Source organism: Triticum dicoccoides, chromosome 4B (assembly GCF_002162155.2).
Source record: "Triticum dicoccoides isolate Atlit2015 ecotype Zavitan chromosome 4B, WEW_v2.0, whole genome shotgun sequence".
Classification (NCBI taxonomy): Eukaryota; Viridiplantae; Streptophyta; class Magnoliopsida; order Poales; family Poaceae; genus Triticum; species Triticum dicoccoides.
The window spans coordinates 665,346,836-665,403,622 of record NC_041387.1 but is presented as its reverse complement, the minus strand read 5'-3'; the positions used below and the strand labels follow the sequence as shown (position 1 = coordinate 665,403,622).

General features: G+C 43.5%; 3 protein-coding genes and 1 non-coding gene across 4 annotated transcripts; 3 read left to right on the top strand and 1 right to left on the bottom strand.

Annotated features, from left to right (window-relative positions):
• The first annotated feature begins 12,277 nt into the window (after positions 1 to 12,277).
• Positions 12,278 to 12,348, top strand: TRNAG-GCC. Its single transcript has one exon. It is a non-coding gene; the product is annotated as a tRNA-Gly (tRNA).
• A 4,602-nt stretch (positions 12,349 to 16,950) lies between these two features.
• Positions 16,951 to 18,225, top strand: LOC119292193 (transcription factor RAX2-like). The gene is made up of 3 exons (XM_037571025.1): positions 16,951 to 17,086; positions 17,459 to 17,588; positions 17,682 to 18,225. Exons 1-3 carry the CDS (start codon positions 16,951 to 16,953, stop codon positions 18,223 to 18,225), a joined length of 810 nt encoding a protein of 269 aa, XP_037426922.1.
• Positions 18,226 to 21,901: 3,676 nt separating this feature from the next.
• LOC119292192 (tubulin beta-2 chain-like) lies at positions 21,902 to 23,902 on the top strand. The gene is made up of 3 exons (XM_037571023.1): positions 21,902 to 22,407; positions 22,542 to 22,811; positions 22,899 to 23,902. Exons 1-3 carry the CDS (start codon positions 22,014 to 22,016, stop codon positions 23,582 to 23,584), a joined length of 1,350 nt encoding a protein of 449 aa, XP_037426920.1. The 5' UTR covers positions 21,902 to 22,013; the 3' UTR covers positions 23,585 to 23,902.
• A 21,973-nt stretch (positions 23,903 to 45,875) lies between these two features.
• On the bottom strand, positions 45,876 to 47,128 carry LOC119293030 (bisdemethoxycurcumin synthase-like). The gene is made up of 2 exons (XM_037571639.1): positions 46,978 to 47,128; positions 45,876 to 46,864 (listed from the first exon to the last, which is right to left on the bottom strand). Exons 1-2 carry the CDS (start codon positions 47,126 to 47,128, stop codon positions 45,876 to 45,878), a joined length of 1,140 nt encoding a protein of 379 aa, XP_037427536.1.
• Between the last annotated feature and the right edge of the window lie 9,659 nt (positions 47,129 to 56,787).

Here is a 56,787-nt window from a genome sequence, read left to right as displayed (position 1 = left end):
GCACCGCCCCGCGCCGCCCCTCACCGTCGACCGTCGCCGCGCCGCCCCTCACGCACCGTCGCCGTCCCCTGCCCGTCGCCCTCGCCGCGCCCCTCATGTCGTCGCCATCCTGTGAGGTTGAATTTTGCTAATTTAATTTGATGTGTAGTAATTTAGATGTGTAATTAATTGAGTTAGATTTTGTTAGATTTTTTGTTAGATTTTTTTGTAGTTCATAGATTTTTTGTTAGATGTGTACGTAGTAATTTAGATGTGTAGTTCATAGATTTTTTTTCATATTGTGTAATTTGTTCATATTGTGTTAGATTTTTTCTGTTAATAGATTTTTTGGTGATATTATTGTTGAATATGCATGTTTGTATGTTTATATATATGCAAAGATCGAATATGTCAATTTTTTATGATTTTTTCCTGTTCATAGAATTTTATGATTTTTCTCTGTTGTAATTTTGTTCATAGAATTTTAATGATTTTTTTGTTCATAGAATTTTCTTTGTCAATTTATGTATATGTTCATATTGTGTATGTATAGGAAAATTGTGTATGATCAAAGTCATTTATGAATATGTTCATATTTAGAAGAAAAAGCAGGAGAGGAAAAAGGAAAATAAGAAGAGAAAGTGTTTAATATAATTAGTTAGAAAAATAATAGACCTAGCTAGTTAAACTAGTTTATTTTTAGTATAGTACTATTTTATTTTATTTATAGTAAGTGCTTAATATATAGTTGAACTAGTTGATTTAATAAACTACTTTATTTTACTATAGAAGTAGTTTATTTTTAGTAAGTACCACTTTATTTATTTATAGTAAGTGCTTAGTAGTTGATTTAATAAAACTACTTTATTTTATTATATACAAAAGTAGTTCCCGCATCGACGTCGACGATGCCTATCCCGCATCCTCGTCGTCGACTCGGCGGTGGAGGCCTGCTCAATCAGGGTCATGTTCGGGACTGGGCTCCGTCGGGCTGGTATTGGGAGGTGCTACCTTCCGGGGGCGTAGGTTCGTGAGGAGCCAGCCCGTTGTTGACCCGATCCTTATTTGGTGGCAGTCGCGTGGGCTAGTGACAGTGCCGAGGCTTCCGGACACCGCGGAGGTGGTACGTCACCGTGTCAGCGAGGAGGACGAGCACGTCCGTCGCTACATGGTTGCGTTGGAGGGCAGGTTCGACAATACCTGGCAGGTTCTTCAGGGATCTCACCGGAGTTATGATCCCGTGATGGTTCCTTATCTTTGGGTGTCCACCGCCCGCGACGATACCCGTCGGGCGCTACGGTTCTAACTGTACTAGCGATGCTATATGTATGATAGTATTCGAGGAGTATTAATGATAATATTCGACACAAGAGATGATGTACTTTTGCTTATAATTGAATACATGCTAATTTGAATACTACTTTATTTTACATTTTGGTTTTTCTTATTGAATGCTCATATTGCAAAAGTACTCCTACTTTGAATGCTAAAATTGGAGAGCACTATGCAGAAATCTAGGAGCCCCCTCCATCATCCACGCCGTCGTGGGGGTAGCTTCTCCTTCATTCCCATGTAATAATGCTCTCGGGAAAGAAAGGAGGAGCTACCACATCACCGATAGTCAACCTGTAATTAATATTGATGATCTAATTTAGGTTTTTTAGTACAGATATTTAATTGTACAAGTTTAATATTTGAATTATGAACATAGGCCAGAAATGTCGTACTCAGACGACGAAAAGCGCCCGGGGGAGTGCGACTGGTGCCACGACGACCGAGGTATGTGCGAGAGGTTCCTTGAGCTGGACGAAGATCGGCGCTTCAGCATTAAGCTCGCGGAGACCTTCGATGTTGAAAACAGTATGCAACGATGATACGTCTCCATCGTATCTATAATTTTGGATTGTTCCATGCCAATATTCTTCAACTTTCATATACTTCTGGCAACTTTTTATACTATTTTTGGGACTAACATATTGATCCAGTGCCCAGTGTCAGTTCCTGTTTGTTGCATGTTTTATGTTGCAGAAAACCAATATCAAACGGAGTCCAAACGGGATAAAAATGGATGGAGAATTATTTTGGAATATTTGGGATTTTCCGGAGGAAGAATCAACGCGAAACGGTGTCTGAGGTGGCCACGAGACAGGGGGGCGCACCCACACCCCCTGGGCGCGCCTGGCACTCTTGTAGGCCACCCGTAAAGCGGTTGATACCCTTCTTTTGCCGCAAGAAAGCTAATTTTATGAGAAAAATCTGGGCGAAATATTCACCCCAATCGGAGTTATGGATCTCTGGATATTAAAGAAACGGTGAAGGGGTAGAATCTGAGAACGCAGAAACAGAGAGATTGATCCAATCTCGGAGGGGCTCTCGCCCCTCCCATGCCATGGGAGCCAAGGACCAGAGGGGAAACCCTTCTCCCATTTAGGGAGGAGGTCAAGGAAGAAGAAGAAGAAGGGGGGGGGGGCTCTCTCCCCCTTGCTTCCGGTGGCGCCGGAACGCCGCCAGGGGCCATCATCATCACCGCGATCTTCACCAACACCTCCATCATCTTCACCAACATCTCCATCACCTTCCCCCATCTGTATCCAGGGGTCCACTCTCCCGCAACCCGCTGTACCCTCTACTTGAACATGGTGCTTTATGCTTCATATTATTATCCAATGATGTGTTGCCATCCTAGGATGTGTGAGTAGATTTTCGTTATCCTATCGGTGATTGATGAATTTCTATGATTGGTTTGAGTTGTATGTTTTATTATTGGTGCTGTCCTATGGTGCCCTCCGTGTCGCGCAAGCGTGAGGGTTTCCCGCTGTAGGGTTTGCAATATGTTTATGATTTGCTTATGGTGGGTGGCGTGAGTGACAAAAGCACAGACCCGAGTAAGTAGGTTGTTTGCATATGGGATAAAGGGGACTTGATACTTTAATGCTATGGTTGGGTTTTACCTTAATGAATCTTCAGTAGTTGCGGATGCTTGCTAGAGTTCCAATCATAAGTGCATATGATCCAAGTAGAGAAAGTATGTTAGCTTACGCCTCTCCCTCAAATAGAATTGCAATAGTGATTACCGGTCTAGTAATGTAGTCAATTGCTTAGGGACAATTTCACAACTCCTACCACCACTTCTCCACACTCGCTATATTTACTTTATTGCTTCTTTATCTAAACAGCCCCTAGTTTATATTTACGTGTTCTTTATTCTTGCAAACCTATCCTATCACACCTACAAAGTCCTTCTAGTTTCATACTTGTTCTAGGTAAAGCGAACGTCAAGCGTGCGTAGAGTCGTATCAGTGGCAGATAGGACTTGAGAGAGTATTTGTTCTACCTTTAGTTCCTCTTTGGGTTCGACACTCGTACTTATCGAAAGAGGCTACAACTATGCCGTATACTTGTGGGTCATCAATACCTTTTTCTGCCGCCGTTGCCGGGGAGTCATAGCGTGGGGTGAATATTCTCGTGTGTGCTTGTTTGCTTTATCACTAAGTAATTTTTATTTGCTGTTCTAAGTTGTTCTCTATCTTTAGTTATGGATATGGAACACGAAATACCAAAAAAATTAGGTGTACTTGCTACTCATGGAGATGGGGTAACTCCTAAAACCCTCGATTCTCACTCTGTGGAAGATATTAAGTACTACTTTGATAATCCTGAGAAAACCCCATTCAACTTTATAATGGGAGACACGTTGGATCAACGTGAATACTTTAGGGATTATCGCTTGACACAAAAAGGGAAACTATTATGGGATCAATTTATTATGTTGCGTTGGTATGCTCGGGATCTATGCTTGAGATATGATATTACTTTGTTGCTCTAGGATGAAGGCTCCACACCTTCCCTTTTCATGCAAATTTAATGATAATGAAACCTTAGCTTCTTATTCTAATGGTATATATGATTACTATGATGTTGAACAAATTGAAGAATTTGTTGCTTTTAAGGCTGCTTATGAAATTGAATCTTTGTTTAAAAAGTATGAAGCTTTAGATGATGATGTTTATAGGCCTGAAAATCTTGCTATACTTAGATATTGCTATGAAAATTATGAATACAATTACTATATTAATGCATTTATTGAGAAAGTCTCCGCTGTCCAAGAAGAGATTAATATTTTGCAGGGAGCTATGGAAGAAGAAAGTGATGAAATTGTGAGCTCATTGGATGAAAAAGATGATGAGGAGAGCGAAGAACAAAAGGAGGAAGAGTGGATTGATCACCTGTGCCCACCTTCTAATGAGAGTAACTCTTCAACTCATACATTGTTTAATTCCCCTTCGTGCTTACCGAAGGATGATTGCTATGATCCCTTGAATTTGTTTGAAATATCCCTTTTTGATGATGCTTGCTATGCTTGTGGCGAAGATGCCAATATGAATTATGCTTATGGAGATGAACTTTCTATAGTTCCTTATGTTAAACATGAAATTATTGCTATTGCACCCATGCATGATAGTCCTATTATCTTTTTGAATTCTCCCGACTACACTATATTGGAGAAGTTTGCGCTTAGTAAGGATTATATTGATGGGTTTCCTTTTACCATTGCACATGATGATTTTGATGAATGTATATGCATGTGCTTGCTGCTCCTACTTGCAATTATTATGAGAGAGGAACTACATCTCCGCCTCTTTATGTTTCCCACACGATAGAATTGCAAGAATCTGCTTATACTATGCATTGGCCTTTACTTGGTGTGCATGAATTATTCTTTTATGACATGCCGATGCATAGGAAGAGAGTTAGACTTCATTGTTTCATGATATATGTTACTTTTTGCTCACTACTAAATTACAAATCATTGTTAATTAAAATTTGCTTTGATATACCTTGGGATCCGGGTGGATCCATTACTTGAGCACTATATGCCTAGCTTAATGGCTTTAAAGAAAGCGCTGCCAGGGAGACAACCAGGAAGTTTTAGAGAGTCATTTATTTCTGTTGAGTGCTTTTATATAGTTTAAAAATAAAAAAAATAAAGAGGGGAACCTAAAACTTTTCAAAAAGGAAAGTGAAAGTGAGAGAGACAAGCATTGTTGAAGTGGGAGCTAGCCTTGAACTTTGTTCATGCTCACGGAAACTTTGTGAATCTTGATTACAGAAACTTTTCATCAAAAATAATTATCCCCTTGTACAATTCCATTGTATTATAAAAATAATGTGCCAAGGTTTGCCTTTAGGATGTTCACAATGCTTGTTGGTTTGTACGGTGCAGGACAGAAACTTTGGCTGTAGTGCTAGATTTTACATTTTTAACTCGAATGTCAAATGGTTCTGATTCCTTTTGCAATGTCTTGCTGTATGAATTGTTTATTGTTCCTAATTTTGGTAGAATTTTTGGGGTACCAGAAGTATGGTGAATGTTCAAATTGCTACAGACTGTTCTGTTTTTGACAGATTCTGTTTTTGATGCATAGTTTGCTTGTTTCGATGAATCTATCAATTTATATCAGTGGATTAAGCCATGGAAAAGCTATATTACAGTAGACACAATGCAAAAACAAAATATGAATTGGTTTTCTACAGTACTTAGAGTAGTAATTTGCTTTATTATACTAACGGATCTTACCGAGTTTTTTGTTGAAGTTTTGTGTGGATGAAGTGTCTAATCGAGGAAGTTTCGATATGAGGAAAAGGAAGAGAGGAAAGAGCTCAAGCTTGGGGATGCCCGAGGCACCCCAAGTAAATATTCAAGGAGACTCAAGCGTCTAAGCTTGGGGATGCCCTGGAAGGCATCCCCTCTTTCTTCAACAAGTATCGGTATGTTTTCGGATTCGTTTCATTCATGCATTATGTGCAAGTCTTGGAGCGTCTTTTGCATTTAGTTTTCACTTTTCTTTTATGCACCATGCTGGTATGCGATAGTCCTTGATTGATTTATAGAATTCTCATTGCACTTCATTTAAATCTTTTGACTATGGCTTTATGGAATGCTTCATGTGCTTCAAGTATATCGTTTGAAGTTTGGATTGCCTGTTTCTCTTCACATAGAAAAATGCCATTTGTAGAATGCTATTTTGCTTCATTTATATTTGTTAGAGCGTGGGCATATCTTTTTTAGAAAGAATTAAACTCTCTTGCTTCATTTATATCTATTTAGAGAGATGACGGGAATTGGTCATTCACATGGTTAGTCATAAAATTCTACATAAACTTGTAAATCGCCGAATATGATATGTTTGATTCCTTGCAATAGTTTTGCGATATAAAGATGGTGATATTAGAGTCATGTTAGTGGGTGGTTGTGGATTGTAGAGACACTTGTGTTGAGGTTTGCAAGTCCCGTAGCATGCACGTATGGTAACCGTTGTGTGACAAATTTGAAGCATGGGGTGTTTCTTTGATTGTCTTCCTTATGAGTGGCAGTCGGGGACGAGCGACGGTCTTTTCCTACCAATCTATCCCCCTAGGGGCATGCGTAGTAGTACTTTGCTTCGAGGGCTAATAAACTTTTACAATAAGTATATGATTTCTTTATGACTAGAGTCCATGGATTATACGCACTTTTACCTTTCCATCATTGCTAGCCTATTCGGTACCGTGCATTGCCCTTTCTCACCTCGAGAGTTGGTGCAATATTCGCCGGTGCATCCAAACCCCGTGATATGATACGCTCTATCACACATAAGCCTCCTTATATCTTCCTCAAAACATCCACCATACCTACCTATTATGGCATTTCCATAGACATTCCGAGATATATTGCCATGCAACTTCCATCATCATCATATACATGACTTGAGCATTCATTGTCATATTGCTTTGCATGATCGTAAGATAGCTAGCATGATGTTTTCATGGCTTGTCCGTTTTTTGATGTCATTGCTACGCTAGATCATTGCACATCCCGGTACACCGCCGGAGGCATTCATATAGAGTCATATCTTTGTTCTAGTATCGAGTTGTAAGTAAATAAAAGTGTGATGATCATCATTATAGAGCATTGCCCCATAAAAAAAAGAAAAAGAAAAAAAGGAAAGGCCAAAGAAGTCCAAATAAAAAAGGGGGCCAAAGAAGCCCACCCAAAAAGAAAACCTTTTTCCACACTTGTGCTTCAAAGTAGCACCATATTTTTCATATAGATTGTCTCCTATGTTGTCACTTTCATATACTAGTGGGAATTTTCATTATAGAACTTGGCTTGTATATTCCAACGATGGGCTTCCTCAAATGCCCTAGGTCTCCATGAGCAAGCAAGTTGGATGCACACCCACTTAGTTTCTTTTGTTGAGCTTTCATACATTTATAGCTCTTAGTGCATCCATTGCATGGCAATCCCTACTCCTCGCATTGACATCAATTGATGGGCATCTCCATAGCCCGTTGATTAGCCGCGTCGATGTGAGACTTTCTCCTTTTTTGTCTTCTCCACATAACCTCCATCATTATATTCTATTCCACCTATAGTTCTATATCCATGGCTTGCGCTCATGTATTGCATGAGGGTTGAAAAAGCTGAAGCGCGTTAAAAAGTATGAACCAATTGCTCGGCTCGTCATCGGGGTTGTGCATGATGGGAGCATTTTGTGTGACAAAAATGAAGCATGGCCAAACTATATGATTTTGTAGGGATAAGCTTGCTTTGGCCTTGTTGTTTTGAAAAAGACATGATTGCTTTACTGGTATGCTCGAAGTATTATTGTTTTTTATGTCAAATGATAGACTATTGCTTTGAATCACTCGTGTCTTAATATTCATGTCATGATTACATATTTGATCAAGATTATGCTAGGTAGCATTCCACATCAAAAATTATCGTTTTATCATTTACCTACTCGAGGATGAGCAGGAATTAAGCTTGGGGATGCTGACCGTCTCCGTCGTATATATTATTTTTGATTGCTCCATGCCAATATTCTTCAATTTTCATATACTTTTGGCAACTTTTTATATTATTTTTGGGACTAACATATTGATCCAGTGCCCAGTGCCAGTTCCTGTTTGTTGCATGTTTTATGCTTTGCAGAAACCAATATCAAACGGAGTCCAAATGGGATAAAAACGGACGGAGAATTATTTTGGAATATTTGGGATTTTCCAGAGGAAGAATCAACGCGGAACGGTGTCCGAGGTGGCCACGAGACAGGGGGGCACGCCCACACCACGTGCGCGCGCCTGGCACTCTCGTGGGCCACCCGTAAGGCGGTTGATGCCCTTCTTTTGACGCAAGAAAGCTAATTTTATGAGAAAAATCTAGGCAAAAGATTCACCCCAATCGGAGTTACGGATCTCCGGATATTAAAGAAACGGTGAAGGGGTAGAATCTGAGAACGCAAAAACAGAGAGATAGATCCAATCTCGGAGGGGCTCTCGCCCCTCCCACGCCATGGGAGCCAAGGACCAGAGGGGAAACCCTTCTCCCATCTAGGGAGGAGGTCAAGGAAGAAGAAGAAGAAGGGGGCTCTCTCCCCCTTGCTTCCGGTGGCGCCGGAACACCGCCGGGGGCCATCATCATCACCGCGATCTTCACCAACACCTCCATCATCTTCACCAACATCTCCATCACATTCCCCCATCTATATCCAGCGGTCCACTCTCCCGCAACCCGTTGTACCCTCTACTTGAACATGGTGCTTTATGCTTCATATTGTTATCCAATGATGTGTTGCCATCCTAGGATGTCTGAGTAGATTTTCGTTGTCCTATCAGTGATTGATGAATTGCTATGATTGGTTTGAGTTGTATGTTTTATTATTAGTGTTGTCCTATGGTGCCCTCCGTGTCACGCAAGCGTGAGGGATTCCCGCTTAGGGTTTGCAATATGTTTATGATTTGCTTATGGTGGGTGGCGTGAGTGACAGAAGCACAGACCCTAGTAATTAGGTTTTTTGCGTATGGGATAAAGGGGACTTGATACTTTAATGCTATGGTTGGGTTTTACCTTAATGAATCTTTAGTAGTTGCGGATGCTTGCTAGAGTTCCAATCATAAGTGCATATGATCCAAGTAGAGAAAGTATGTTAGCTTATGCCTCTTCCTCAAATAGAATTGCAATAGTGATTACCGGTCTAGTAATGTAGTCAATTGCTTAGGGACAATTTCACAACTCCTACCACCACTTTTCCACACTCGCTATATTTACTTTATTGCTTCTTTATCTAAACAGCCCCTAGTTTATATTTACGTGTTCTTTATTATCTTGCAAACCTATCCTATCACACCTACAAAGTCCTTCTAGTTTCATACTTGTTCTAGGTAAAGCGAACGTCAAGCGTGCATAGAGTCGTATCAGTGGAAGATAGGACTTGAGAGAGTATTTGTTCTACCTTTAGCTCCTCGTTGGGTTCGACACTCTTACTTATCGAAAGAGGCTACAACTATCCCGTATACTTGCGGGTCATCAAACGACGACTATAGTTTTTTTCGTAATTAAGCACGACTTCAAATATTTTAACGTGTATTTTCATCTTTTCCAATTCGACTAGCTTATACCATGCTATGCAAGACGCTATGTCTTGGAGAGGATGGGTTTTGAAGACCATGAAAGTATGAAAACCAAAAAAATTCACCTAAGGACCCATCATGGTGTGGAATTTGAAGTAAAACTGTACAATTCTGTGAGTGTAACCCATTTTGGTTGCAAAAATTGGAAAGCACTTTGCAAGATGTGTGGTTTTGATGAGGGTATGCTTGTCACCATGGATCTCGGTGATCCTACAATCAAGCAAGACAATATGGACATTTGGGTCCTTGTTGATACACTTCCAATTCTTCCCCATGTGAGCTTCTCAAACATAGTTATTAAGTAATTTATATTGTTTATTTCAAAATAGTTGACAACTTATTTCCATTGACAACTTATTTTCATTCTTCAAAGAATGTGCGGAAGAATGTGCGGAAGATGGTAGACAAAACCCACTACACCGATGGCTCCGAATTAACTTATAAGGAGAAAAATCATCTGATCGCATTTTGTACTGATCTTGAGAATTACAATATCTACAATCGAACTCCTCAACATTATGGTCAATACATGCCACTAGTGCACGTGTTGAACTACGGTAACTACCATGGAGATACCCTGGTAAGACTTTTTACTATTACGACATATGTGCATCTTTTTGCATACTTCTAAAACTAGTACATCATTGCTAACTACAAAGTTATTACTATGTTTTTCAACAGATAATCCTGAATGATTGTGTGCCTCATCTGATGTATACGCACGGTCGCCTTGATGTTTTGAACATACAACCAGGTCGTCCTACGAATCTCAACTGTCCATACCGGATTTCTAAAAGAAGTGGAGACATGACAATCAAAGAATGGAAAAAATGTATGGACAGTCGCAAGGAGCTTCTTGGAAGCAAAAGGAGGCGAAGCGCAAGAATTGCAAACATGATGATCTCCATTCTTCATAATGGAGAGTCAGGGTCTATATTGTTTTATGCTATTTTATCTTAAGTGTGTTTAGGTCCTACCTGATACTGATGATCATGTGCTAAGAACAATTATGTAGGGTTGGGTTCGATGACTATGAGTATGATGATCGTATGACTTGTTATTAATAACGAGTAGAAGTTGTATGATGACGCATGATTAGTAGGACTTTGTTATTATATATGATGATGTATGATGCGAGCATGAAGAGTTATTATATATCAGCGGGTGAAATGAACATAGCAGTAGCATTGGTAAACCAAGCACGAAGATATAAGAGAGGACACTTCTCTCTATTAGCTAGCTAATAACAACCTAAATTAACCCCCAAAACCCCTAAACCAGCCACTTTCAAAAATAAACCTCAGCTGCAGCCAGCTTCTGACGCGTGGATGCCTTTTGGTCCCGGTTTATGTCACCAACCGGGACCAAAGGCCCCCTGCCTGGGCTGCCCGGAGCGGCCACGTGGAGGCCCATCTGTCCCGGTTCGTGTAAGAACCGGGACTAAAGGGGGGAGGCGTTAGTAACGACCTATTAGTCCCGGTTCAAGAACCGGGACTAGAGGCCCTTACCAACCGGCACAAATGCCCTGTTTTCTACTAGTGTGAAGACATGACCATGCACTGATCCATTGCACTCATGCAAAGGCTTTCTGGGCTGCGGCAAGGGACAGATTTCAGCTATATCTTCAACGCTTGCACCAAGACACGTGGGCTCATGACATATTGCTTGACCCTATGTTTATTGATGAGGAAAGATGCAAGATTATCACTATAATGCACAACATTTGGTCATCACGGAAACTGTTGGACTCATGATCGCGATGGCTACGACCCCGTACAAGCTTTGAAATGGGTTCACGAGACCTTGGCGATCTTGGAAATTCCTTCTTTGCGAAGGAGATCGAGGGTTGGACAGTGTTGGAGGCCGCCTGAAGCTGGTTGGGTCACTATAAACACTGACGGCGCACTCAATGTTGACGAGATGAAGGGTGGAGCGGGAGGCGTGGCTAGGTCACACATCGCGTTCCTTGGTGCCTGATGCAAGCCACTGGTTGGCATAACGGACCCCTTCATAGCAGAGTTGCTTGCTCTTCGAGACGGGATGGTCTTTGTGCAACTCCGTGGTTTCTCACATGTGATCATGGAGGTCGACTGCTTGGAGCTAGTTGATCTATGGAAATCGCGCAGCAACACTCGATCAGTTGCAGCGCCTATCTTGAACGAATTAGAGGAAATCAGTGCTATTTTTGCTTCACTTTCTGTTACTCATGTCAGTAGGGAAGGTAATATTCCGGCGCATCAGTGTGCTCGTCTAGCTAGCACATTTGATGGCACCAAGAGTTGGCTTGATGCAAGCCCTGAGTTTCTAGTTTCTTGCCTGCGGGCAGATTATAACACTATGATATTACGTTAATAAAGTCCTTGAATTCGACGCAAAAAAAAGAGTGAAAAGAATAGAAAACGACAAGCTGGAAAGCAGCTTACAAAGTCTCGAACACTGAACGCATGAAGGATCTACAATGGAACACTAACGAAAAAAAGCCCCCGTAAAAAAAGCGAAAAGAAGGAAAAGGCGATAAACTACCAACAAAAAGCGAAAAGAACTTATTACATATCCAAGGACTATAATAAAAAAAAAACAGATACTGCGGGACTATCATCACTTCCTCGTTTCTGCTGGAGAATCCATCCGTGATTCGTCGGTTCAAAGGCATCATCAACCAGCTATCTGTTGAATCATGGGCAGAACTAAGGATTTTCTTGCTCATTAATTTGGTTTAGGATCCTTTTGTTCCTTTTGGCAGCTGAATGTGCTGACGGATGTAAATCGACTCATCAAAGTGTTTCTCTCCAAAGGATTTCTAGCCATGAAATGTTTAGCGTTCTCAAAGAAATTGCACATCAGAGCACCAGTGGTCTAGTGGTAGAATAGTACCCTGCCACGGTACAGACCCGGGTTCGATTCCCGGCTGGTGCATATTTTTATCCTTTTGTCACAATTTTTTGATTTGGGCACTTTTGTTCATCCATATGCTACTTGTTAATACAGTTTACCTACTAAAGTTTATTGCATTTTTTTATGCAAACTGAAGAAACTGTTTCGAGTTGTTGTGTCTTTGTTTTGCCAATAAACGTCCTCTTTAGTAGCTTTTGATCAGGCTTAAATCTAATATTACACAAGAAACCAGTCAATAGGAGCCTCTTCGATCCACTCATCACATAGTACACAACACTTCCAAAAAAAAAAGTCGTCACATACAGGGTTCTCTAGGACAGTAATCAAAAGTAATACGACTGGTTTCTTGTGACAAGTGATAGCAATCGTCGAATATTGTTGTACCATCCTCCTCCCTTCAATGTCACTTTTGGGTCACAGTCAATAATGAAGTTTGTAGCTAAAGCCCACACGGTTAAAGCAATTTCCTCTGCGTCCAGAACCAGCTCACAGTCACAGACGATCCTTTCCTCATCCTCCTCTCCGTTGCGACGATATGATCTTTAGATGTTGGCCACCGTCGTCTTCTTGCGTAGCCCCGCCAATTTCTGGTTCCATCGTAGATTCAAAGTCTGGCTGGGTTTGCGACATTGGAGTATGGCGCGCCGACGACATATACATGAGGAAGATGCCGTTTACCTCTCTAATAACCTATTTGTAATTTTTATTTTCTTTTGAAGTTGTGTGGTCTGGGTCAGACACTTTTTTTTTCTGGGTCAGACACTTTAAATCCTGGCACTTCGTAAAAAGAAACCCGGGTATACATGGCCTAAATTTGACCTATCTGGTGGCTGGGGTACCGTGAACAATGTGGGTCAGACCAGGGCGGCACGACGGCAAAGCCTACATGGACCAAAAGTGGAGTGGCCCGTTTAGCAAGTCTCATATTTTTCTCTCATAAAAATGTATTAAAAGGTTTAAAAAAGTTATCAACAACACAGAAAAGAAATCCGAGAATATGCTCATGAAAATATTGTTAAAAAAGTTTAAATATATTTAAAAAACATTGTATTACAAAAAATTGAAAAAAAAAATGATCATCACATATTTGAAAAGTGTTTGTCATACATTTGGAAAACTATTTGTTGTTAACAAATCTTGGTGCCTGTGATGTATGATTACTTGTCCTCATATAATTCAGCGTGTTTCACATTTTTCAGCCTTCTGGCTGCGTGGGTCTACCCCTTTTCTCCAGAAGAGCAATGCTATTCGTAAGTAGTGTTAAACAAAATCTAAGTCAGTATAAGCCGTCAAAGCCCGCTACATATGTTACTACACACAACACCCATTCTTTTGCACTGTCCGGTCAGGTTATCAATCAACATCAAGGCGCCAAGTAATCCTCGTACATCATTCCTCCCAACCACGCTCTTGTCTGAAACATCATGATCTGCCATACAAAAGAAACAGTTTAGTTGAGTATTCGAAACGGACATTAGTTGCACAAACTGGCCATTTAAAGGTCCATGGATGACGTACGTGTTGATTGTCTCATATACACTAGGCTATAATGTTACATTATAGAACAACCTGATAACGGCCTTTACAACCGGAGGCTCAAATCATGCCATCTTTTCAAACTTGACAGTTCAAATGCATGTGAGGCTGCGTAGACCAGCGCCGTTTTTCTTATTAAAGTTAACACTATTACTTAGGCAAGAAGAGTCGATGTAGTGTAATGTAGACGTTATCACATCAGCTGAAACCTGAAGGTTTATTTTTCCAACTATTACATGGATCTGTTTTATTTCGAAATCAAGTTGCTGTAAAGAATCGAGCGCCAAAGATACCTGGATGAAAAGGTCCACATTATCGTGACCAAGGGATTACTTTTACTGTTTACAAGAAAATTCTACCGCCCACGTAGTTTTATAGAGATATATGTTCAAACACCGAGAGATAATCCATTGTATAACACATTTTGTTGTGGTCGCTGTGTGTCTTCAAAGCTGTGGATTCTAGGCTTTAAACAAATCAACATCCTTTAATTGGTGAGAAAAGTTTCACCCATAATTTATTGCATTATTAAGCAACTATAATCGGCTGAGCTAGTCATGCCATGGATACCGACATACATGAAAGGAGCCATATTTTAATTTGTCTCCCTTCTCTTAACTTACCAATTAAAAGGACACGGTTTCGCTTTTCATGATTGTCTCTTGGACGATTTGGAATGAACATAACGCTAGTGTGTGAGAATATCTCAACCATGTCGTCAAGTATTTTCTCCAACATCAAAAGAGTGGCGATGTTGTGGAATATGGCGAGTGTGAAACCCCTGGGGGTTCTAATACCTGAAGAGTACTCCACCTGTTTTAAGGCTTTGGCCTTTTCCTACACACTCTTGTTTCTTAAATAATCAAATCTAGCAAAACTTTTGCCATTGTTTAAAAAACTTAACTTGCACTAAGTGTAGCTGTTTTCTGTTCTTAATGTTTTGGGCAATAAATGTGATAGTCTTTTTGATGGTCCTTAGCAGAGTTATTCTTATGGCAAACATACATGGATGCCTGAAACTAACATGGTACAAATAATATTTGATGAGCAGAATAAACAACACCACATCACATACATCAAATATATCATACCTGTGTAGAGCCATGCGCCTCATCTTTGGCTCATGAATAGTACAAGTCAAATACTCACCGTGGATGTCGATATTTGACTCAATTTCACATTGACCAATCAACGAGGACTTACATTGATGTTCCTCCATTTTCACGAGTGTCTACAAACATGCTTTAACAAAATATCTTCAATTGCAATTATGGGCTAATGTCGTCTTTATTAAAAAGATATTGATTGCAGGTTGATATTAGGTAGAATATAATTACCATATTATATTATAAAATATATTAATTGCATTGCACGTTAACATTGGGAAATATATTGATTGCACATTGATATTAGGGAAGGTAGAATTACATGGTTAGCAGTAAAGTTTATATTAGGTATGATACTAATTACACATGAAACATGTTTAGCGCCAAACACCGGAGCAACATAGACCATTGGATAGATGCGTGAACGGGTGAGATGTGTTAAATCTCCGCAAATCACTTCTTTTTTATATTCACTAGTCATTGTGTACATGCAATGCACATTAATTTGAATGAGCGCTTGCGTCTGTATTGTGTTTAAAAAACATGCAATGCACGTTAATTTGAAAGTATATTAAGTGCATGCGGATATTAAGTAGGATATTTTTTGTGTGTTATTATGTGATTAGCACTATATTTTGCATGAAATTAACTGCATGTTAAACGTGTCGAGCGCTCGACATTGAAGCAATCTAGATCGTTGGAGTGACATGATTTGATGGCCGAGATTAATTGGATCTGCCCATTTGGGTCTTTTTATATTGCTATAGATTATAGATTATAGATAATAGAGGTATAGATATGGATGTACTAAGTAAACACATATTTTTTTAGTTTAACGCCCTCAACTCCGAGGCCATCATGATGCTTTGGCCTACAAATAAGACCCTAGTTAGCTAGTCAATATTTCTTTTTATGTTCATCACATTGTCAAAATAAGCAGGATCTATAATTTTAATCTAAACTTCTTGTACCCCTTGGGTATTTTGAAAAAGGATAACATAAACATCGGTAGGCTAGTGTGGACAATGTAAATGATGACAAGACAACCTGTGTAAGATAGTAGATTGCACATCCAGCTGCTTAGCTTTTTCTCAAAGAGGACCTCAATACTCTTCCACTCCTTATTCAGCAGCTGAAGATGATGGATGGGGATACCAAGATACTGGAAAGAGACGAGCCAGACCCGCAACCAAAAAGTTGCTTATACTGGTCCTCAACCTCTTTGGCCTTTGCCAAAGCAACAGAGTTTGCTCTTATGAATTAATCTTGAGGTCAGAAAGTTGTTCGAAAAGGTAACTTCATATGAATTGCCTTCTCCATGTCATGTTCGATGAAAATGGTGCTATCACCCACATACTAAAGTATGGACACACCACCATCCACGAAAGTGTGGTATGGACCTATTATTATTATTATTATTTTGGAAAAGAAGGATATGTCTTGTGCATCATGCGATGCACACAGTCATATATTTATTAAAGTTCGAGTATCAAACTCCAGTACTGAAGTACAAAAAGAAAATGGTGTTATGGACTTGCCTGTTAACTAGAGGGAATGGAATGATGTTCATGTAGCTGATGACCATAAGCAACATACACGTCAAGTTCAATCTAGTTTTAAATGCAAATTGTCAAGTGTGAGCAAGCATGTGTTGTGCCTCCTGCGCATCGGCAAGAAGCGACGCTTCCTGTACATTTTTTGTATAAACATGATTAATCGATGGATGTAAATGAAAGCCTAGCTTGGGATGATTGTTAATTAGGTCTTGTGCATTCCAGGGTCATATATATACTTATACAAAATATGCTTGGTCAACTTGCTCGGTGCAGCAGGGCCGTTGGTTCTCAATCGATCGTGTATATATATATATATATAGCCCGTTCATTTCCTTGCCGGCCGGGAGAAGACACACGGAGACGACCTGAAACTCTCACCTCAGCTGGTCCGTGCATTGTGCCGGTGTGCCTCCTCCGGGGAGGGGATGGGGAGGTCGTCGTGCTGCGACAGGCGGAGCGTGAAGCGGGGGGCATGGTCGCGGGAGGAGGACGCCATCCTCACCGGCTTCGTCAAGAGGTTCGCCAATGCCGGCAACTGGATGACGCTACCACACAAAGCAGGTCGTTAATTTGCTCTCACCACTCCTACTATTGATTTGTGCTTGTGTCTGCAGACGGTTTTGAATTTCAGTCTGAGAAATATTTCAGCGATTACGCTAAATCACCGAATTTCACTGAAATTCGGTCATTTAGGTTTTCATTTCAGCCAAAGGACAGAAATTTTCATTTGAATTTAATTAAGCGTATCCTGACATCATGAGAATGTTTGCTCACAGCCTGGATTGGCATGGATGATTTTTTTTTGTCTGAAAGTGATTTGGATGTATTATAAAAGTTGACAGAAGTACAAAGCACTTCAAACATAACAGAAATTACATCATCTTCCCTTTGTGATTAATCATTTGGTTTGTGTATGCCTGCATGGATCATCAGGGCTTAACCGCTGCGGCAAGAGCTGCCGCCTACGGTGGCTCAACTACCTCCGCCCGGCGCTCCGGCACGGCCGCTTCACCGACGAGGAGGACAGCCTCATTCTGTCCCTCTACGGCGACATCGGAAGCAAGTATATATAGCTAGCTAGCTGCATGCGCTGCATGCATCTCTTTGTTACTCGTAAACATTAGTCTGGCTCTGGCAGCTGAACTCATGTCATCAGGTGGTCCGTGATCGCCGCCAAGCTCCCCGGCCGAACGGACAACGACGTCAAGAACCACTGGAACACCAAGCTCAAGAAGAGGCACCTGCTGGCCATGGCGCCGTCACCAACTCCTCCTACCGCGGCCACGGACAGCTCTTCCGCCTCCGACGCCGATGAATCCCCCCTCCTCCCTCCTCCTCTCGACGAGCCCGCCCTCGCCACGGTTGACGACGGCGGAGAGCTCACCCACAGATCGGAGGAGCTGTACGCCGAGCTCATGGGGCTCATCCAGCAGCAGCCCACGACCGGGGACGTGAGGTCGCCATCGTCGTCGTCGTCGTTGTCATCGACACCGACGGCTGGTGCAAGTTCTGCCGGCGTCAGCACCGCTACGTCGCCCGTGGATGACAAAGAATTCTTGCCGGAGTCTCGCGGGAGCAGCATGGTCGTTGAACTTGACGATCCTTGCGCTGCTCACGCATTCGGGGCGACGTCTTTCCAAGACTTGCTGGCCTCGTCTTACGACGAGATCATCGGGAAGGAAGGGTTACTCTACTACTAGGAACGAATTGGGGTTCTAGGTTCTGAAGTAGCGCGTGATAAAAACGGATTCTGAACGAATTGGGGTTCTAGGTTCTAGGTTCTACTAAGAATCGCGGCACAAGAAGACGGATGACTCAAACGGGCCTCAAACGTCTGGACTGACCGACACCCTTTATGTGCAGCCTAAATCTGGGGCAGATATGAGACGCCCGGGCTCTACGTTGTCTCCGACCCATGTTGGTCCACCCGACCCCACATATATTGCTCCCCATCCACCCGACGGACCAAACCCTAGCCACTTGACTCCACTTCCCTTCACTTTTCTCTGCCACTCAAACTTCCGTCCGGCGATCTCCAGCTTTCTACGGCATGGCGAGCAGCGGATCCGAGACCTACACCTCCAGTTCCGTCGAGTCCGAGCTCATCCCACGCGGCCTCGAGGAGGAGATGGCCGTCCAGCTTGTGCTCTGCCGCTCTGGGGAGGAGGCCCGTGCGAGGCAGCGCTCGGACTCCTTCTGTCGGGAATCCATTGCATCCGTCCAAATGGCGCATGGATCCGACGATAGGTGTGACATCAGTGCGCTCACGGGAGGTGGTGCGGTCTGTATGGCGTCCGAATGCGATGGCGGACACGCAACCCGTCCGTTGGCGCGAGGAGCCATGGATGCACCATGGACGTCGTCCGACGCAAACATGGCGGCATGCCCGCCGTGCGAGGTAGCGGGCGCGGGAGGCGGCGGCGGCCATCGTGGAGGTGGACATCGGCGAGGCGAAGTCGCATTCTCTGGCACCCCTTATGGTGCACCAGTCTGGGAGCCGCCGCATGGTGGTGGATGTCGCCAGCTTGTCCCAGGACGAATCTATCATAGATCAGACGTCCATTGGCACCGTTTGGGCTTCGGGCTCTAGGCTCCGACGATGAAGAGTAGGACATGGGAGACAAAGACGCCTTGAGTCTCGTGAGCCAGCTCATGTCCCATACCCTACTCCACCTTGCTAGCAACTGGACCAACACTCTGTGGAGCGCATCTGGTCGCCGGACGTGGGCACGACGAAGCCGGACGAGCTCCGCTTAAAGATCGGTTTACGTTGCATGTAATAATATGGATTTGAGGTATCTGATTGTAGAATCAAATATTTGAGGCGTAACTGGTCACCGTCCGAGCGTTTGAGGGGTCGGATTTGCCGCCTGTAGATGCTCTTAAATGCCTGCGGACGCACCCGGCGCGTCCGCAGGCACTCCTCAATTTCTGTCGTCCCCATCCATGTATTTCATATTCGGTACCCTATATCTATACTAAAACATGCAACATAGAACTAAACAACATAGATCATCAAACGGACATAGAATCGAACATAGAAATGCACATTCGATCACCAAAAGGTCGTCAAATTTCACATATCCACATAAACGATGGTCAAGTTTTAAGTAGAATTACCAGAACTTAAAATTAAAGACAGAGATGGTGGAGCTCCACCACTTCCTCCTCGACTCTTTGCCCTTCCGATTGTCAGCCCATCTGTAGGCGTCCGCGATAGGTGGTGGATCGTCAGAGTCGAAGTCGTGGTTGTCATCGTCAGAGGAAGAATTGGAGATGGCGATGAAGCCTTTCATACGCCAGATGACCCGGTCCTGTTGCCGCTTGAGCTTGGACACCCTCGTCGTCTCTGTCACTGCCTCCGTGGCCTTGCGTTCAGATTGCTCAATGGCTAGCCGGAGCGCCTTGGCGTTCTTCCTCCGGAGCCGACGAGAGTCCGTCTGTGCCATCATAAGTGACCGGCTGTAGAACAAAGCAAGGAGCCGCTCCTCCTCGTTCGGCGTCCCTGGCAGTGGCAAATGGATTGCTCCACCACCTCCCCCACCCCTTACCCGCCGCCTCTCGCGGCGTGCGGCGCATACCTCCTATTCCGACATGCATGTCCGCGAGGGCAGTGGAGCGGGCACTAGAACCCACCGCTACCCTTGCGGAGCAGCGGCCGGTGGGGCACGTGGACGATGGAGGGGAGACACGGATTGAGCAGCCCTCGTGGAGCTGCATGCGGGCCAAGATGGACCAGCTCCGACGTCCGCGCTGCGCTGGCGGGCGAGCAGCGGCAGAGCAGATCCCGAACTACCCCCATTTCCACCCGTGACCGATCTAGCGCAATGCGGAGGGCCGGCTCCTCGTCGACATCGATGACATCGTCAAAGCGGTTGCCGGAGCTCGACATGCTTGTTGGCGACTAGATTGGATTGAATCGGAGAAGGGAGGAGAAGAGATGGAGTTTGAGCGGATCGAAGTGAGGGTAGGGTTTCCGGATTACGTTATTTTGTGGGGACGGACTGGGGGCGGTAGTGGGTCGCGCTGACATGGCAGGCGCGCCCGAGCCGTCCCATATCCACCCTACTTTTGGGTTGCCCCATATCCGCCCTATATTTGGGTTGTCCCATATCCACCCTACATTTCGGCTGGATATGATGGGCGCCAGACAGCCCGAGCATTTGAGGCCGATTTTTGGCGTCCGGGTGTGTCATTTTTTTTACTTGTAGATGACCGGTCCACCTGCCCAGACGTTTGAGACTGGTTTGAGGCGTCCGGATGTAGATGTTCTAATTCATTCTGTGTTGTACTCGTATGATTGTCTGCTGAACATATTACTCCCTCCGTTCCTAAATATTTGTCTTTCTAGAGATTTCAATAAATAACTACATACGGAGCAAAATGAGTGAATCTACATTTTAAAATATGTCTATATACATCCGTATATGCTAGTTCATTTGAAATCTCTAAAAAGATAAGTATTTAGGAATGGAGGAAGTATGTTTTACTTTTGCTTTTGACACTTCAAAATCTACTTTAAACAATCACGAGAATAGTAGAACCATTTACAAGCCTGGAGGTAATAGCCTCAGGGGCATCTTCTAACCAAACATTGGAGGATTAAATCTAGCTAAACTAAGCTTGCTCCTGTGCTATCTGATTACATTCTCTATGGCTAGCAGATAACAATATGCTTTACTTCCTCTGTTCACTTTTATAAGACGTTTTAGACAATTTAGGCAGCGCCAAAGTAGTTCAAAGCTAGCTGTTCAAAACGTCTTATAAAAACGAACGGAGAGAGCACTTGGTTGCTAGCAGATCCCAAATGCTTTCTGGACGGAGAATTTTTTTGGGTTTGTAGAATTCCAAATGCTTTCTGGACGGAGAATTTTTTGGGTTTGTAGAATTAATAAGCACTTGCTAGCATATTCCAATCTGTTTTTTTTTTGGTTGGTCGAATTAGTAACCACCTCCTTCCACCCTCGCGCTCCGCCTCGCCGCCCCGCCCTTCCCCAACCGCCGACCCAGCCATCCCCCTAAATCCCTCACCTCTTGATTTCCGTTGTCCCTGTCGACTTCACCTCGCTGCTTCGTGCAAAATCGACGAAAGGGATTTGGTACGTACCACAGGTTCAAATGATTTCAAGTGCCCTTGACTTTGTTGAGTTTCACCATGATGAAGCAGTCAACAAATTTCACCTCCCCATGGGACCGTCCACCCAAACCAAGAAGTAACCGTTACCACGAGGGACCCGGCCGGCGGCCGCCCCACGCAAAATCGCCTCTTTTCTCCCCCCAAATTTTCAAAATTCGAACTCCCCCTCAAACTAACGCCGTCAGCCCTCTATAAATCCCGCCCCACCAAACCCTACCACCCCACTAACGCCATCCCCCTCTTGCTCCAATTCCCCAACCCCCCACCCCCCACCGGCGCCGCCGCACCGCACCTCGCCGCCGTCCGTCCTCCGAAGGGAAGGGAAGGGAAGGGAAGGGAAGGAAAGGGGAGATGAGGGAGATCCTGCACATCCAGGGCGGGCAGTGCGGGAACCAGATCGGGGCCAAGTTCTGGGAGGTGGTGTGCGCGGAGCACGGGATCGACCCCACCGGCCGCTACGCCGGCGACACCGACCTGCAGCTCGAGCGCGTCAACGTCTACTACAACGAGGCCTCCTGCGGCCGCTTCGTGCCGCGCGCCGTGCTCATGGACCTCGAGCCGGGGACCATGGACTCCGTCCGCTCCGGCCCCTACGGCGGCATCTTCCGCCCCGACAACTTCGTCTTCGGCCAGTCCGGCGCCGGCAACAACTGGGCCAAGGGCCACTACACCGAGGGCGCCGAGCTCATCGACTCCGTCCTCGACGTCGTCCGCAAGGAGGCCGAGAACTGCGACTGCCTCCAAGGTCTCTGCTTTCTTTTCTTCTTCCCCTTTCTCCGTTCCTCTGTTCCGTTCGTCCGTCCTCCGCGCCGGCGGCGTAGATCTGGGGCGGTAGAGAAATGAGAAATGGTGGCTGACGGATCTGTGCGGGCATGGCAGGTTTTCAGGTGTGCCACTCGCTGGGCGGCGGCACCGGGTCCGGCATGGGCACGCTGCTCATCTCCAAGATCCGGGAGGAGTACCCGGACCGCATGATGCTCACCTTCTCCGTCTTCCCCTCGCCCAAGGTCTCCGACACCGTCGTCGAGCCCTACAACGCCACCCTCTCCGTGCACCAGCTCGTCGAGAACGCCGACGAGTGCATGGTGCTCGACAACGAGGCGCTCTACGACATCTGCTTCCGCACCCTCAAGCTCACAACCCCGAGCTGTAAGAAGCATTCCTCCATTTCTGTAGCATTTGCGTTCTTGTCGTTTGATGATTGCTGACCTCAAGAATCAAACAATGAATAAACAGTCGGCGACCTGAACCACCTCATCTCGGCCACCATGAGCGGGGTCACCTGCTGCCTGCGCTTCCCGGGGCAGCTCAACTCGGACCTGCGCAAGCTGGCCGTGAACCTCATCCCGTTCCCGCGGCTGCACTTCTTCATGGTGGGCTTCGCGCCGCTCACCTCGCGCGGCAGCCAGCAGTACCGCGCGCTCACCGTGCCGGAGCTCACCCAGCAGATGTGGGACGCCAAGAACATGATGTGCGCGGCCGACCCGCGCCACGGGCGGTACCTGACGGCCTCGGCCATGTTCCGGGGCAAGATGAGCACCAAGGAGGTGGACGAGCAGATGCTGAACGTGCAGAACAAGAACTCGAGCTACTTCGTGGAGTGGATCCCCAACAACGTAAAGTCGACGGTGTGCGACATCCCGCCCACGGGCCTCACGATGGCCTCCACCTTCATCGGCAACTCGACGTCCATCCAGGAGATGTTCCGGCGCGTGAGCGAGCAGTTCACGGCCATGTTCCGGCGCAAGGCGTTCCTGCACTGGTACACGGGCGAGGGCATGGACGAGATGGAGTTCACCGAGGCCGAGAGCAACATGAACGACCTCGTCTCCGAGTACCAGCAGTACCAGGACGCCACCGCCGACGAGGAGGGCGAGTACGAGGACGAGCTCGAGGACGACGACGCCGACCTCCAGGGCTAGAGATCAACCAAGTACTACTGCGTACGATTATCGGTTCTTTTCTCATGTTAATTTGATGATTGCTTTAGGCTTGTGTAGTAGTGCTCTTCTGTCTTTCTTGGTGGGTGCTGTTGTTGAGGAGCAGAAAACTCATGGAAGGGTGGTTGCTGATGAGATAGCTTGGTTGGTACTATAACCTATGGCACAATTGCTGTGGAATGTGCAAGCAGCAACGCCCTGTTGCGTTCTACTAGTGGTGTCCAGTGTCTTCACTATCATGTTCAAATCTAATGTAATCTGAAGTTGCTCGTGTCTGATTTCAGTTCATGATTTGTGGTATGCTCTTCATCTAATTATCGTGTTAAATCTTAATGCAATTCGGGAGTTGCTCGTGTCTGATTTCAGTCTATGATTTGTGGTAGTATGCTCTAGATCTTGTCCTGTCTCATGATGTGAAATGAAATGCGAGCACCACTAGTTTCTTTCTTCTTCTTTCACTAGCCGTTGCTGTCGATCTGCAAATGGTATTATGGTTCCTTGAGCTTGATGATGACAGATTGTTGCACACTACCTTGCTGTTCCAGTGTTTACATATTATTGCTTGCAGTTGCAGTACACATATGCCAGCAGTGTCTGGTTGGAGTTGTCCATCCATGGATCTTGTTCTCTGCACGCTGCACCACAGTAACAGTTGGTGATGGCCAGCATTGACTGGTTGGTTGGGCAGATGGCATCACATGGACGCATGTGTCGCAGCACAGCACGCTTTGCCGGGCAGCAAAGTTGCTCCTTTTCCCCGTTCCGCATTGGTTTACAAACTCCCCTGTGCACGGGATAGATCTATGCATCATTTACTATTTCCTCCGTCCCAAATTACTTGTCTAGATCAGACTTGTATACTAAGTTGTTCTAGGTTTGACTGGTCTTATCTCAAGTTGCTGTGAGATTCTGTCCGTTTGACCGGTCATCACCTTGTTCATCCCGCTGCTGCTCTGTTTCTGAGCTAATTTTATACTCCCTCCGTTTCTTTTTTGTCTGCATATAAGGTTTGGTCAAAGTCAAGCTTTGCATAGTTTGAGTAACTTTTGTTGGAATTAATCTACGGTTGAAACAAACCGTGAGAGAAAAGGGGAGCCTTTTGACCCCAGGTGTGCAATGATCGGAAGCACACCACACATCCACACGTTTGGTTTTGGTCCCATGTACCCAGCACACACACATATATAAGGAAAAGGGGGTTTTCATTATGGATAACAACATATCGATCTAAACCACCTAACTGCCGATCCTGAATATGTGCTGAGGTATGTGAAGGCCATCTCCACCACCGGCCACCGCAGAGCTGTGCCTGCGGCAACCCTGCTGTCATCCTCGCCACCGTGCTGCTTCTTCCCCAACATCTCCTCGCCACTAGAGACACAAAGGTGCAGCCGTGGGCTACACAGGGGCTGCATCGAGATATCGCCAAGTACCTGTAAGTTTGTACGCTTCCGCATAAAGTTGTTGATCTAGTCTGAGATTAGGACCATACGTTGATTAGCCTAAAGGCTAATTTATCTAACATTGGTATCTCGAGCCTATCTAATCTGGCTAGAACACAAATTAGGCCTTCCAAACGTTAATTCCAAGTTAAATGGCCTAATTGATCTAAGATGATGGTTTTCGGTTAATGATGTGGTAGTCCTGATTGATCAAGTGCATCTCTTATTTTTGCCCCTATGTCATGTTAATGCTATGATCAGTAGCTAGCAGTTTTTCTGATAGCACATAAATTTTAATTGTTAATGTTCATGGTTATAAAGCCTTGATCCGAATCAAGTTAATATGAAGTAAAAAGGTATTGGCTCGATTAGCAGTGAGAAGGAGGGGAAATCGCAAGAAATCAAAGAAATCCGAATGGCAATCTTCCCCTAATCCCCAAATCCCAGCCCAGATCAACATTAAAAAAGGAAAGAGGGACTGGGACTTGTGTTGTTGTTGCCGGCCAACGTGCGTACTCACCATGGCAAGAAGGACGTCGTCCTTCGGGACGACGGCCGGAATGATGCGCCTGGCCGATCGCCTCTCTAATGGACGCGCGCAGCCAACGCTCCGTGCGTTTGCTCGCCGCCGTCACCACCAAAGATTGCGCCGGCGCCCGCCGGCGAGATGTGCTCCTCCGGTCCATGCGCGTGCAGCGTGGTCGCCACCGTTCGACGAGGAAGCACACGGCGTTGGTCCGCAGTAAGCTTCTCCGGCGAACGGAGCCGGCACGCCGCCATGCTTCTGCTGCGCGGCGCCGCCGAAGCGGTCGCCGTTTTCTCTCATAGAGGCGAGCGGAGATTTCGGGGAGAAAGTGGGGAATGAGGTAGGGTTTGACCGGCAACCTGCTTTGTTCCGGCTGGGATGATACGGACCGTCCACTGAATCGGACGGCTGAGGTCGGCGCCCAGGCTAGCTGCTGGGCTTTCGAGTGGATAAAGGGCATAATCTGACCGGTGGTTGAGGCCTAAGTTGTCCAGGCCCTGGGAGATTTTTCTTTTTCCCTGAGAATTTTTCTCCTGGGCAAATCAATGAAAGGCTACCGTGGGTATCATGGGCAAAATTTAATGTTCTTTGCATTTTCCTTTTATTAAGTGCTTTTATGTATTATGATCATTCTCAAAATGTGTTGCGCTGCTTTAAAATGAAAATATCTAGAAAATTATGTTGTAAATTATGTTTTAGGTTTTCAGAATAAACCTTTTTTGGGGTACTTTTAACACATGAAATTTGATGATGAGTATCATTTAAATATATTTGATGTAGGATTTTTTTAAATTTGATATTTAATCTAAGAATGATGTGGCCAATATCTATAATGAATTACTCATTTTTTTTAAAAGTGCCCTTTATGCAGTTTTTTTTAAGTTATGTCTTATGTACTAATTAAGTTAGAAAATGCCCTGATTTTAAAGGAGAAATATGATATGAGATTATGATGTCATTTACTTTCAGTGGTAATCTCTCTTTAATAGCATGTCAATGTTGAATTATGAGATGATATTTTTTTTTTGCACAGTTATGTTCAACTTAAAAAATTTATGAATAATTTTTTTTTGGATATCAAACATGAATTTTATGTTGATTTTATGATAATGTTATTCCGTAATGATGTGATCATCACTAACGGACTAAAGTCACCTCAACAAAAATGCTAATGCGTGGTGCGGTTTTCCGCGTCGCACTATGCATCTAATAATGTTGGGCATGTGTGCTCCTTGAACAATACTAAGGTTTATGTTGATTCATTTTATATTGAAATTAAGATATGCACTGTTGAAATAAGCATAATTAACCAAAATAGTATTGATAAAGTTATGATTGATTTTCTAACCAAATAAATGTTGTTTAAAGAATTTTATGTGATATGCAATATCCTAGTCATTATATGACATTTTTATGAAATCTATCCAAAGTACATGTTGCCATTCATTTGACCATCATAATTTGTCAAATATTATTATTTCATGAATTATTATGTAACTTTATGTCCAAATTTTATTATTTTAATCTTATGATAACCTGACGATAATGTTAATGTCAATTTTAATGTTGGCAATGGCATTTATATTTATGACATTTTCACTCTGAATGCCCTCTTTAATGATTACTCGGTGGGAGGGACATTCCTATTTATATGTTAATTCAAATGTCATTTTCATTGTATGTCATTGACAATTCTAACGATAATTTTGACACTCAAGTTCAATATTTATATTATCGTTGTGAGATTTAGTGTCAAAAGGCATCATAGTGCCTCATGGCACACACGATTATATTATGATGTTACTTTATGTTAATGATGGCAATTAATGTAGTCGTAGTTCTTGTTGGTCATTACGAGATTTTACATCTCCCTAGTCAAAATGGAACCAACGAGAAGTTTTGATTAGAGATTTAATGAGCAAGCGTTCTAATGGCATATGATGATATTCTTATTGATTATGTTTTTCATGTGTCATTTACGAATGAGTAAGGTTCTTTTTTGTTATCTTCCCAACGGTGATACAAATTAGAATAAAAATTAAGCATGTTTTTATTCATGCCATTGCATGGTTAGTTCATGCATGATTTTTTGTTATGATGATCATAAAGTTGTCTCCTCTTTTCCAGCAATAATAATGATGTCAAACTTCTGTTTGGCATAGAAGAACCTTATGTAAATAACTTTTCCACATCAAGAGTGGAGATCATTGTCTCATGTAAGGAATCTCCCAATGTTTTTCTGCCATTAAGGTTGAAGGATGTTAATCATGATGATAAGACAAACATTGGGAGAGGACGCATGTGCCATCATGCACATCACTAATGCAAAGGAGATTAAAGTCAAAACCATTGGATTTATTCCACTAGTTTTTGGAGATGACTTAATTTTTCATCTTATTGATGATGCTTTGTTCATGCTCCTAGTTATTGGGAAACCTTGATTTGGTCTCTCAAATAGATGCCGTTATCTTATATGTTATTAAGTCAACTCCAATTATGTAATGTTAGTCCCACCTTATGGTGAGACGAATTATGTTTTCACTAATTGAATCTTTTGTAAAGATTAGATGCTATGTTATAATTGAGTATGCAAGAGAAGTGTAATTAATGAGACCTCATCAAAATTGTGGTTTTAGACCACATTTCGAGGGGGAGGCTAGAAGTCTCATTCAATATGATATATCGCGTTCACTTCTCCTACTTAGATTATAGCATGTACAACTAAGCAAACTATGTATCTCAATTCTCTAATTAAGATGGAACCAACGAGAAGTCTTGGTTGGAGAATGTATGAAAAGCACATTCTAATGTTGGTTCTCTAATTAAGATCCAACAAATCTTATTTAGAAGAATGAATGAAAAATGACTCCTTTATCATGTTAGCGTGTACTTAGTCCCTTATGAACATTACAAAGCACACATGAATGCTAAAGTGGCAAGCTTGCTAGTCTAATGACCATCATGATGTAACATGTTGATTATATATGACCAACGTCATTTATAATCATATGTGACACTTCACTCAAGTGGCAAGTTTGTTAGTATCATGTGGCTTGTGGTTATATTTTGACTAACGTTGTTTATAATCATTTGTCACTACTCTTTAAGTTCTTTTCCATCTTCAGCCCAACGGTGTTGTGGTTTAGAACTGAAATGATTATTATTAAGATTCTGGATATGTTTTTAAATCCTTTAAATAAAGTGATCATCGGGGAACCTAGAGAGTATGAACATGAATCTTAAGGATAACTCCATTAGATCTTTATTCATATGCATCAGGTAAGTTGAGAAAAAATGCCTATTGCAACACTTGATGTTGAGACTTAACAATTACCCAGTGATTGATAATGTGTGTGAACGATCATCTTAGAGGCTTGTGTGATAACGAGCTCTAATGATGTATGGGACTCAATAGAGTTTACTCAACGAGTTGTTGTGATGCTTGGATTGTTATTATAACATGCTCTTGTGTTGGCGAAGTTAAGAATGGTCTTAGGACTCAACCATAAGTTTTCGTCATGGAGAAGTTTGACATAAGGCATGTTATCTAAAGAAATACAATTATGAAATAATACAAGCATTGGGCCTCTCGTACCATAAAATGAGGGGGAGTAAGATTACTAACTTGTGAAGATGGAATATTTTTGGCGAGCCAATAATTTTTTTATCTTCTATTTATGACATAGGATCTTGGTGATGCCTCATACTTTGCTTGTATTGAATTTTGCCAAGATATAGGTCTGAAAGGAGTACAAATTTTATTATGCCGACATACATCGATAGAGTACGAAAGAAAATATTAAGTGGTAGTACTCTATCTTACCTGCTACTAAAGTTAAGGGCAATAAAGGTGGACATTTCGGTGTCCAAGGAACCATTATGAACTGATCAGATAACGTCGATTCCTTTATGCTTCGGTTGTCAGAAGCAGTATGTGTATTCAGGTATGAACGTGCCCTTGTTTGTGATCGAGATAATTGGCAAATATAGAAGTAAGTCCAGAAATGGACCAGTAGAAAAACCGCTACAGCCTTGTAGATATGCAAGGCAATAAAGTTTACATGCTCACTAATGAGAAGTTTGATAACCTTGATATCTTGTGTTATTCAGACATTGTTTATGCGAGATATGTGGATATTAAAGTTTCCACGTTACGTTACATCCTCATTCTTGCATATGGAGTTATATTGTGGAAAAGCTCCTTAATGACACTGATGGCATTAGAAATATGCATTTAATTATGTGGCATGTTAAGAGGCTACTGGGCAGGTTATATGTCAAGAAATTTTATTCCCGAAATTATGGTGGTAGACAACATATTTTTAACCACCTACTGCAATATGATACGCAGTTTTCTATGCGAGTAACAACAAGTTGAATGGCATTTGCCAAAGCCATTGACAATATGTTTAGTGTTGTGAAAAATAGAATCCAGGATCAAGCTATTGAAGTTGAGCGTATGAGAACATTTGAATGTTTTACGGATCCGTTTATCGAAGGCTTGCCACCCATACTTATGATTATGTTGCCGGCATGGGGTTACTGGAAAGCCTTTTGATCCTGAAAATGAGGACCGTTCAATAAACCAACTCCCATAAAGTAATATGTTATCCATTTCAAGATAGAATGGTGTACTATAAGTATTGAGGTTTAATGACAGCTTTTGGCCATTAGAACACCTTACTTTGGTATATTATTTCTATTAAGAATGGGCTTATGATGTTTGTTAACCTTACGATCAAGGGGGAGAATGTTGGAATTAATCTACGGTTGAAACAAACCGTGAGAGAAAAGGGGAGCCTTTTGACCCCAGGTGTGCAATGATCGGAAGCACACCACACATCCACACGTTTGGTTTTGGTCCCATGTACCCAGCACACACACATATATAAGGAAAAGGGGGTTTTCATTATGGATAACAACATATCGATCTAAACCACCTAACTGCCGATCCTGAATATGTGCTGAGGTATGTGAAGGCCATCTCCACCACCGGCCACCGCAGAGCTGTGCCTGCGGCAACCCTGCTGTCATCCTCGCCACCGTGCTGCTTCTTCCCCAACATCTCCTCGCCACTGGAGACACAAAGGTGCAGCCGTGGGCTACACAGGGGCTGCATCGAGATATCGCCAAGTACCTGTAAGTTTGTACGCTTCCGCATAAAGTTGTTGATCTAGTCTGAGATTAGGACCATACGTTGATTAGCCTAAAGACTAATTTATCTAACAACTTTATGTTAAAAAATATCAACATTCACGATATGAAATCAACATTTTCAGATGCATCATGAAATGTATTTTCATATTATATAGTTTAAGTATTGTAGATGTTCATATTTTTTAATATAAATTTGGTCAAACTTTGTGTAGTTCGACTTTGACCAAAACTTATACGCGGAGTAAAAAGAAACGGAGGGAGTACATCTACCTTCCGATTCTTCTATCTTATCCTCTGTGTCTTTGGGTTGATCTCCAAGCAGGTAACAGCACTAATTTATGCTACTGCCTTCCAGGATCATGCACACGGACACATTACAGAAAGAGTGAGGCCATCAAGCAAGATTCTTGATATGCATGCATGTGGCCATCTATCTACTCTAGATCCACTGACGCGATCTCGATCGATGAGATGACTTGGAGACGCAGCAATGGATGGTGTTACTCCATCTTGTTCATGGATCTTGCTCTCTGCCTGCCCACACTGGACTCGTTGCTTGGGCAGACCACATCACATGGACGCCATGTGCAGGTGCAGGTGCAGAAGCTGAGTGTATGGGGCACACGCACATCCCTAATCTATCATTACCAGGAGCACTGGACCAGGCTACAGTTTAGTGCTACTAACTGAGCAGTTATCCCTGCCACTGCAGTGTTGAGCCATGAGATAGAGATTAGGCTGTCCCACGTTTGACCGGTCTGATCTCAACTTGCTGACAGATTACATCTGTTGGACTGGTCATTATCATCTTGTTCTTGTCGCTAATGATAAGGATCTGGCTGCCTCCTAGTACATACTAGTTAATTCTCAAATGTCCATTTCTAAGGCTGGGCTCATTTGCACCCTATGAACAGTAAAATTAAAACAAATACTAAAAAAATTTCAATTATTCCTGCATAAAAGATGTTTCGGTGCGTGAGGTCTGTGCAAAATCTCAGCTCATTTGCACATCAGAGTAGCTCTCAGCCAAAAAAAAAATAACGACCTGAACAATACACTGATTCATGTACCCCAAATTTGTCTTTTTTTTTCCAAGAACTACTCGAATATCAAAATGAATTGAGATTTGGCACGAACCTCACGCACTATTCCAGTTGTCAGAAAGTGATCAATCAAGCTAAATCGCCTGATCAGTGCAATTTGCAAAAAGTTTGCTAGAAACGCGGTGATTTTTGCACAAAATTAGGAACTAGGTGGTTTTCTGCAATCGATGCCCCAAATGTGATGGTCTTTTGCAATTAACTCTCAAGATCCCTCCTATGCATCGCCACCTCTGCATTCACCTACTCTAACTAGATCCAATGGCCTGATCTAAAGAAGAAGAAGAAAAAGTTTGAGATGACTTGGAGATGTAGCAATGGAGTTTCTTCATCTGCACCACACTCCTACTCATGTCTGTGTTGTCAGGCTCATTATATGCATATGATGTTATCAGGCTCTGGTGGACTGCAGTATATGTGTAGCTTGCTACTACGTACTACACTGATGCTCATCACCTCAGATGTTTCTGTAGGTAGGGGAACGATGGGTCTGGATGATCAGTCACTGGCATTTATCCCTGAGACCAACATGATGTCCCGATTCACAGTTGCATCTCCGTCAGGTACATTGGTTGGTGGTCGTCCAAAGCAGCACACAATTGACACGAATGACTCTGTTACATCAGCCACGACGCTAAGGTTCAAGGACATCATTTTGCGCGCGGAGATCGGTCTTCGCTGGATGAGAATGGCACAGCGCCCGCCCCGCAGATCGATCACGGCGCGCGCCGTGTTCGACCGCCGGCAGACCTTGATTGAATCTTCAGGCTGTTCTTGCCTTCCTTCCTATGGCAGCACACTCCCAGGTTCCCACAGACTGCCTTCCAGACTATGCAAGGGCATATGGTTCAGCTCAAGAACGCACTCCCTTACACGCCCAATGCATATCAACAGATTTGATGATCGGAAGACACTGGCGCCGACTGCCACTCTACCTATATGCAGCTGCCAACAGTGTTATCAGCAGAAATGAAGTACGAGTACAATGTTCACTCTATCACAGAAGGAAAAGACACTAAGACTAAACACAGTTTTCTTTAAGACTAAACACAGTTACACGGTGATCAAAGAAGTTTCAGATCAATTCAATTGCTTAGAAGTATTTTGGAACAGGTGGGAGAGCCATCTGAATTTCATCCACTTCATCAGGGTATGTTATATGCTAAAGCAGAGTATATGTGGGGTACTGCTAGGTTGCAGATTAATAGTCCAATTAAGGATAGGATTATGGTCAACTTTCCAAATGAATCATCTGGCTTAGCTTATCTGTTCTATGAGAAAATTGGGAGAATCTGCACTTTCTGTGGAATTATGTTCCACAATGTTCAGGGATGTCCTCTCAGGAATCAGATTATCTTAATCAGGCATAAAAGAGGAATTTCTACTACAGATGTTCCATCAAAGAGATTTGGAGAATGGATCAATACTCTAGAGCTCATTCCTCAGTTTGATACAGCAAATAGAAGTTCTTTCAATCCAGTTTTCAGTTCACATCAGAATCCTCAACTTACTAGATTCCAACGTTTATTTGCCGAGGAGTCAAAAGGAAAAATCTCAACTTCGGTTGCTTGCCCAACAGAATTCAGCAATGAAAAAGATAATGACAAGTTAGCCAGAAACTACCATCAGAAAGGTTCAACTTCTCACACTAAAACTTCAACTATAAAGGAGTCACATAACATTTGCCATGGTGGCAGCCAGATACCAATTGATGTTTACGACAGAGATCAGACTCAATGTGGTCTGGTTGTGGGGGGATCTAATGGAAACCATCCTGACACTATTCAACCAGTGGCTGTTGAAGGGGCTCAAAACATCAATATGGCTGCCAGTCAATTTGAACAGCAAATAGATTCAGGACAAACTATCAACACTCAACATGCAGAGAACGCTTCAGTACATGAACGACAATCATACCAGCCCTCTCAGACCTTGGATATGGTACCTTACACTCCTAGAGAAGAATCAAATATTCTCCAGAAGTTTGGGTCACACTTACGCCAGCAACATGATAGGTACAAACAGGATACAGGATCCGCAGTTGCCTCTCAGCATGATCATTCTATTCCAGCTTTGTTGCCTGAAAATCTCAGTGTGCAAGGCATAACTGCAACTCAAATCACTCAGGCCTTTACGATTACTACCTTGCCGATTTCCAACGCTCAACTTTCACCTACTATTTCTGTCCAGAACCATAGCCACCAATCCAATCCAAATCCTTCTGAATTATATGGTTCTCCTCAGTTGTATCCTAGTTCTAAGCGTCCATGCTCCTCCATTCTAGGCCCGCCTCCGCCACCACCAAAGAAACGCTTTCCCCGACAGAATGCTCAAGATAGAAGCTCCCTCTCCTCTGATGCCCTCCCAATGGACCAGGAAGTGCATGCTGCAGAGAGGCCTCCATCTGTTCTTGGTTGCAGGCCAAAATTAAGAGGCAGCCGCTGGGATATCCCTCCTGGAGGTGGATTGTCAAGTTTCCAAGCCAATATACAGGGGAGTCGCCGCGTTTGGATCCATGGACAGCACTCTACTTCTCCTCGGGCATCATATGACCATTCGAGACTTCGATCTCCTTCGCCATCTCTTAGTGCAGTTGTGTTTGATCACCATATCCAGGTGGGTATGGGTGATGATCGTCCTGGCAATCTTTCCGGAGTCTCAACTCCAGTTCAAGATCAAGATGATCCTACTACTGTTCGAGGTAGTAACAGAATGGATATTGAGGAAGTTCAATTGGGAGAGTCTATGGACTATGACTGGGCAGCGGCGCATGGCCCTAACGCGCCTCGGTCAACATGAGACTAATTGCATGGAATTGCCGAGGTATGGGGCGAGGCCTCGGCAATGAAAGAATGACGTACCTCGCTAAGCTCATTCACTCCACAAAAGCTCAGGTAACATTTGTTTCTGAAATTAAATCTTCCAAAGTTAAAGCTCGAGATCTTAATAATCGTTTTGACATGTGTGATAGCATTGTAGTTCCTTCAAGAGGATCCTCTGGTGGTCTTTGGCTGATGTGGAATGATGAGCTTCAAGTTCATGTGCATACGGCTTCCTTCTACGTTATATTAGCAAACGTTGTACATATTGCTACGGGTAGGGATTTTGGGCTTGTTTGTATCTATGGTGATCCTTATCATAGACAAACTGATGTGATTTGGGATCAAATTTCTAATTTTGTGTATGATAATCCTGGCAAGCCTGTATTATGTATGGGAGACCTTAACGAGCTTTTGTATGATATGGATAAAAGTAATGTTAATGTGAATCATCGTCGCTTGCATGCCTTTCGTGCTTTGATCAAGAACTGTGGTTTTTTTGATTTGGGATTTTCGGGGCCTGCTTATACTTGGACAAATAGAAGATTTTCTTCCAATCCTACTTATGAAAGGCTTGATAGAGGATTAGTTAATCCTGATTGGTGTGTTGAGTTTCCCCATACTAAAGTTCCGAATCTTCCTATTATTCTTAGCGATCATGCTCCTATCTTTATTACCACTGAAGGTCAATACAAAAAACCTAAGCAAACTTTCAAATTTGATAATTGGTGGCTGAAAGAAAATGATTTTCAATCTTTTGCAAAGAATGCTTGGGCCTCTAGTACAAACAGAAATTTTTCTGCTCGTACTAACAATCTTGCAGGTGCTCTGAAAGTGTGGTGCAAAAAGAAGAAACCTTTACAGCAGGAACTCTCCAGCCTAGAAGAACAAATCAACCGTATTCAAATGCAGCCTCTATCCATGCAGGACCATCAACTGGAATCAACACTCGTTGTCAGGTATGAACAAAATATGTCGAAGCTTACTGATTTCTATAGACAAAGGGCTAAGAAGAATTTTGCAACAAAAGGGGACAGGAACACAAATTTTTTTCATCATGCGGTGCTTAAAAGAAGGAAGAAGAACACTATAGTTTCAATAAAAGATGAGAATGATAACATTCACTTCAATCCTCATGCCATTGCAAATACTTTTGTTAGCTACTTCAGATATATTTTTGCTTCTCCTAATGTGAATGTGGGCAGACCTTTTCTAGCATCCAGGATCATTTCTAACAGCCATGACTACACGTATAGCATACCAGATAAGGAGGAGATCCTTAATACTCTCAAGGATATGAAGATAAATGCCTCTCCTGGGCCTGATGGATTCAATGTAGAATTCCATATTGCCACTTGGAGCTGGATTGGTGATGATGTTACGACTATGGTAAGGAACTTTTACCAAACAGGTATAATGCCTTCGCACATTAGCGATACTCACATTGCTCTTATTCCTAAGAAGTTAGTTCCTCGAATTCCTTCAGATTATCGGCCTATAAGTCTTTGTAATGTCATTTACAAAATCATTTCCAAAACTTTGGCCAATAGACTCAAACCTCATCTCCCTGATTATTGATCATTCTCAACAAGCTTTCATTGAGGGTAGACGCATATCTAACAATATCATCTTGGCTCAGGAGATAACTCATTCGTTTGCTCTTAAATCTTGGAAACAACAAGCTTTCTTGCTTAAAATTGATTTGGCTAAGGCTTTCGATCGACTTGAATGGAATTTCATCGTTTCGGCTCTTTCGCGAAAGGGGTTGCACGGTCATTTCATAAATTTGGTGTATGCTTGCATCTCTTCCCCAAGGTTCTCAGTCATTATTAATGGCCAGCCTTTTGCAAATTTTCGTAGCAATAGAGGTTTAAGACAAGGTTGTCCCTTATCGCCTTATCTGTTTGTTCTTGCTATTAATGAGCTTTCTTTAAGCCTGCATGATGCTATGATACAAAATCAACTGTCTGGCATTTCTCTTGGTCCAAACTGTCCACCTATTCATTCAATGCTTTTTGCTGATGACTTGTTGGTTTGTGGTAATGCCACAGTTCAGGAAGCTACCCAAATGGCTCATCTCATCAACCACTTTTGTTCCCAATCAGGTCAGACTCCAAATTGGCACAAATCTTCTATTCTTTTTAGTGCTACTGTCTCCCAGTCTCTAGCCCAACATATTAATAATATTTTCCCAGTTACCCTTATTGATAATACATCAACTCACCTTGGCCACCCTCTCATCCTTCCTGCAAAGGACCGTGCTTCGGCTTACAACTTTGTTTATGATAAATTCAAGAATAAGCTTCCCACTTACAAAGCTGATAAATTATCCCATGCTGCTAGACTTGAGCTTATCAATTCGGTGTTCGCTTCCATACCTGTTTACTATATGTCCAATATCCTCTTTCCAAAAAAATTCCTTGCGAAGCTCACGGCAATCATTCGTAATTTTTGGTGGGTTGGTGTTAGAGAGGAAGCTAGTGCAAGAGCTTTATGTCTTAGGGCTTGGAAAGATATTTGTACTCCTAAAAAAGAAGGTGGATTGGGAATCAAAAACATGTTGGCTATGAATCAAGGTCTCCTTCTTGCGGCTGCCTGGAGACTTGCTGAAAATCCAGAAAGCCAAGTCTATCAAGTTCTCCGTGCTAAGTATTTTCCTGATTCTTCCATTTGGGGAGCTACTCCGAATACTCCGAAATCTGCTTTCTGGACTTCTATTCTCAAGGTCTTGCCGATGCTCAAGGAGCATTCTTTTTATCAGATCACCCAAGGCAACATTTCTATTTGGAGCTCACCTTGGTGTACCACTTGGGAGAACATATATGATCACCTTATTGTCCAGCATAGTGCTTTTATTTACCCGGCTAAGGTCTCTGATCTTTGGCTTCCAGGCCAAAAACTTTGGAATTCTGAGTTCATTACTAACCTTTTTCAGGAACCGACTGCTTCGGCTATTATTGCAACTCCTATAGTTCTTGATGATAGTAGGGATATCCTTTGTTGGAAGCCCACTCCTTCTGGTAAGTGCAATTCTAAGAGTACATATAAGTTGTGTTTACAACAAATTCATAATTTGCAGGTAAATCAACCAAGACAGGTGAACCAATCAACCAAAGATATTTTGCAGCAGGTCTGGAAGCACAAATTCATGGCTCCAAGGGTTAAAACTTTTGCGTGGCGCTTACTTAGGCATGCTCTCCCAACTGGTCTTAGAGCTGGCAGGTTTTCCTCTCATATTTCTTCTACATGCTCTAGATGTGATTCAGATGAAGATGAAATGCATCTTTTCTTTCTTTGCAACTTTGCTAGAGCCTCTTGGTTCGGACACCCCTGGTATATTAGATCTGATATTCTTGCTCTCAATCATAATTCTGTTATTGATATTATTCAGGTTCTAATTAACATGAACCATCTGCAATCATCTATTCCTAATATATTTACCTTCTTGTGGTGTTTGTGGAAAGCAAGAAACGATGTTCTTTTTTGTAGGAAAGAATCACATCCCCATCAGGTTCACCAAGCTGCTCTAGCCATCGCCTCTGTCCAAGATATACAAGATCCCCAAGAACACCTAAATAGGGAGCTGCCTTCATCGAAGGAGAAGCAATCTACAACCATATTCTCTCAAGGGCAAGAACAAGTACAGCAAGGCTCCACCCTCAAATCTGACTTGGCTATTTCAGGTACCAAAATATATTCAGACGCTTCTTGGCATAAGAAGAATGTGCCGGGATATGGTGGTAATCCGGCTACTGGTATTGGTGTTCACATCCTTTTCCCTGAAGAGGGTTCTGATTCAAGAATAATGATTCAAGCCTCTACTCATGATGTTTGTTCACCTCTTATTGCTGAAGTTTATGCACTTCTATTTGCTGCTAAAATCTCTTGCAGGCTTCAACTTCAGCAAGGTTCTTTTCTCACTGACAATCTTTCATTAGCAAAGATGGCTGCTTCAAGAGATATCAATAACACCAACATCAGCTGGAGGTGCAGACAACCAATTAGCGAGTTCTTTCAAATCTCCCATTCTCTTAATGTTGTTTATCACATCTCTAGGAATACCAATGGAATTGCTCACAATTGTGCTCATCAGGTTCTCAACTCGAGAGTAGAACCTGTCTTTAGTTGTTCACGTTCCTCTCATGCCAATGTACCTTGCCCTTTTCTGCAGTCCCTTCTCAATTTTCAAGTTCAGGGCTATGTAATTCATGCTGTACATTGTATATGAGTTGAATGAAATTGTGGCGCTTGATGGCGCCTTCCTTGTGTTAAAAAAAAACAGTTACACGGTGATCAGAAAGCGCAACTATCTAGGAGCAACTCTACCAATCCCCTAGAACAGTTTTTTTTTGGCCGGGCCCTAGAACAGGTTAGAGGAGTAAAAAAATTCGATTTACTTCTCTCACCGGCACCTAACCAAACTCATATGCTCCTTCCGTTTCAGTTTACAAGTCCTGCGCGTATACCTAGGTTGCCAATTTTATCGCTCTAATATAAACTATATAACAAAAAAATTATACCGTTTGAAAATAGAACATCTGAAGTTTATATTGGTACATATTTTTTGTAATATATGGCTTGTATTAGGTTGGTTAAATTGACGACCTAGGGGCACGAGCACGCCCTGTAACCGAGAGAGAGGGAGTAGCACCTAGATGAGAATTAATTATGCTCCGAGCGGCCGCAGACTCCTAAATATACTCGGCCTCCGACCGACCGAGTAAAGTTGTGGCCTCTTTTGCATGCCCGTGTCGTCCCCAACCCGCGGTGCGTCGTCGCCGGTGCTGTTGCCACTGGCTACCCACCGCCTCCGCCGACACCGCACCGCCTCCCTTTGTCCTCGCCGCCCTTATGTCGTGGTCGCCGTCGCCGAAATCGAACTCAGCCGCTGTGGCCACAAAGTCTCTCATGATCAAGTTACAACCTAAGATCTATGACTATATTATGTTAACTGTTCGTATTTTGTTCATTCCATCGGTATGCTCCCAGGTACCTGTAATTGTGATCTGTTTGCCAGAAGTCGCCGCATTGATTCGTTTGCCCTAGCCGGCACCCCACCGCCTCTCTTCGACCTCATAGGCACCTCACCATACTGTGCCAGCCATCTCCATGCCAGGCCAACCGCTGGTATAAGCGCATGTCGCCAGCCGGTCGATACACCTTCGTTGTCTTGCAAGTGTTCGACGGTATGCCTTATGAGTTTTTTTTTGCCTTTTTTGTCTTGTTTCCTTTTTGTCAATGGATTTCTTTGTCGAAAGGAGGATAAACCTCGGTCTCTGCATCGAGCGATGCACACAAACATATATTATTAAGAATGTAAAATTCAGCAGTTGAACAACATCAACCCAAAAAAAGGCGAAAAGAAAACCCGAGGCCGCATGCCTCGCGACAGTAAGTCCACCAAATAGCCACAAACCCTATGATACAAGAAAAATTCAAAACAAAAATACACAACTCATAGGCTACACCCTCAAGAAGGAATCGCCGCACGTGCGTCGATGATGACGAGTCCAACACAAGGTTGAACTTCGAATTCTCAACCCCGAAGCCAAGCTTCAGTCCACCACCTTCAGGAAGGACACGACGCATGCATGCATCGTCATAGCCCAAAGATGAAGATGCTACCAGAGATGATATTCTAGGACTCTACATCATCGGAGGAGGAAGAAGAAGATTACGACTTCAAAATGGCCGTTGGCATGATCTTCAACGATGATATTAGGCGACCAAGGAGAGGATCACAGTTCAGCTGCATACACCTCAACCCCGATAGAGTGGAGATCCATGCCTAAATTATGCTAGATTATTTTGACCCTAGTCCAATCTATCTGGAGAAGTATTTTCCCCGTCGATTTCGGATGCACACAAGTCTCTTTCTAACCATTGCAAAAGCCATGTTGAATTATGATGATTGGTTCAAGCTCAAGAGGAATGCATGCGGAAAGATAAGTCTGAGCCCTTCGATGAAGTGTATCATGGCTGTTCGAGTTCTGGCCTATGGGTGTTTGGCTGATCCCATTGATGACTACGCCTGCATCAGAGAAGATACAATATCGGAGGCCATTCAAAGGTACACATGAGCCGTGATTGATATCTTTGGGTCGGAGTACTTGAGGGCCCCCAACGAGGAAGACACCGAGAGGCTGTTGGCATCGAGTGAAGAAAGAGGATGGCATGCGATGCTAGAATCAATTGGCTGCATGCACTGGAGATGGAGAATTGTCCTGCAGGGTGGAAAGGTCAGTGCAAAAGGCCACTACAACAACCCAACAATCATTCTTGAGGCTCTTGCATAGGAGGATTTATGAATTTAACATTCATTCTTTGATTGCATTGCGCTCATAATGACCTGACTGTGCTGTCGAGATCACCACTATTTGCTAGGTTTGTTGGCGGAGAGGCTCCTCCTTGCAACTATAAGGTTAATGGTCGTGACTACACGATAGGTTACAACCTTGCAGATGACATCTATCCTCCATTTGTCAAAACAACCCCACGTCCAAATGGTAACAAAAGATCTCACTTTGCAACACGTCAAGATTTGACTACGAGGGATGTGGAGAGAGCTTTTAGTGTGCTTCAGAAGCGGTTTGCCATTGTTCTTGGCCCTACCGTATATTGGAACATTAAGGTTCTATGGCAAATCTGGACATGTCCCATGATCTTGCATAAGATGATCATTAGTGATGAGAGAGGCATGCTTGAGAACTATTGATACATCACCAAAGGGAATCCTATTGAGCCAAAGCAGGATGCAAAATAGGATACGGGGATTCCTCAAAGCGCATCGCAGGATCGAGAATCCAGAAGTTCATATACCTAGCTCCAAGATTATCTTGTTGAGCATCACTTGCATCTCGATAGAGCTTCATAGTTGTGCTTTATCATGCTATTTACATCATTTGAACCCTTCGGTGGTTTTGAATTTGATTAATTTGGTTTGTAATTAAACTATGAAATTTGTAATATTCATGAACTGTGTGAACCTTAATTATTAAGTTGGAATTTAATATGTGTGCAAATACATAGTTGAAATGTACCATGTAAAGTAGAATTAGAAAAAAAAGGCAAAAGCATAATTTTAGTCTGCTAAGTTTAGGGGATTGGCTTGAAACCACCAAAAGTTAGAGGCGTAAAGTTACTGCACTAAACGATACTCGGCCGTTTACTCCTCCAAAGTTTAGGGGGTCGGTTATAGTTGCTCTAACACATGCGCTTTTGTACCACCTTGAGAGGATAAATGTATCATATGATTGAGTTCATGCACTAGAGATGGAGAATTGTCCTGCAGGTTGGAAAGGTCGGTACAAAAGGCCACTACAACAATCCAACAATCATTCTTGAGGTTGTTGCATAGGAGGATCTATGAATTTGACATTCATTCTTTGATTGCATTGCTTAATAATGAACTGAATGCGCTATCGAGAACACCACTATTTGCTAGGCTTATTGTCAGAGAGGCTCCTCCTTGCAACTATAAGGTCAATGGTCATGACTACACGATAGGTTATTACCTCGCGGATGACATTTATCCTTCATGGGTCACATTTGTCAAAAAATCCTCCCGTCCAAAAGGTAATAAAAAGATCTCACTTTGCAACACGTCAAGAGTTGACTACGAAGGATGTGGAGAGATCTTTCAGTGTGCTTCAGAAGCGGTTTGCCATTGTTCTTGACCCTGCGTGTATTGGAACCCCAAGGTTCTATGACAAATCAAGACATGTTTCATCATCTTGCACGCATGATTTTTTAACAAGCTTTTTCAAAAATATATGTATTAGTGGGCCGGCCCGACACTGTAGATCTCCAGTGAGATTGATCGAATCGGAACATAGATCAACATCGTGGAAATGTGAGGGAATGCTTGTGATTTGGTATAGCCCATGAATGTTGCTTATGTATTATTGTTTCATGACGTGCGTGTCATGAGTGCGGCAGCCGGCAGGAGCCATATGGTTGTCCCATTATTTTATTAATGACTTGCGTGTCAACATGAGAAGCCATGTAATGTAATAGCATAGTATCTTATGTAACACTTGGCGGTTGACACCATGGCGTGGAGATGGAGATCACCACGAGGACAACCATGCATGAAGATGGAGATCACCACGGGGGCAGGCCGCACACGTGGTGATGGAGATCACCTTGCGCTATCAAAAGGGGCTTTACATGGGCCCGCCCAGGTTTGGTGGAGGGCTCATTCTCGGCTTTATTTTTATTTTTTTACCCTTTTACTTTCTATTTTTGTAGTTTTGCTTATACTTTAAAATACTCTCCCACGCTGGAAGAGCATTTGTCCCACTTACGCTCAGTGTTCAATATATTTTTGAAAATTGTTGAACGAGTATTGAAAAAATGTTGAAGAAGTATTTAAAAAATGCTGAATGAGTATTTGTAAAATGTTGAACACGTATTTGAAAAAAATATATGCTTAAATATTTGAAAAAAATGTTGATCATGTATATAAAACTGTTGAACAAGTATTTGAAAAATATTGAAGAAGCATTTAAAAATGTTGAACAGGTATTTGAAAAAAATGTTGACAAGTATTTTAAGAAAATCTTGATCATGTATATATAAATGTTGAACAAGTATTTAAAAAGTGTTGACCAAAATAATGCTGAACACGTATTTGAAAATATGTTGTACAAGTATTTGAAAAAATGTTTATCATGTACATAAAAATGTTGAACAAGTATTTTGAACAAATATTTAGGAAAATGTTGAACAAGTATTTGAAAAAATGGTGAACAAGTATTTGACAAAATGTTGAACATGCATTTGAAGGGAAACCGAAAAGAAACAAAATCCAGAGAAGAAGAAAAAAGAAAGCAAAAAAATGGAAAAGAAAACCTGAACAAAAAGTGGAGAAGAAAAAACGAAAAATCAAAGAAAAAACAGAAGAAAATAACGTGAAAACAAAATGGAAAACAAGTTTCACACGCCTCAACTAAGAAAGCACCTCATTCTTATCATGACGTAGAATTCGTCGAAGTGGCTAGGAGAGCTAGCTCAGGCAGAGGAGAGCAGGTTTCGAATCTCGTAGCTCTCGTTTTTTTTTTCTTTTTCCGCACGAATCATGGGCCGGCCCGATTACTCGAAGCGCTTCAGCGAGACATCCCGCACCGATCGCTTAATGCAACAAATAGTCGCTGCGCGCAACTATCTTGCTTGACAAAAAAAAAACGACCTCTCGCCTCAAGCGGCGGAGAAAATGGGCCGGCCCAGCATGCAGGAGGCCGCAGACTTTAAAGAGCTCCTTTTCTGTTTTTTGAACATTTTTGTTTTCTTTTTCCCCTTTCTTTTTAATTTTATGTATACTTCGAATATATGTTAAACATGCTTGAAAAGTGTTGAAGGTGTATAGAAAAATGTTTCACATGTATAAGAAAAATGTACGATGTGTAAGAAAAAAAAGTAGAAATCAAATCATATATTTGAAAAAAAATGTTAATTAAATATTGGTAATCCTCCAAATGGACCGGCCCATTTCAATGGATACCGAAATCTCTGTTTTACATAGACACAAATTCTTCATCTGGCTTCTTATACGGGACAGGCAGAGTACCAGAGAAATTTCCTGGAGGAAAGAGTTCCACATGGACAGCTATGAATGTGTGCCATGTGATGATGCATGTATTGAGGACTATATGCACTTATTTTTCAACTGTGATTTTAGTCAAAACTTCTCATTATACCTGGGAATGGAGTGGAACACTGACATGAATATCATAGAGATGCTCATCAATGGCAATAACAGGATGAACTCCATCTGTTTCAAAGAAATCTTGATCACTGGACGTGGTGGGCATTTGGAACCACAAAAATGGTATCATATAACAAAGATCTCAATATGAATAAGTGCATATATGCCTACAAAGAGATGTTTCAATTAGTGCTGACCAAGGCTAAACCTAGTCTTAGTAAAGGAATGCAGCAGTGGCTTGATTCTTTGTAATCTATCTATGTATACCCACCATTTGTACATATCCACAATATATAATAGAAATTGAGACACATTAGACGCCTTCCCTACTGTATTATGCTCAAAAACAATATTAAAGCTGCACAAAAAATGTTTAGATGTATAAAAAAATATGTACACTGTGTATGAAAAAAAATACATATCAAAACATATATTAAAAAAAATCATGTATACAAAAATGCTTTGGATGTATAAGAAAAAAGTACAACATGTACAAAAAAGTATACATCAAAACATATATTTTAAAAACATGTTAATCATGTACACGATAAATGTTAAACCTGTATAAAATAATTTTTTAGATGTATAACAAAAATGTATAACGTGTGCGAAAACAATAGACATGAAAACATATATTCAAAAAAAATGTTAATTAAAAAAGTTCTCGACCTATACGAAAATGTACAATAGGTAAGAAAAATGAGAGTTCCGTTGAAAAAAAATAAGAAAATAAAATAAATAAATAAAGAAAACCGAAGAGAGGAAAAATGAAAACAAGAAAGCTAGAGGAAAACAGTGCAAAAAGAAAACAAGAAAACCGGAGAAAACCAAGAAGAAAACAAAAAACCAGACAAAACCGATGAAAAAAATGGAAGAATAGGAAAAAACAGTGAAAGCCAAGAAAAAAAAAGGAACAAACCCGGTAAAAAAACGAAGAAAACGAATAAACTTGAAGGATACCAGAGCAGAGCGAACTTCAGCAAGACAAGTGAGTATAACTAACGGGTCGGCCCATATGCGCGCATGCCTCGGGTGAGACGGATGCTATACTCTCTATAGCGAGATATAGCATTCACGGACAAGGACTGCGATTCGTGAGCTACGCAACACACACGGAAGACGGATCGTAGATGTGAGTTGTCTATACATCTTCTATTGGAGATGCTCTAAGCATGTGATTTAGTGCTGGTCTCCATTTCCAAGTTACTAGTTTTGGAAATAACCAAAACTTGCTAGGGCTCCTCAGATATGTATTAAGACGGTTATGAGGATGGGTCTTTTTCTGGGCAAGAAGTATTCACTGGAGAACGCTAAATGTGTCTGGTGCTAAACATGCGTCGGATTGACATGGTTTTTTTTAACACACTACCTAGCTAGATACTCATACATATGCAGATACACTATCTCTATAAACGCTAAATGTACAATGTGTATGATATTGAAATCTTCACTGGAGTAATCAACAACATAACAATGCAGTACGTCGAGGTAGCAGTACGTACGCACATATAAGCAGCTGCTAGCTAGGTTGCGTGCAGTATCATGGTCTCGATAGTCAGCCCGGGCCCACATGCCATCATCACACCCCAGCCAGGTGTTGCCTCTGCCCCTTGCATCTCCCTACGCCGGCGTAGCTCATCGAGCACGAAGATGACGGACACGCCAAACATGTTGCCGTACTCTCTCAGCACCATGCGGCTTGGCGCCAGCTTCTCCGGCTCAAGCTGGAGCGCCTCATCGATCCGGTCCAAGATCGGGACCGACCCGGGGTGCATCGCCCAGAAGAGGTCGTTCCACTTGACCTGGACGCCCAGCGGTTCAAACGAGTCCAGGAGGCACTGCTGGATGTTGTCCCCGATGAGCACCGGCACCTCCTTTCCCGGGGCGAGGTAGCCCCGGAGTCCGTCTTCCGTCAGGCGCAGGTTGATGGCATGATCCGACTCTGGTATCACCGTCTGTGTGGCGGCTACCATATGAAACAACGGGCGCTCGGCGGGGCTAGTCGTGGGGTCGGCGCCGACGATGACGGCGCCCGCACCGTCGCCGAAATGCCCGTGGTCGACGATTGTCTGGTAGCAGTCCTCTTTGGGGCCTCTGAGCAGCATGATGGTGAGCTCAGCGCAGACCACAAGGACGCGGGCGCCACGGTTGTTCTCGGCGAGGTCCTTGGCGAGGCGCAACGCTGCAGAGCCGGCGAAGCAGCCGTTGAGGTAGAGCATGCTGCGACGGACCGACGGCCTCAGGCCGAGGAGCCCCATGAGGCGGAAGTCAACGCCTGGTACATGGGCGCCGGAGTTGGTGGTGACGACGAGGTGGGTGATGTCGGTTGCTGGACGGCCCCACTCGGTGATGGCGTTGACGGAGGCTTTTGCAGCAAGCTCTGGGACGGCATCCCTGACGATCTCCAGTCTGGTATCTAGGGACGGCGACGAGGGATCGATGATTTCGAGGTGGGCACTCAGCACCTCCTCAGTGTGGTGGAAGTAGCGCTTCTGGACGCTAAGTTTCCCATCTGCATGCGATGCACAACAAACAGTACTAGGTAGTTAATTGCTGGGCCTGGTTAATAACCAAAAGGAGAAGGAAAAGAAAGCACCCAAATTAGTTAGCTAGTAGTGTCTTTACAAAGTCTCCTGAAATCATCCTTGAGGCTGGTGAGATGCTCGCTCTGTGTGGCACGGAAGTACAAGTCCAGGAACTCGTCCTGGGACATGCAGTTCACCGGGTTCGCGGTGCCGATGGCGAGCACGGCGGCAGGGCCTTGGGCACGCCGCATCTCGAAAATGGTGGCTAATGAGGTAATACTAGCATTTTCTTGTTTTAATTTGGCTTTGTCTTGTCTTCACACCTTGTATCTCTGTCGATCCTCTGTATGTCCTTCCGTTATATATACATACAGCGAGTCACACACGGAAGGGTTCCGTTCAGATGGAACTGACAAAAGGCATTGATTGCTGTGCTCATTTTGTACTCCATGGCATCTTTCGTTTTTGGTCTAACTAACGGAAGAGCTTAATTGCAACTAGTACTGATGCTCGATCCGGCTGCTAAAAGCAACTGCAACCAGCAGAGTGACATAAGCAGGCTATAAGAACTAAAATATTATATTTATGCTTAGTTGAAGAAGAGGGATAAAAAGGGCTGTAGAGAGTCCACTATTGTACGAAACCCAAAACAATTTATGAGATTGTAAGATGGCTAACTATTAATAAAATAGAACTATCAAAAACTTACAATTATACAAACCGACTATTAGGTTGACTCTAGATGACATGACAACTTCTTAGACTAGTAGTAATATGTAGTATCATAAGTTAGTATCATGCATATGATACAAGTTTATGAAACTACCACCGTCGTAATGCATAGTATCATACATTATTATGTTAGATGACCGTATTTATGCCATGCGAGACACATATTAGTACAATATTAATTATGGTATGATATCATGATATGATACCCACTATCAGAATAAATGTGTACGCCGACGGCCGGATCTATGCCGACGACCCCCGTCGGCATAGATGGACGTATCCCGACGGCCCAGGTCAAGCCGTCGGCATATATCAATCTATGCCGACGGCAGCCGTCGGCATAGGCCGGCCGTCGGCACCGCAAACTATATGCCTACGGCGGCCATCGGCATAGCTCAAGCCGTCGGCAACCATGTGGGTCCGGCTACCCGGGCGGCGACGGACGTTTGATGGCGTGAGGGCTACGCCGACGGGGGCTAACGGGGGCCGTCGGCATAGCCGTGCCGACGTCATCGATCCGCGAGACCTCCACGCCATCAATCTAAGCCCCTCGTCGGTCCATGGGGTGGCAAAGGTACGTCGACGGCCTTGCCGTCAGCATAGGCCTGGCCCTTGGCCTCTGCCATGTCATCGATCCGCGAGGTGTGCCACATCATCGATCCAGGGCGCTCGCGGTCCGTGGCCATAGCTATGCCGACGGCCTTGCCGTCGACATAGATTTCTATTATTTTTCCCATTTTATTTATTTTCTCTTTTTTATTTATTTTTATTTTTTAAAACTAATTTGATTAACTTAAATGTGCATTATGTAAAAAAGCATACCTCGATTATATATCTATTGCCCCCCCCCCCCCTTCACGGGCGTCGCTGGCACCGTGTCACGGTGGGGGGAAACCAAGGTTGTCAGAATCGCGATTCTGTTATACGATTCAACGACTTTACGATCTAAACTAAACTCTATGATTCTACGATATTAGTTCTTAGAATCTACATTTATACGTTTCCGATAATAAAGTTTCTATGATTCGCGTTCGTGCCATCGAAGCTCCGATCCGATTCAAAATTACGATTCTTACAACCTTGGGGGAAACGACCACGTCGGGCCGACACGGAGGGAGTCTTGGGTTGGGTTGGCCCAGGACCGTGTTCGGTGGTGTACCTATGGGCTGGGCTATGACAACCAGGTGAAAAGGTCCACCGGTCAAACCACGTCTGGCGAAAGTCAAAGGGTTAGATCCGGCGATCATCTGTGTTAGGGTTAGACGGGACGGGGTACCGGGGCGGGAGGGGGGGTAACAATGACGCCAAGTGTTGCGGTGAGCCTTCCTACGCTTGTGAAGCGTGGTGGCAAGCGCGGGCACCCACCATGCGGCTTGGGGGTGTGCCCCTCTTCACGGAGGGGGGAACACTACTAGAAAAAGGTCTGTTAGTGGCGCACCTATTTTGGCTATTAATGATGCACTATAGGTGCGCCACTATTACCACGCCACTAGTAACAAATACTAATAATGCATATAACCCAACACTACAGTTGACCCAACAATTAGAGAAGCTTTGAATTTGTCTCGGCATAGCAAAGAAATCTCTCTCAATCTTTCCTTTTTGACAAAGATTACAAGGTGCCCCCAAATTGGCACTGACAGTAGCACAAACAAGTAACATATCTTCTTTTCCACAATATTCTTTTTGACCATCTCCTAGAATCAGCAAGCAGGCAACAACAAGAATCACACATAGCATGACTCAACAGCATGCCTCACACAACAACATCTCCCATAATATCATGACTAACACAAAAGGACAATTTGGCATAATCATGAAAACAAACAGCCCCATGTTTGAGATTCTTCAAGATTTGTTTTTAGTCTAACCAACCCAAGAGCTTTATAGTCTATTAATACTCCCCTAGCTGACCTTCGCCATTTAATTCCACCTATTATTACTACTCCGGCTACTAAGGTACCTCGTTTAATTGGATCTAGAGCCCAACGACTGCATGGCGAAAGAATAATGCATGATTTTGATCTCCATGTTAACCGAGTTTAAATTACCATATTGTGGTGGCAGGCGGGAGCATGATTATATAAATTCCCGCGCTAACCCTTAATTGCACAGACCCGAGAGATGGAGTGGAGCATGTGCATGCCTCCTAGCAACATTGGACGAGGCTTTGCGTTTTTAATCAGGGACAGAGGAATGCACATCCTTAATTATACTAGGTAATTGACCATTTGCTGGAACCAGCAAATACATTTTTAGCACGTAATCACCATGATCTACAAAAACCTAAAATTGTACTCCCTCTGTCAGAGATGATAGCGCAAAAATTATGCATCTCCTTATTTCTTAGATCTGGTACTTGATTTGGTTGCTGGTCCCGCTAGATGATTATCAAGGCATGCTGGCAGGGGGCACAAAAGGATGTAACTTTTCGAGTAGATGATTTTTTATATAAAAAACTTTTTAATCCGAGTTCGTATGCAAAAGTTATGCCCATTGTACTAAATTCCAGAGAGATTTTGCAAATAAATTCAAAATTCATATTTGTAAATTTTCGCAACAACTAGACCACATATCACATGGGAAACTTATTTTCTTTTATTTTTTTGACATTTCCATCATTTTCTTTTATTTTTTTAAAATTGAAAAGGCGGTCCAGGGGGGGTGCATTTGGTGAAATTTTTGGTCAAAGTTAGTAATGGCGCACCGTGGGTGTGGTGCGCCATTACTAGTTAAAACTAGTAATGGTGCACCACACCCACGGTGCGCCCTTACTAACTTAAAAAAATATTAGTAGTGGCGCACCGAGGATGTGCTGCGCCATTACTAGTTAAAGCTAGTAATGGCGCACTATCCCCTGGTGCGCCATTACTAGTTTTGAAAAAAAAATTGTTAGTAGTGGCGCACCGTGGAAGTGGTGCGCCATTAGTATTTAGAGTTTAATGGCGTACCTATATATGGTGCGCCACTTCTATATAGCAGTGGCGCACCACATATGTGGTGCGCCATTAATATCCATATTAGCTATAGCCGTTTTCCTAGTAGTGGAAAGGCCACGTCGGGCCGACACAGAGGGAATCTTGGGGTGAGTTGGGCCGGGACCGTGTTTGGGGGTGTAGCTATGGGTTGCGCTATGACAACCAGGTAAAAAGGTCCACCGGTCATGGCCCGTCTGGTGATAGTCAAAGGGCTAGATCTACTAGTCAACTTGGATTCGGGGTGGCCTTCGGGGTGTAGCTAGCTATGGCACCGAAACATCGCACGGGTCCCGATGCATGTGTGAAAGTGTTCTGACATGCGTAGACGTCCGTTTTAGGCTCTGTGGTGTGCCCCCCCTCCACTGAAGGTAGTGACTACGTCACTTGGAGGGGGGGATGGTGCGGGTGTGGTGGAACCAGAGGGAATCTAGTGTTGGGTTGGGTCCAGACCGTGTTCGCGGATGTTGCTATGGGCTGACCTATCGCAACCAGGTGGAAGAGTCCACCGGTCATAGCCCGTCCCGTGAAAGTCAAAGGGCTAGTTCTACTGGTCAACTGGGATTCGGGGTGGCCTTCGGGGTGTAGCTACACTAGTAAAAAAACACCTAATAGTCCCAATTCGTGAGGGCCTTTAGTCCCGGTTCATGAACCGGGACTAATGGGCCGGTACTAATACCTCCACCCATTAGTCCCTGTTCAAACTAGAACCGGGACCACTGTGCCTACACGTGGCCCTGTGCGCCGAGCCCAGTCAGGGGGCCTTTGGTCCTGGTTGGTGGCTCCAACCGGGACCAAAAGGCATCCACGCGTCAGCATTCCAGTGGCTGGGGTTTTTGTTTTTTTTAAAGGAGGGGAGGTTGGGGGTTTTGGGGGGTTAATTTAGGTGTTTCATATATTGTGTTAGCTAGCTAATTAATAGAGAGAAGTGCCCTCTCTTATGTCCGTGCTTGGTCGACGCTACGTACTATATATACATAAGTGATCGAGAGAACCATTCAGTACAGAAATTCGTCATGCATACCGAGAGAAGTGATCGATCGACCTCTTCTTCTCCGAGAGATTGGTCAAACAATAAGTTTTCGTATCATGTATCCGACGCTACTGGCTACATACATGTACAATATGTATAAGATCTCTTAATTACAAACCCCTAGCATTTGAAATCAATTTCCACATGGTATTCTCCGGCTTTATTGATGACGTGGTCAAGAAAGAATCCCGCCAATTTCTCTTGAATTGCTTTCATGCGATCTGGTTCTAGGAGTTCATTCTGCATCTGCCACGTCTAATTTGAAGAAGGGGGTTAATTAATACATATATATGAATGAAACTCAACTAAATGATGGTGTAATAAAATGAAATTGTGAATATTATTGCTTACGCACTTCATATTATCTTTGAGAGTAGCCCCGCTTGTTTTTCAAAGTCGCGGTGTGGATGAACTCGCACACGTAGTATCCACAGAAATCATTCCCTTTCTCCTACCACAAGCACTTTACGAGAAATAAAGGTCAATCAAACTGACAATGAAGCATTATAAATGGCATTGATGAAAGTATAGCTATAGAATCAACGGGAGATGTGCGCAACTAGCTAGCCAGTAGTACTTACTTTCGGCCATTTATATGTCAGTTCCTTCGGCAGTCCCGGAGCTTCTGCGGTGAACTGTTTCCAAACCCTGCAAGACAAAGAAAATAATAATTATTACTTGAGATATCAGGAAATGAACAAAAAGTTGCCGATATGGTGCGATAATGATCGATTGAACTTACTTGCTGAGCATTTCAGTGATGTCCGCATAGGATTTGGGATCTTTCTGTCTCGAGTCTAAGACGGTTACTAGTCCACGCTCAAGCTTAATCTCCAGAAGAATATAGTGGTACCTGCGCACGCATGCATAACTCATCAATTACATTACTATAAGCTCGCTTGAGTAATAAGGGAAACCGAATATGCACACGACAGTAACACTCACGGGCTGTTGTAAGGAAAGAGTATGGTATCTTTGTTTTGATTTTTGATCAATGATTGTAGCAAGTTGTCCTCGGCCTCTTTGACGTTCTTTTCAACCAGAAATACATCTATGATATTTGTGTTAATGAACCCAATATCATAATTTTTTTGTTTTTTGCACTCGACGATCTTCAATCTGCATAATATATTGAGGATAATTAATTATAAATACATGCAATGAAAGAGCCGAGGTATATATAGAGACTTAATGACAGAAATAGTACTTACAGGCAGTAGCAAAAGACCATTAATTTATCGAGGGCCTTTTGATTGAAGAACTCGAAGAACTCCTCAAATGGAACAGTCAACAGATCATTTGCAACGAGATCGTGCTCCTCTTTAATATGCAGATACAAAGCATTCTTACCCTCAGACTCTCTGCAGGTTTCCATGTACCAATTATGGAATCTTCGCATCATTGTTGTCAGAGATTTTTCATCTTTGACGAGAGGCTTCCCGTACTCGTATATGTGTTCGTCCACCTCCAAGAAATCAGGAAGTGCATCGTCAGGCAGGTAATCGTCAAGATTGCCATAACCGGCCACCGTTCCCGGAGCATTAGACACATTGAGCGGGGGGCACGATTGATGTGCTTGTTCGCTGAGCTGGGCAATTTTTTCCCCTTTGCTCGTTCTTTTGACCTTTTAGCACTGACAGTAGTTCCCGACCGCTGGGCTTGGAGATATGTCTGTTCAGTAATGCGCTCATAGTTGGTTCTCGGCGGAGACTTTAGTGGTTTCCTCAGGGCATCGATAGTGCGCTTTGCTTTCACCGGATCTACCTTCTCCTCCGGAGGTGGATGTCTCTTTGCTTTCACCCCTTTAAAGAACTCCTTCACGTGGGTCCGCACAATCGTATCGTTTTCCTCCTCGGACCTCTCGTACGGTAACTTCTCTAGAGGCTTGAGAGATGATGGACCGTATTTGTATTGCCTCCCGCCTCTGGTTGTGCTGCTAGACGCCGGAGCAGACGGAGCGGCTGCGGCGTCTGTCTTCTTTCGTGCTTGCTTACGAGGCGGAGGAGAAGGAGTACGACGCGCCGGAGCAGCCGGGGCGGCGGCGGGTCTCTTCCGCCCTTGCTGGCGAGGCGGAGAAGGTGGATGCTGCTGGCTGCTCGGGAGCGCTGGCGCAGGCGGAGAAGGAGGCGGAGTGCCGCCATGCGCCGGAGAAGGAGGCGGAGTGCCGCCACGTGTGCCCTGATCGTCACTCGCCGGAGGAGGAGGCAGTGGAGGAGGCGGAGTGCCCTGACTCGCCGGAGCAGGAGGAGGAGGCGGAGGCGTCCAGTTCAAAAGGTTGATGAGCTCCTTCTTCCATAGGCATGGAGTCTTCAGAGCAGAACCCAGCCTAGTCTCCCCTTCACCGGTAGGGTGGTCAAGCACGAGGTCCTCAAATCCTTTTGGAATCGGCTGGCAGTGATAAGTTGTGCCGGGTCCACTAGGATAAACTTGGCCAACAGCCGCCTTGACCTTCAAAGTCATCCATCGCGCCATCATGTGGCAATTTTGAGACTCCGTGATACCATCCACGGGATAGCTGGCAGGAGCCGTCAAGACATGCTCCGGCTGAAGCAGCTCGGTGGAAGCCACGCTGCTTCTCCGCTGAGATGGCTGGGTAGCTTCGGGGGAAGCTTCGGCAGGTCGTTTGCTGCGATCTGCTGCTTCTCGTTCCTCTTCTCGATCCTATAGTCCCATTACCCTTTCGTGCAGCGCCTGCAGTTGGTCCTGCTCCAGTTTCTTCCTCCTCTCGTGGGTTTTGTAACCCCCTGCGTCCGGAAAACCAACCTTCCACGGAATGGAGCCTGGCGTGCCTCGTGTCCATCCAGGGTGCTCAGGATTACCAAGGGCCACTGTGAGCTCGTCCTTCTCCCTGTTTGGAAGGAACGTCCCTCGCTGCGCTGCATCGATATAGTGTCGAAGGTTCTTGACTGGTATTTCCAGTTGCTCGTCCGTCCACTGGCAAAACCCTGTTACAGGGTCCAAGGTTCCGCCAGACCCGAAGAACCAAGTCCGGCAACGGTCTGGCCATCTCATTGTCTCTGGTTCGATCCCTTTTTCAAGCAGATCATTCTCAGCCTTGGACCACTTAGGCCGGGCTTGCAGGTAGCCACCTGAACCCGTGCGATGGTGAAGCGTCTTCTTCGCAGCATTTTTCTTGTTTGTCTCCGACATCTTCTTACTCTTTTCCGATGTCTTGTGGGCCACAAATGCGGGCCAGTGATCTTTGATCTTCTCATATTTGCCGATGAATTCTGGTGTCTTTTTATTTTTGACAAACTGGTTCAGCTCTTTCCTCCACCTCCTCATTAGGGTTACCATCTTCTTAAGCGCACAAGACTTGATTAATTCCTCTTTAACTAGCTTCTCCGGATCCTCCTCTGGCGGTAGGGTGAAATTTGCCTTCAGCTCAGTCCAAAGATATTCTTTCTGCATATCATTGACATAAGACACCTCAGGGTCTTCCTCCTTAGGCTTATACCATTGCTGGATGCTGATCGGGATCTTCTCCCTAACAAGAACCCCGCACTGAGAAGAAAATGCCTTCCTTGTCTGGATGGGTTCAATCGGTTCGCCGTCGGGCGCGATTTCTATGATCTCAAACTTTTCATCCGAGCTCAACTTTTTCTTCGGGCCTCGTCTCCTTACCGAAGTTGTGCTCGATCCGGAGGGCTAGAAATTATAAGGAAGAAAGACGAGAGTAATTAATATGTGTACATATACCAAAACAATGGAAGCATCAATTAACTAGTCAGCACGGGCTTAACTAATATATATATACCTGGCCGGGCTCGGTTCGGTCACCGGAGCAGTCAGCACGGTCTCCTTCTTGTTCCTCCATTGTGTCACCGGAGCCATCATGAACATAGTCCTGTTCTTGTACCGGCATTAATGGGCCGAAGCCATCATGAACATAGCCCTCTTCTTCACCCCGTTCTTCCAGCTGACCAACAACGGTGTCGAGGAGAAATGACGCAACTTCATCCCTTCCGTTTGCGATTATGTCCCTCAATATCGCTTCTGTTTCTTCGTCTTGGTGCTCCATAGTTTCTGCAAATATTTACAACATGTTTATATATGGTACAGATGGAACTAGTGGCAAACGTAGAACTAGCCAGCTAATCACAATAAGGAATCATGTTAGTGGCCTCGACGCTGCTTCTCTAGGGTTTGGGGTCGCCTCGACACAACAACGCTTCGAGAGAGTTAATTTGTCGGGTAGAGGCGCGGCGGGAGGAGGTAGGAGACCAACATCGTTTTCTCTCTAGGGTTTGGGTGTCCTCGAGAGTTTTGGTCGAGCGAGAGGGCCGAGGGGGGGGGGGGTATTTATATCGACCGCCCCTCATGTCGAAGTTATCTCGAGGGGGTTATATCGACAACGACGAGAAAGGAAAATAATTAAGGAAAAGGAAGAAAAGAGGAAGAAGGAAGAAGGAAGAAGAAAAAAAAGAGGAGAAGAAGAAAGGAATAGAGGAGAAGAAGAAAAAATAGAATTTTTTTTCTATTTTTTCTTCTTCTCCTCTATTCCTTTCTTCTTCTCCTCTTCTTTTTCTTCTTTTTTCCTCTTCTTATTTATTTCTCCTCTTCTTCCTCTCCTCTTCTTCATCTTCTTATTTTCCTTTTTCCTCTCATTCTTTTTCTTCTTCTTTCTTCCTTCTTCCTTCTTCCTCTTTTCTTCCTTTTCCTTATTTTACTTTAAATTTCTCCTCTACACTAACCTAAAATCGATATCTACTAACAACTTAGAAAAATAATACATATATGAAAAAATGCATATATGAAAAAAAACATCATCATATCATCAACAGAAAAAATAGTATTTTTTCTAAAAATCTAACTTTTGCATATATACATCAACATATATATACACTAACCTAAAATGCACAAAAATGCTATCGGAGAGGGGGTATATCGACCCCACTCATGTATCCACATACATACATCTATACATACATATATACTTACATATATGTATAATTTTTTGCATATATAAAGTTTTTCGAAAATCTAACTTTTGCATATATGAACATATATACACAGAGAACATTATACACAGAGAATATATACATAAAATGCACAAAAAAAAGAGGAAAGGGCGCCGGCGGCCGGACCGAAGGCGGCGGCGTGTGGTCGGGGCGACGGCGACGGGGTTGGGGAAGGGGCGGCGCGCGCGGCGACGGCGACGGGGTCGGGG

What these genes read in the sequence shown, in the direction of transcription:
- LOC119293030 (XM_037571639.1), bottom strand. Translation starts at nt 47,128, where the DNA reads ATGCGGCGTGCCCAAGGCCCTGCCGCCGTGCTCGCCATCGGCACCGCG. An exon ending in GGATGATTTCAGGAGACTTT is followed by an intron (nt 46,865 to 46,977) that starts GTAAAGACACTA and finishes CATCGCATGCAG; the next exon opens with ATGGGAAACTTAGCGTCCAG.
- LOC119292192 (XM_037571023.1), top strand. Translation starts at nt 22,014, where the DNA reads ATGAGGGAGATCCTGCACATCCAGGGCGGGCAGTGCGGGAACCAGATC. An exon ending in GAACTGCGACTGCCTCCAAG is followed by an intron (nt 22,408 to 22,541) that starts GTCTCTGCTTTC and finishes CGGGCATGGCAG; the next exon opens with GTTTTCAGGTGTGCCACTCG. An exon ending in CAAGCTCACAACCCCGAGCT is followed by an intron (nt 22,812 to 22,898) that starts GTAAGAAGCATT and finishes ATGAATAAACAG; the next exon opens with TCGGCGACCTGAACCACCTC.
- LOC119292193 (XM_037571025.1), top strand. Translation starts at nt 16,951, where the DNA reads ATGGGGAGGTCGTCGTGCTGCGACAGGCGGAGCGTGAAGCGGGGGGCA. An exon ending in GACGCTACCACACAAAGCAG is followed by an intron (nt 17,087 to 17,458) that starts GTCGTTAATTTG and finishes ATGGATCATCAG; the next exon opens with GGCTTAACCGCTGCGGCAAG. An exon ending in TACGGCGACATCGGAAGCAA is followed by an intron (nt 17,589 to 17,681) that starts GTATATATAGCT and finishes TCATGTCATCAG; the next exon opens with GTGGTCCGTGATCGCCGCCA.